The sequence below is a fragment of the Onychomys torridus genome, chromosome 5 (assembly GCF_903995425.1).
Source record: "Onychomys torridus chromosome 5, mOncTor1.1, whole genome shotgun sequence".
NCBI lineage: Eukaryota > Metazoa > Chordata > Mammalia > Rodentia > Cricetidae > Onychomys > Onychomys torridus.
The window spans coordinates 41,569,553-41,641,258 of NC_050447.1; the positions used below are offsets into that span (position 1 = coordinate 41,569,553).

General features: G+C 43.3%; 2 protein-coding genes and 1 pseudogene across 4 annotated transcripts; 2 read left to right on the forward strand and 1 right to left on the reverse strand.

The window, feature by feature from the left end:
* Positions 1-36,633: 36,633 nt before the first annotated feature.
* Positions 36,634-47,773, forward strand: Mon1b (MON1 homolog B, secretory trafficking associated). Of its 3 annotated transcripts, none has more exons than XM_036188015.1 (6): positions 36,634-36,790; positions 37,203-37,360; positions 38,787-39,146; positions 39,668-40,487; positions 40,762-40,909; positions 44,610-47,773. In XM_036188015.1, exons 2-6 carry the CDS (start codon positions 37,213-37,215, stop codon positions 44,808-44,810), a joined length of 1,677 nt encoding a protein of 558 aa, XP_036043908.1. In that variant the 5' UTR covers positions 36,634-36,790; positions 37,203-37,212; the 3' UTR covers positions 44,811-47,773. The 3 variants fall into 3 exon arrangements, with proteins under 3 accessions (XP_036043908.1, XP_036043907.1, XP_036043906.1); XM_036188014.1 differs by lacking the exon at positions 36,634-36,790 and adding an exon at positions 36,797-36,998; XM_036188013.1 differs by lacking the exon at positions 36,634-36,790 and having other exon boundaries at positions 36,797-37,360.
* Syce1l (synaptonemal complex central element protein 1 like) lies at positions 45,792-58,592 on the forward strand. Its single transcript, XM_036188860.1, has 11 exons — positions 45,792-45,946; positions 54,374-54,436; positions 55,282-55,341; positions 55,512-55,586; positions 56,164-56,211; positions 56,462-56,516; positions 57,115-57,178; positions 57,899-57,968; positions 58,048-58,132; positions 58,249-58,321; positions 58,524-58,592. Exons 1-11 carry the CDS (start codon positions 45,796-45,798, stop codon positions 58,590-58,592), a joined length of 813 nt encoding a protein of 270 aa, XP_036044753.1. The 5' UTR covers positions 45,792-45,795.
* LOC118583814 lies at positions 52,136-54,365 on the reverse strand (annotated as a pseudogene).
* Positions 58,593-71,706: the final 13,114 nt, after the last annotated feature.

A 71,706-nucleotide genomic window follows, 5' to 3' on the forward strand; every position in this document is an offset into this window, starting at 1 on the left:
GGTACTGGAAGGTGTGTGGGTCTAGCTTTATCAACAAGGTGTGCTTAGGATTCATCAAAGAGTCACTGATAAAGCAGGAGGAAGTAGGGCACTCTGTTCCCCAGCTGGCAGCTGGTACCTATTTGTCTCAGACGTCTGAGAGTTGAAAAGTTAAGAGGCAATGTAATGATAAAGCAGCAGAAAGGGCATCTTGGGAGCCAAGGTGAGCGACTAAGAGATCACAGCATGCAACAGATCTATTGCAAGAGGGAGGTAGGGGGAGCAAAAGGCCATCTCAGAGTGGGATAGAGTTGAGAGAGAGAGAGAGAGAGAGAGAGAGAGAGAGAGAGAGAGAGAGAGGAGGGAGGGAGACAGAGAAAAGGAACAAGACAGAGAGAGAGAACAAGAGATAGAAAGAACAAGACAGAAAAACAATCTGGGGGTGGCTGGGGCCTTTAAGGAGGTGACTGTTACTACACAACTCTACATAGCTCACAGGGATGCAAATGCTCGCTCAGGTAGACATAAGTTGTAGTAGCTGAAGAAGAAGCAGCCACCGCAGGTTGTCAGGGCTTCCCAATTTACAACAGGCAGTCTACTACATGGTCAGGAAAGGAGGTGGTCTCAAGCCCCGGGATAGTCATTAGGTAAGGCTTTGAATCCTGACCAACGATTTGGAGAACCTGGGGACGGGGCTGTGCTAGGAGAGCACGAAGACTATAACCCTGGAGTACAAGCCTGTGGGGAAAAGAGGGCAGACATTTCTCATGATCAGGAACTATAAAAACCACTGTCTTATGACAAATGTATATGTCAACCATTTTTGCTTTTTCTCTACATGGGCATCCTGTTCAGCAGAATCAAATAGTAAAAACTTTTGCTTTCACTGGTCCCTTGAATTTGTTATTCTAGAGTAAGGGTCTTGTTTGTCACAGCTTGTGGCAGGGGCAGCCACAGGCCACAACTTGCAGGAACAGGTTTCCCCTTTCCCCTTTATATAGGCCCTAGGAATCAAATTCAGTTTACCAGGCAAGGTGGTAAGTGCCTTGACCTCGTGGACCCCTAATAACAAGATTCTCAATGGCAACTTTCTATTTTCTTTCAGGTGTGAAACAAAACCATTCAGTACATTTTGCATAGAAACTTGTGGAAGAGTCAAAAGGGACAGCTATCGTGATGTCTTATGCCCCCTTTTTTGTGTGTTATTCATGGCACGGTGAGGGGAACAGGTGAGTCTGATCCACTTTGATTAACTAATCTAGAACTGAATTGTTTTATTTTGTTGTCTTCCTCTTTAAAGGAATCTTCTAGGGCAAATGTCCCAGAGCAACTGTGACAGCTGACCACGGTTGTCAAATAACATGCATGGGAAGAGAGACTTCAATTGAAGAATTGCCTCCACCAGATTAGCCAATGGGCACATCTGTAAAGCAGTTTCTTAACTGCTAATGGATGTAAGATGCAGTCTACTGTGGATGGTACCATCTCTAGGCAGGTGGGCTGTGTAGCAATGCAAGCATAAGCCGTGTGAGCAAACCCTGGGGACAAGCCAGGAAGCAGCTTTTCTCCACCAAGCTACCTGTTTGAGTTACTGCCCTGGTTTCAACTTGCAGGAAGCAAGATGAAAATAAAGTCTTCCCTTCCCGAGCTGCTTTTGGTCTTGTTGTGTATCACAGCAACAGAATATCTATATATATATTTTAAATAAGAAAACTGTAACACTCATAATAATAAAAACAAAATCTTCAAAGAAAACTAACTCAAGCTCTAAGCCAGCTGCTCTGTCTGCATTTCAAAGAGAAAACTAGGGCAACCTCAAGCAAATATCCCAAAGCTGCTGGGGATTTGCATGACAATAGTCACAGGGTCCCTTCCTCTGGAGATTCTGGATTCAGGACTCTCATCACTCCCCCTAAAAGACTCTCTGCCCTGGCATCCACTCCACTCTAACCTCCAGACAACTCAGCTCTCAGGTCTCATGTATTTCTGTCCAACAGGGACCTTTCTGAAACACAGGAAAGTTCCCTTGAATCTTGAGGAAGGGGCAGCAGCTGACTTGGCAGTGACTCCTGCCCTTTCCTCCTCCCAGTGTTTTTGGAGTGTGGTGTAGCTGACTGGCTTTGTCATTGTCTCAGGAAGACCGATCAGAGGCCTTCCCCCATAAATCCTTATACAGTTTGACCTTCCATCCAATACACCCAGAAGAACTGAAGAGCAAGTTAATGGTGGCCTTGCATTCTGGAAAATCACACACATGTGCATTGCATTTTCCACCAGAGCACTAAATGGGAAAGTCGGGAGTACTGTTGGACAGCACGTGAGGCATTGACAAGGGGGGCAAGAACTCTGTGAGGAACGCACATTCTAGCCAGACTTCTCATGGTGGTTGTCATACAATGTCCAGATATGAAACTTTGACTTGAATTTAACAAGTTATTGTTATTGGGACAATAACCCCCCCTTTTTCCCAGAAAGAGAAAATTTTGAAGAAATTACCTAACCATTTATAGTGGACATAAAGAAGAGGATGGAATGTTGACCAGGATATCCAGTGCTAATGTCTTCCTTAGGGTTTCTATTGCTGTGATGAAACACCATGACCAAAAAACAAATTGGAGAGGAAAGATTTTCTTTGGCTTATACCACCATATCACTGTTCATCATCAAAGCAAGTCAGGACAGGAATTTAAACAGGGCAGGAACCTGGAGGCAGGAGCTGATGATGCAGAGGCCATGGAGGGGAGCTGCTTACTGGCTTCCTCTCATGGCTTGCTCAGCCTGCTTTCTTATAGAACCCAGGACCAGGAGCCAGGGATGGCACTACCCACCATGGGCTCGGCCCTCCTCCATTGATCCTCCATTGATCACTAAATGAGAAAATGCCTTACAGCTGGATCTTATGGAGACATTTTCTTAATTGGGGCTCCCTCCTCTCAGATGACCCTAGTTTGTGACAAGCTGACATAAAATTAGCCAAGACTGCTAAAATGGACTTGGTGGTAATTTCCTGTTAAAAGATTACACTTCCCAGGTTCCCTTATGGCTAGAAAGGAGGGACATGGTAGAAAATATGTTGACATCATTTTATGCTCCTATAGAGGGTCACAGCAATCTTTTCCCATAGGCATTCTTAGACATTCATGTGGGTGAAAATATGACCCTTTGCTATGGATAAACATGGCCCCGGCTATGTAAAGTCAAATGCCTCTTTCTTTCTGCCTTCCATGTCTTTTAAGCTACCTCAGAAATTTAACATATGGTGCCAAAACCTGGGATAGCATCTGGAGCTCACCGCTAGCAGGCAACTCTTAGGCCTTTTCTCTGGGACCTTTTGACTGCTTAATTGTCCTTGCCTACTCCTGGGGACCTGATCTCTTATGAACACACATGTTACCACCTAAAATACATATTAAGCATTTCAGGTTGTCTGCCCCATCTGCAGACACACACACACACACACACACACACACACACACACACACACACACACACAGGTTATGGATATGTAGATCACTGGGTTCAGTTTTACAGAGATTCAGATTTTGCAAACTTGGTTCATGCTGTTCTACTCTGACAAGTCTGGCTCTGGAGACAGTATTTGGTGGGCCTGCTCACTCCAGACCCAAGCATGTTTGTCTAAAAGTTCCCTCTGAAGGCTCTGTCCTGGGTCAGAAAGGCCACCTGACTCTGGGACAGGGAGAAGGAAAGAAAAATAGAACATCCCAGGAAAAGACACTATGTGCCAGAGAACAGCTAAAAGAGAAACTATTTCAACAGAAGTTACGAATGACAGAGTGAAATCACAGATGGTTTAGCTCTCTGCATGTCTCCTTTCCTTGGCTCTATTGACTATCTTTGACAGTTTCGTTGAAGTATAAACTTTAACTTTCTCTATTTTAGGATTTGTAAGTTTATTTGGTGTGATTTAGAAAGGATCTATAAAAATAATTAAAAAAGAAAAAGGTGGGTTCATCTTTGAGTAGATAACTGTGTGGCTTATTGCCATCTTGGTTGATGACTTCAACAGGGTGAAAGCAATCATGTGGTTGGCCACCCTCTTTACTAAGGTTATAGAGAGATGTCATGTGGCTTCCCTGCCATCTTCGTTAATGTGAAAACACAGTATAAACCAACTATGGTGGCACCCATAAAACTCCTAGTCCCACTGAGCCCTCTGCTTATCATCTCTTTTTGATAAAACAAAGGAAGCAACACCAGGGCTCCAAGACAGTTTGTTTTATTTTACTTTATTCTCCCTACATTAAAGAGGCAACAGCATGCCTCCAAGATATTTGGAGCAGGAAACCAGGACTGAGGAGCAACATGTTTGATGATTACGGTTTATAAATTTGTAAGGTTGTAATTTATTCAGGCTAACAGAAACTGACTTAAAGATGTATGTCTAAGCACTATGTCTTTGTTAACTATTTGTTATGATTTATCTATTTGGAAATATTGAGTCATATATAAACTGGTATTTTATAAAGGTACACTCACTATAAGAGGTTCAGGAAAATGATGTCCCCAGTCTCTCTGTGGACTGTATCTATAGTTTAAAGTTTTGTTTTTATGCTAAAGGATCTTCAATTTAATTTTTTAAGGCTCAAACTTAATAGGGTAAAAATTATAAAGTCTCAATCATATAAAAAGGTTCCAACTTGTTGTAAACTGTTAAAGATAATTAAGACCTGTAAGTAAATGACCAAATTATTAATTATAAAATTATTTAATATGATCCAAACTATGTAGTCTTGCTAAGTACAAATTCAGTTTATTTACTGATATAAGCTTAGGGACAGACCAATTTTTATCTCCCATCATATGGCTTTCTTTTATCTCCCATTATATAGACTTCTATATTTGTAGTCAAATTTAAGCCTAAAGCAAGTAACTCAAAACAGGTTTAAAGTAAACTTAGTTTGTTTAATATAAAGTAATATTCAAAATCAGGTATATTTTAAAAAACTGATTATGAAAAATTGAATGCTTGAGTAAAATGGGTTAAATTTACAATATACTTGCATGGCAGAATGTGCTCAGCCACAAGTTGTTCCCTTGTATGAAGCACAAGTTCACTTGGATAGGGCACAATCCTACCAGAGTTAAGTTGCATGCTAGCCTTATTACAGGACAAGGATGCATGGGGTGGTGGGGGATATCCTGCTTCCACCTCCAGTTTTGTAGGCCTCCAGCTCTGGCTGTATAAGATTAACCAGCTCCAGCCCTGCAGGCCAACCCAAAACCTCCTTCTTGTCTACAGAAAAGATTAACTACTCACGTCTCACATGACAAGGGGGTGGATTCCCTTGTCCAGTGGAGTATCTCAGAGTCTGCATCCACATCCTCAGTGTCTCCAACAAGAGAAAGACAAATAGCAATTGTTCTACCTTCAGTGTCTTCGCAATTGACTTATGAGGCTGCTGTGAACAGGGGAACTTTGACCCAAGCCTACCACTCAGCTGGTATGGGACCTGTGTGCTAGTTCAATTAGCCATGCCCTTCTCCCTGGATTTCCATTATTCTTCTTAGCACAAGCTAATCCCAGGGTCTACATCCTAACCACCCATGGTCCCCAATTAAATGAGGCTACAAGTGATATTCTGTCATCAAACTCACAAGCTTGGGAAAATAACTCAGAATAACCAAGTAGTATCTTTGACAGTTGGTTTTGTATCTGTAGAGTCAACAAATGATTCTGTTAAGTGGTGTCCCAAGCCCTTGGGTTCTTCAGGTGAAGGTTACTTAGTTGAAGGAGATTCTCTTCAACCTGGGCCTTGAAAACATAATTGTAGGTGAGGTTTTCCTGTGTCCACCTGGTTCCTGCAGCCACTCAGACCTAAGTAAACACACAGAGACTTATATTACTTATAAACTGTATGGCCATGGCAGGCTTCTTGCTATCTAGTCCTTATATCTTAAATTAACCCATTTCTATTAATCTATATGTTGCCATGTGGCTTGTGGCTTACCAGTATCTTTACATCTTGCTTCTCCTGGCAGCAGTTGGCAGGATCTCCTTACTCAGCCTTCCTGTTTCCAGAATTCTCCCCTCTCCCTGTCCCACCTATACTTCCTGCCTGGCTACTGGCCAATCAGCACTTTATTTATTAACCAATCAGAGCAACACATCCACAGCATACAGAACAATATCCACAGCATATAATATAGTCCCTACCCAGAGAGAGAGCCCCAGGGCTAGGGCCTGTCTCTTACCTTGAACCTGACATGGAGTATAAAGTCTTTGGCAATGAAGCAGTTGTTTGTTTTAGCTAATACTTTAAAATAAAGCCTAAAGTCATTACACTGAATGTACCTGAGTCCAAAAGAAGCATCACTGTTCTAAGATCTGAGCAATGCTTGTGGATGTTTGTTTTCAGAGAAATTCCAAAAGATCATTTGTTAAAGGTCATTTAATTTAGTTATCTTGCCTTACTAATTATGCCTCTAAACAATCAATTTTTAAATAGAATGATGCTAAGAAATAGGCTTGCTGCTATCAGTATGTGGTGGGCTAGAGATTTGTCCATTGAAGGAGGAAACAGACTTTAGCCTTGTCAACTCAGCCCATGTTACATGTAAATTATTTATAATAGATTTGACATGACTGACCACTTCCATCTGTTGGTTGAGTTTATGGAATAAGAATTGTAGTAGAATATTTTAAGATGTGTTACTTTCATTTATGCATTTGTTTCAATCTGAAGCTGTGTTACTGTGCCTGTCTAAAACACCTGATCAATATTATTATTGATATTTGTTGTTGGTTGTTTTTTACTCTTTTGGGGGGGGACTCCCATCCAGCTCCCAAATAAATCACAAATGGAGGATTATTCTTAATTATGAATGCCCGGCCTTAGCTTAGCTTAGTTTCTAGCCAGCTTTCCTTAACTTAACCCATCTATATTTTGCCTCTGGGCTTTTCCCTGTTTTCTTATTTCTGTAAATCTTACTCTTACTACATGGCTTGCTGGTTGTGTAGTTGGGTGGCTGGCCCCTAGAGTCCTCCTCCTCCTCTGGCTTCTAGATCCTAGATCTCTTTCCAGATTCCTTCCTCTATATATTATCTCTGCCTGCCAGCCCCACCTATTCTTTCTTATGCCTTGCTATTGGCCAGTTATTAGACCATTAGGTATTTCAGACAGGTACAGTAACACAGCTTCAGAGTTAAACAAATGCAACATAAACAAAAGTATTCTACTACACGTATGTAGACTTTTTTTGTTTTTGTTTGTTTTAAAGTTTCTGTTAATAGGGTTAATTTTAGGAAAAATAATTCTGGTTGTTCCATGTAAGCTTTGTAAGTAAATGAATCATTTACTCTTGACATGACACTCACTGACTCAGGTATTAACATAGTGTGTTCTAAAGTGTTCTTGAGAAGTGAGCTTGAGGAGAAAGAAAGGCAGTCACTGCCTCTGGGAATATACTTTTTGAATTGAAAATGGAAAATCATTTCTTTTTTAATACAACTTAAAATTAAATTGTCATAGACTGACAGTGTAAAATATATTTACTGTTTAATCTTTGAGTATAGGAATAATAATTTTATGTTAACAAGAATATGTAGTAAGTCTTGTTTTCAAATCCTAGATATGGTCATTTAAGGTAATAGTCTCAATATTTAGAATTTCACCATATCAAATTGTTTTTAACAAAAAGAAATTTGTTTTACTTAAGAGACTCTGCTTTGTTCATTAAATATTAGGAGGTATTGTTAATATTTGAAACAAATATATGAAATTCATCATACTTGGAAACAAGGAGTATTGCTTAGACACTTTCTGTTCAGATTCATTTCTTAGATGCTGACTCTGATTTCTTTTACAAAAACTTCCATCTGCTTGCTCCTTAGTCAGGATTCTGGAGTAAACAAACAGCTCATTACAGTTATCTTATCCTTCTATAGAGTTCTGATACATGGTCCAGGCAGTTTTACAATTGCATTTAACCTTATGTTATAGTTACTGCTGTTAATCAGAATATAAATTTTCTTAATGTTTCCCACAAAGTTGTATAGTTATCAGCTCCTGGCTTGTGTCCTGGGTTTTTGTTGTTGTTGATGCTGTTGTTGTTGTTGTTGTTTTGCCAACTGTTAAGTTTTTAATATGGACCCTTGGATAGACTCTCTTTGAGGTACACTAACTGCTGTCCTCCTTTGCCTTTGGCCAGGCTTGAAGCAGTTCCAGAGAGATTGGTGCTCTTAAACCCCACAGCGCAGTCTGGGTGACCGCTAAAAGGGGTCATGGAGCATGGACCATCCAACTCATGCCTCTTCTTGTCACTCTGGTCCTTGTTCTGGGGACTCCAAACTGAAATAAATGAACTGACAGCTTCTTTGCATCAATTAACCACTTTGTCTCACCAGCTTGGATCAGCTTAACATCCTTCAGGGCCAGCTGGAGTCCTTGACTGCTGCATACTCCAAGATTAAGAAAGACTAGATCTGACGACTGCTAAGGATGGCATTCGTGTCCTCCTCCATGAACATGCTGCTTCCAGGCCAACAAACCCTAGCTAGTTTGAGATGCCCGGAGACAGGGATCAGAAAAAAAAATCTCCTGTGTATTTTAAAGACTATTTCTTTCTATGACTGCCCATACCCTTTTTCTTTCTTTCATAAACTTATGTACAATGTAAAACACATTGGAACCTATTTTGAGGTTTTCTGTCTGAATCTTTTACTGAGTATCTTTTTTGAGTGCGTGAGCAATCTTTTAAACTGATAATGTACACTTGGATTCTCCTTGTAAATGGCTCTCAGCTGGCTCTGCCAGCTTCTCAGGTCCTGAAAGCCAAGCATGAAACTCTCCACTGGTTGGAAGTTGGTCTGACCAGAAACTGCATTCAACCTTCCCAGAGCTCTAGAATTGCCAGTATTTGCACCAGAGCAGGCATTTTTACTTAGTTTTTGATCCTACTTAATGTACTAGCTGCTCAAGGGCTCACTGACCAGCAGAAACTGTCTGGCTGAAACTCTTAAAGGAGCCATATTCACTGTTTTCCCCCTTTTTTCTTTCTTTCTTTCTTTCTTTCTTTCTTTCTTTCTTTCTTTCTTTCTTTCTTTTTTTTTTTAAACTCAGCTTTCTTAAGCCCTGCCTGGAAATAAGGGTCCACGTTGGAACACCATATGTTGTTGGTTGTTTTATTACTCTTTTGGGGGCCCACCCAAAAATATACAGACAGAAGCTTATTCTTAATTACAAATGCCCAGCCTTAGCTTGGCTTAGTTTCTATCCAGCTTTCCTTAACTTAACTTATCCCATCTTCCTTTTGCCTATGGGCTTTTCCTGTTCTCTTACTTCTGTAAATCTTTTTTTAATTTAAATATATTTATTTATTAAAATGTTTTTCATTTTACATATCAACCCCAGTTCCCCCTCCCCCCTCTTCTCCCACCTCCTCACCTACCTCCCACTCTACCCCCATCCACTCCTCAGAGTGGGTAAGGCCTCCCATGGTAGTCAACAAAGTCTGGCATACCAAGTTGAAGGAGAGCCTAGCCCCTCTCCATTGTATCAAGGCTGAGCAAGATATCCCACCACAGGGAATGGGCTCCAAAAAGCCAGTTCATATACCTGGGATAAGTCCTGGCCCTGCTGCCAGGGACCCCACAAACAGATCAAGCCACACAACTGTCACCCACATTCAGCAGGCCTAGTTCAGTCCCATGTAGGTTCCGGAGCTGTCAGTCCAGAGTCAGTGAGCTCCAACTGCCACTGGTCAGCTGTCTCTGTGGATTTCACCATCATGATCTTGACCCCCTCTCCTCCTCCTCCTCCTCCTCCTCCTCCTCCTCCTCCTCCTCCTCCTCCTCCTCCTTCTTCTTCTTCTTCTTCATGCCAAATGCCATTTATTGAAGGAGGGAGGTCTTAAATACAGGCTTACAGCACAATGGGAGAACCCCAGAGGGCAGAAGTTCGCTACTGATGTTTTTGCTTTTGGTTTTTTTTTTTTTTTTTTTTTTTTGAGCTGAGGATCATACCCCAGGCCTTGCGCTTGCTAGCTAGGCAAGTGCTCTACTATTGAGATTGATCTAAATCCCCACCCCTGCTCCTGATGTTTTAGAATCTTGCATCTAAGCTGTTACTGCCCAATATTCTGGATACACAGACAAGGAGTTTCCCTTAAGCATTCAGGAGTGTGGAATCTCACAAGGAATTAGCATAGGGAGGATATCAAGGTCAAGGTCAGCAAGCAAGGCAACAGTTACCCAAAACGGGGCCTGGGACCTACAGGTCCCCCCCTTTTACTAGAAAAAAATGAGCTTCTGACTTAGGTTGTGTGGGATGTCAGCAGGTCACCTTACCATCATGGAGACACCTGTCCAGGCCACACAGGCATTCTGTCTTAAGTTGGTGAGCACCCCCCAGGAATTACCTGTCTCTGAATACTCATTATCATACAGGCTCAATCGAGTGAGAGCTGAAGAGTTAACTGTTGCCAAAGATCTCTAAGTGGTGCTGGGCTTGCAATCTGTGTGTTCAACACAGAAAGGACCAACAGAAGTCTTAACCCACCCATAGCCATTATGCTAAAGGCAGCTGAGCCATTCCTTTCCTTAACGAGCCTTACTGCAAATTGGAGTCCTTGTAAGATGGTATCCCGAGAGCAAATGAAACTTGAGTTTGTAAATTTATAACTTTCAAAGCCAATCAAAATGTATATAACTATTGATTTAAATTTGTCACGCCCAATAGAATGAAAAAATAGTTAACTGTGGTAGCTACTTTTGCTACCAGGGTCTCCACTGTGCTATCTGTAGTAACCAGTTATGAAATGGCAATCCCAGAAACAGTAGTAGTGGTGGTTGTCACTGTTATAACAGCAACATCGGCAGCAGTGATGTCAAATTCTCTTCTGGAGCATGTGGGTATCCATTGGCACAACTCCAGGAACACGAAACACCGAGGCCCCTTATTCTTGATCCCAGCACAACTTAAGCTGGCAGCTCTGCAAAAGAACAACTAAGAACCATAAAGGAAAAACAGGCAGCTCACAAGCAGCAGAACTAATGGTCTCATAATGGCTACATTCTGACTCACAAATTTTAAGGAATCTTCAAAGGGGGCTAAATGAATTTCAAGAGGCCAAAAAATGTTGCACAGAGCAAGTAGATGCTGCTCCAGCATGAATAGAATTGTGAGAGTGAAAATGTTTAGCTGGCATGCTACTGTTACTAAATGGAGGTCAGTGATCTTCAGTGTTATCCTTAATCTCCTAGGTGTCTGGGTGACACGTTCTCAAACATACTTGGAAAAGCAGTTACCTCTCTTTCTTTTCCTTCACACTTGTTCCCAGGAACTTGTCTCTGCTCTCTTCTATGTCCCTTCTTTGCCCCTTCTCTCCTATCCCCTCAATAAAGCTCCCACATGGGCCCTGTTGTATGGTGTGACTCCTTCCCTGCTGGTTTAAAAATACATTTGGTGCCAAGATTTAGATTCAGTCTGAGACATGCTGGGACCCTGCACCTGGCCCACCAGTGACAGCCCTACTTTTTTCCCACCTAATGAATTGCTGGGTCTCTCCATCCAACTCTGACGATTGTTTTTGTGAGCTCCAGGAAGTCAACTGGGATCCACCTCAAACAGCCTGACAGTTCCACAGAGCCTGGACAGTGAAGTATCCAGCTAGCTATCCCAGGACATGGCCAGCACCCCAGATTTCTCTGGTCCCCCAAAGGTGATTGATGTCCCCCAGACCAGCAGGAAGCAGTCTCGAGAACACGGCACTCTCATCCCCGCCTCACCTGCTACCCCTTTCCAACTCTTCACATTTTTATAATAAACAGAAGGGAGAAATGTTGGCATTTAGGCATATGTACTGGCCTGCCCTTGGGGTCCTGTCAGGATACATCCTCAGCTGCAGCCACTAAGAGCACCCCCTGGGCATTCGCTGTGTTTCCTTATAAAAGGGGCCTTGTATACCTCCCATCTCTTTCTTTTCCTTCAATCTCATCTCCAGGTACCAGTCTCTATTCCCTTACCTGCCCCTTCTCTCCCCCCTCTCAATAAATCTCCCATGAAAAGAAAAAGAAAGAAAGAAAGAAAGAAAGAAAGAAAGAAAGAAAGAAAGAAAGAAAGAAAAAGCAGTCACCATACATTACCTTCTGGAGAATCCAACCACATGGCTTCAGTTCCTAGGCTTATGTTAATGCTTGCCAAACCTGGCCCTATTGGGCTTTCAATCCCCATTGGCATCGGAAGGGGAGAATTTTTCACCAAGGCCCAATAGGTTTCTGCCATGTTGGGCTTCTGCTGCAGCTCACTCAGCTCTCAGAAACCCTATGAGGAATTTCATTGTCCTTAATATTGTAACGTTTCATTGAGGGTTACTCAGTGATTGAGTAATACCAAATCTTATTATAAGCAACAGTCATCCTGGGGTCCTCCATGCCATATATATAGCCTTATGGTTCTATGGGTTGCAGTGTGATTGTTCTTTGCTTTCTATCTAGAATCCACTTATGAGTGAGTACATACCATGTTTGTCCTTCTGGGTTTGGGTTACCTCACTCAGGATGATTTTTTTCTAGTTCCATCCATTTGCCTGCAAATTTCATGCTGTTATTGTTTTTCTCTGCTGAGTAGTACTCCATTGTATATATGTACCACATCTTCTTAATCCATTTTTCAGTTGACGGGCATTTAGGTTGTTTTCAGGTTCTGGCTATTATGAATAATGCTGCTATGAACATAGTTGAGCATGTATCTTTGTGGTATGGTTGTGCATTCCTTGGGTATATACCCAAGAATGGTATGGCTGGGTCTTGAGGTAGTTCAATTCCCAATTTTCTGAGAAACCACCATACTGACTTCCACAGTGGTTGTACAAGTTTGCATTCCCACCAACAGTGGAGTAGTGTTCCCTTTGCTCTGCATCCTCTCCAACGTCGACTGTCCTTAGAGTTTTTGACCATATCCATTCTGACAGGTGTAAGGTGGTATCTCAGAGTCATTTTGATTTGCATTTCTCTGATGATTAAGGATGTTGAACATTTCTTTAAATGTCTTTCAGCCATTTGTGATTCTTTTTTTGTGAATGCTCTGTTTAGCTCTTTAGCCCATTTTGTAATTGGATTGTTTGGTATTTTGCTATCTAATTTCTTGAGTTCTTTATATACTGTGGAGATCAATCCTCTGTCAGATGTGGGGTTGGTGAAGAACTTTTCCCATTCTGTAGGCTGTCTTTTTGTCTTATTGACTGTATTTTTTGCCCTGCAAAAGCTTCTCAGTTTTAAGAGGTCCCATTTATTAATTGCTGTGCTCAGTGTCTGTGCTGCTAGTGTTATATTTAGGAAGTGATCTCTGGTGCCAATGTGGTCAAGAGTACTTCCTACTTTATCTTCTATTAAGTTTAGTGTAACAGGATTTATGTTGAGGTCTTTGATCCAACTGGACTTGAGTTTTGTGCATGGCGACAGATATGGATCTATTTGTAATCTTTTACAGACTGACATCCAGTTATGCCAGCACCATTTGTTGAAGATACTTTCTTACTCTTACTCCATTGCTGGTTGTGTAGTTGGGTCGCTGGCCCTTGAAGTCCTCCTCCTTCTCTGGCTGCTAGATCATTCTCTCCTCCCAGTTTTCTCCTTCTATCTGCCAGTACCACCTATCCTTTCTCCTGACTTGCTAATGGCCAGTTCTTTATTAGACCATGAGGTGTTTTGCAGAGGCACAGTAACACAGCCTCACAGAGTTAAACAAATGCAACATAAACAAAAGTAACACACCTTAAAATAATATTCTACTACAAACCATTCTTGTGATAGTTTGGCAAAGAACAAGGATGCTTTCTGTCCTTGTCCAAAAACAATCTGCCTGGGGCTAAATTGAAGAGTTTTTGGATTAATAGCACTGGCAGAGGAGATTTCAAATCCAATCCAGTATTGACTTTGTTGTATGGCTATTAATGGTCATTCTTATGCAGATCTATAATGAAAAGGAGCAAGCTAAGCAAGGAAAAATTTAAAAAATGTATAGTTTGAGGAGAAAAAGAGTACCAGGAAATGTAATGGAGCTATGTCCTTTGTTCATGGAGATAAAAAAGTGTAAAGGTGTAAAGGAAATCCTGGTGCTAAATGTAACAAGGGGAGTGGTGACCTCAGAGCAAGACCCCATCCAGCTAAGCCTCCAACTTGTGAAAAAGAGTTAAAGAAAGGTTAAATGAAAGGAAAGCATCAACAGAAATTTGATCCAGATGTAAGTGAAGAAGGAGGCCATGTTTCAGCACCAGCAAGCAGCAGTACATAGCAGCTTCAGCCATGTGTTTCTGCTTTAGAGTCAAGGATACAAGAAAGGAGTTATGGAACTTTCCTCCATGACTAAGGGAAGCTGCTGAGGCCAGGCATGTGTCAGGAGTTTCCCTGCAGAAGATCCAAAGAGGCCATTGCATGAAGCTATGAAGGTGAGGCCTGGAATACCTTGGAAACCCCAAGATGTTGTAGAGGCCAAAGTAGTGTGATATCTGCCAAAGAAAGCTGAAGACTAGGTATGGAATCAGTCCAAGAGAGAGACTGTGTTGTGGTCAACAAAGCTGAAAGCAATTGGAGATCTGAAGAATGCTTTGATATTAGACATGGAGATGCAGAATTTGGAGTTTGCCTCTGGTTTTCAGTCTTGCTTTGGTACAGTGTGGGAGTTCAGCTCTGACATGTTGAAGGGTTCTTTGCAGGAGGAGAGAGAAATGAGGAAGCATTAGATAGAAAGATAGAAGGAGACCATAAGAAAGACAGAGACACAGAATAGCTTTGAGAGGGCCCTGGGTCAATACTCAGTCACCTCAAGATTTATTCCAAAGGGCTTTTATGCAATGCCAGGTGGGGAGGCAAAAGACCTCCCCCTTTCAAGATCAAAGCACAATGTACAGCCAAGTGTAGACTCTTCAAAACACCTGGTAACCATGCCTGTGGCCAAATCATTCCATTATGCAGACCTGCTGGATAAAGCAAGCTCAGATTATCTGACCTTGAGTAAGGTCTTACCAGGAAGACTCTGTGGGCCCCCATAGTCCAGTATTTCCTCACTATGTTCCTTTTCCTCCCTTTTGGAATGGTAATGTTCTATAGTTATATGTTGGAAGTATGTGATGAGCTTTTTCATTTTGATTTTACAGGGTTTCCGGTTAAGAAATTGCCACAAGTCTCAGGAGAGAACTTTTTAAAACAGAGTTGAGACTGTTATAGACTATGGGGAATTTTTAAATTGGACTGAATGCATTTTTGCATTATGATATGGCTATAAACCTATGTGGCTAGGGAGTGGAATGTGTTGGTTTGAATAAGAATGGGATCCATAGGGTTTAGTCATCAGAGAGTGGCACTATTTCAGAAGGATTAGGAGGTGTGGCCTTGTTAAAGGAAGTGTGTCACTGGGGATGGGCTTGGGGTTTCAAATGCTCATACCAGGCCCAGCGTATCTTTTTTTTCTTGCTTCCTGTGGATCCAGATGTAGAACTCTCAGCTACTTCTCCAGCACCATGTCTGCCTACACGTCACCATACTCCCCACCATCATGATAATAGACTAAATTACTGAAACTATTGACAAGGCAAAATTAAATGCTTTCTTCCATAATAGTTGCTGTGGTCATGGTATCTCTTCACAGCAACAGAACACTAAGACAGGAATGTAACTGTTTATTGAGTTGACCTACAAATAGTAGTATACTAGGTTCATAGAAGTGTTACTGGTGGCTGGGGTCTATATCAAGTGTTCCAGATTCTTGCCCAAAGGATTGAAAAGAAGGAACCACACAGATTTGAAAGGCCAGAAAAATGGCTTTATTTGAAACAACACAGCAGTAGAGATTAGAGAAGGATGTAGTATCAAGATTGACAGTGGACCACATGAGTGAGTACTCAAAGTACCTAATTATTGTGTGGAGATTTATGGAGTTCAAAAGAAAGAGGATTTGGCTACTAAGGGACATAGGGAAGGTGATTGGTTTGATTGATAATCTAGACCATATAATCATTTTCTACTATAACTGTCCCTTCCCATAATGCACCTGGCTTTAATCATCTGCATGCCCAACTGTTGGAAAGATGTAAGACGATAAATAGGAAATTTCCCCTAAAAGTTTGCTGGAGAACACAATGCTGTCTTATTGTGCATACTGCCAAAACCAGTTCAGGCTCTACTGCCATCCCACACACCCTAGACTGAAATGTATTGGGAATATATTTGAATACAAACCATCCAAGTTTAATGTTCATGTAGGAAGGAGAATTTACCCCACTGTTCAGAGAGGACTGTATGCATTTCCTGATGCAGACGCAGGTGAAGGTTCAAGACTGTGAGGTTCATTGTTCAGAAGGGGTGCATGCATGCATAGTAGGTGCAGATATAGGTGCTGCCAAGTTGACTGTAAGAAAGGTGTGTGTGTGTGTGTGTGTGTGTGTCTCCCAGGTTGCTAAGCTAGTCCTTGAGCTTGCCTGCCTTGGAAGTATACACAAAGGGTGGAGATAGTGAATGAGAATCTCCACATAAAATCACTAAATAAATGGGTAAACAGATGAAAATCAAGAGCAGGATACAATTTTATTTCTTTTACTTGGAAAAACTGTATACTCCAAATTCAGCCATGGGAAAAAGCAAACAAACTGAAATTGAAGGAATTTTGTATAAGATTATTATGGAACTTTCTGGAAACATGAAGGCTATAGAATAAAAAGACTAACTTAGGAAATATTTCTTGGTCTGAAGTCCATTAAGTCACGATAACTGAATAAATGTTATGCTTGATTCCTGATTGCATCCTGGGACAATTGGATAAAGATAAACAGGAGATACTGCTGAGACAAAATAAAATTGAAAATCAATAAACGTGTGAATCAATGAAAAATGTCTTTGTTCTAAAAGAAAACATTAATTTTAGAAGATATTCGGAAGTAAAATATCTTACCTCCAAGTATGCATATAACATTTAAAAAGCTAAAAAACATTATGTCATTCAAGTTAAGTTTCAAAGCACATTAAAAATCATGACAAGTCCTGAAAGACACAAAAACCAGATAAGTGAATAGAAACTCATGACTTATCTGAGGTTCTTCAGACAACAGTTCTCAGAGGCAGGATCATGCTGCTTATGAAGAACTGTAGCATCCCTCAGACTTTTACTGCACATCAGAAATGAGTGAATTGTGGGAAGTCTCTGCCAAGGAGTTCTCTCTATAGGATGTATAAATACAAAAGGAATGAAGATTTTAGGGTGGTAGAGCTTAAGCAATGAATCCATAAGCCCTTTGACCCATTTCTCCCTCCTCCCCATCATCTTACCTATATATTAAAACTAGGAAGTAGGAGATTATAATAATAAGAATAAAGTATAAGAGTCAATGTCACTAAGATAAACAATACCTAAAACTTCCTTCTCAATGATCCCTCTAAAATAACTGAATCTTTTCTCTCTGTTTTGCTGGACAAGTTGGTTTCTGGAATTCACAGTCATCTTTGAAAATCTATGATCTTTGCCCCCTCCCCTTTGTCTTCCTGTCATAGATATTTAAGGGTCCTGTGGAGATTCACAAATCCCATGCAATCTCTTCCCACTGTGTAGAGACCCACAGACATTTCCTAGTGAGAACTTGCTCAGAGTCTGAGAATCTGAGCTTGCTTTACCCAGCAGGACTGCATAAGGGGGTGTTTTGACCACATGCGTGGGTACCAAGTGTTTGGAAGGATCTACACTTGGCTGTGTGGTGTGCTTTGATCTAGCAAAGGGGACGTCTTTTGCCCTGCCCCTTGGCATTGCTATAAAAGCCCTTTTGAAGAGGCAGAAGGGGGCACTGTGTTTTGACCGAGGTCCTCCTGAAGCTATCCTGTGTTTCCGTCTTTCCTCTCATTGTCTAGGTCTCTTCCTATGTATCAGTTCTTATCCCTCTGTCCTCCTCATAAGAACCCTGGGAAAAGAGGGAGCTGGCCTCCCATACCACTGAACATCAGAAACTTCCCCTCCAAGTACAATTCCCTATTGCAGCTCTATCCACGCACAGCCTTCCTACCACTGCTCCCCACAAAGGACCACTGCATTTCTCCAGCTCCACTGGCACAGGGCCTCTTCTCCACAAGCTGGCAGTTGTTTTCTCAGAACATGCCGGACCAGGTGAACTAGCCTATTCTGCTGGTCTTAGGATTTCCAGAGTTTCAGGCACTGACTGACCATAGATCACAGCTTGATCCTCTCAGGGGACAGTCACTTATTCTGTGCTGACCCTTTGGCCATGCCCTTCTTTTGTTTCAGGCTATCTGACAACAGGGAAAGTGTACGTAACAAGATGCCATTTGGTACACAAGTGGTGTAGGCTTACCAGCATCGTAAGTCAGCATATAGAGAGGGATAGAATGTGGAGGAGGAATCTATGAAATGTTTTTCATTTCTTTTCTTCCCTTCTTCCCTTCTTCCCTCCTTTCTGTTTTGTTCCAGGGTGATCTACAGTCATGTAAGTAACATGTCAGGAATGAAGGCTCTGCCTGGAATTTGTGCCCTCGACCTGATACTGCCTACCCACACTCCCAAATTCAGCCTTTCATTGAGCAAGTCCTCTCATGTAAAACTTCTAGAATAAGATGGAGTTGATTCAAAGGATGGTGATTTTGTGTGGGCTTGGCTGTGCTTCATGGGCAACAAAGAGGCTGCGTGATCCCTGTGCCTGTTGTCCCTGACCTCATCCTCCTTCCTGCAACCTGAAACCTTAGAGGCAGAGGACAACTGTGAAGAGTGAGCCCTGTGGGGAGGTGGCCCTCCTAGCACAGAGAGGGCTCCTGTGAAGACAGTCTGGATCTTACCACTCTCTCTTATTTAACATGTGAGGAATGTGGAGGTAGTCATAGAACTTGCCTTTAATTGTTCATTGACAAATCCCCTAGTGACTGTCGTGCATTAAAAACTAGGCATTAACCACAGAATCTTATCTCTTCAAAGAACAGAAAGTGAACACTGGAATTCTATCTACTGAACTATTTTCAACAGTAATAACATTTTTCAACAGCATTAATATAGTGATAATTGAGAAAATTTTGAATCCCAGCAAATTTCTCTTAAATTTTAAAGGAAGACAAGAAATTAAAGAATCCCTTATCTTCAGAAGAACCATGCTGGCTTTCAAATTAAAGACCTTTTGAACAGCTGAGGATGTAAGTCAATAGTGTACTTGCCTGGCACTCACAAAGCTCTCGTTTTGATCCCCAGCATAGCATAGATAAAGTGTGGTGGCACATGCCTGTAATCCTAGCTCTTGGGAAGTAGAGACAGGAGGATCAGTATTTCAAGGTCATCCTTGGTATCATGGGCTAAATGAGATCTTGTCATTAAAAAAAGAAAGAAAGTTCTTCCTAAAATGATAAAAATTGCAGATGCCAAAATTATATGAAGCAAAAGAAGTTATGTAAAACATCTTCACAAGGGAAAAAATACTAGGATGTTCATTAACTGGCATAATTTGTGGAATGTCAATAGATGCTTTGTGAAGGATCAGAAACATTAATTTTTTTCAGCTTTTAGAGAGTATTGCATTTTCTTTCTAAATTATTAAATCAGTAGATTTTTGTTTTGTTTTGTTTTTGGTTTTGGTTTTTCGAGACAGGGTTTCTCTGTTTAGCTTTGCACCTTTCCTGGGACTCATTTGGTAACTCAGGCTGGCCTTGAATTCACAGAGATCTGCCTGGCTCTGCCTCCTGAGTGCTGGGATTAAAGGCATGCGCCACCACCACCCAGCATGTAGATGTTTTCATATTGAACAGAGAATGCTTAGTCATAACTTTCTGAAAATCTAAAATATAATCACTCCTATTTGGATGTGAGTCTAAGGTTTTGAAGAGCTAAGAATGTAACTCACTAGAGTGCTTGCCTGGCATACAGGAAGAAGGTCCATAAGAAGGTCTTAAGCACTCAGGAGATCCAAAGGAGAGCTTAGAAAGGATGAATGAAGTCAACAGGTGTCACTGAAATTGATGTGTTCTTAGCATAATGTTCATTGGTAAGAAGACACAATGACTTAAAAATCTAGGATTTGTTATCTAGCAAATCCATGCCCAGTCTTCTCTACTTGCAGCACATATTTCTAAGGTCCTAAGCAAAAAGCACACAAGCTTTAGCTTTTCTATCCTTGGGGATACTGAACCTAGAAGAGTCTTGGCAAAGCAGATGTTTGTCTAGGTATGTTAGCATGCAAACTACAATGTTGAAAAATGTATGTACCTATGGGCTGATGCTGATGCTCATCAGACACAGTTGGCTAGAACAGTTTATGTGCCATTGAGAGAGGGGCACCTCAGTTTCCACCTTCTAAGAATGAAGAAGCAGTTTCCATACTAAAATAAAGACTACATTTCTCTCATTGACCACATCCATACATTTTTTTTTACCTATTGCAGACATTGGTGATACCATGTGCTGATGAATGTAATAGAGAAGTGAAGGAGAAGAGTTTGCAGCATGCATAGGTGTGGAAAAAATTATATCTTTGTTTTCTTCCTTAACTTAAAAATGAAAATGTACTTTCTACAAATATAGAAAATGACAGGATATGGATAGGAAATTATAAGAGTTTGTCTAAGGAAATTAGTTCTTTCAAAGAAAATAACAACAACAACAAAATTCCTTCTAACAACTCTTCTCCTGTTGATCACATTCTCATCACTCTTATCAGTGGCAGTAGGATTTTGTTTACCAATTTCTCTTTCTTGAAAACTAATGCTCAAGTCTGAATCCTTGTCACGTGTTCCTGTAGGGGAACTGATTGTTATTTCCCAGAGTGGAAGAGCAGCCATATCTACCTCCAGCCAACTGGGGAGATTAATTGAAACTATTGATTTTACAGATCAGGCTGATGAAATGATAGAAGGTCTTTGCACCTACTTTCTTACACTTTTCGTCATTATATAATAATTTGAGATAGTGTTTTAGATAATTACACTGATGTTACTAACTTTCAATAGTTTGATGTTTGTATTAAAAATCATATTAAGGATACACAGAGAAACCCTGTTTTGAAAAAACAAAATAATTATAGTAGTAATAATAATATTGAGGGATGGATAAATAGGTCAGGGCTTGCCGCTCCTGTAGAGAACCCAAGTTTGGTTTCTATCACCTACATTAGATGGTTCACAATGGCCTATAACTACAGCTCTAAAACACCCAATGCACTGGACTTCATTGGCACCTGTATGCATGTATGCATACTCACACAAAGATACACACAAAAAAAAAAATAAAACAAATCTTTAAAGGGTAACATTGGTGATGAGTTGATAAAATTACTTTCCTCATGGATACAAGATATCTGTTCTGGAAGTACATGCCCTGTATAGAATGCACATAAATAAAAATCAGCTAAGTTTGGGATAAATGATGTTAATTAGGAGCTATTGTTTTCAAAGTCAGAGAAATGAGGAGTGTGGTAGTTTGTAATTGGCCCCCATAATTTCATAGGGAATGGTGCTATTGGGAGGTGTAGCTTTGTTGGAGTGTGTATGGCTTTGTTAGAGGAAGTGTGTCACTGTGGGGATGCACTTTGAGGTTTCCTATGCTCAGGATACTTCCCAGTGTCACAATTGACTTCCTGTTGCATTCAAGATGTAGGACTCTCAACTACTTGTCCAGCACCATGTCTGCCTGCACACTATCATGCTGCCTGACATGATGATAATGGACTGGACCTCTGAAACTGTGAATGAGCCACCCCAATTAAAATTTTTCCTTATAAGAATTGCCATGGTTGTGGTGTCTCTTCACATCAATAGAAGTCCTAACTAAGACAAGGAGCAAACAAGGGAGAAAAAAATTAAATGATGTAGTAGCTCTAGATTAGACAGAGATGTTAATATAAGTCATGATTATACAAGAAAAGCAGACACAGAAAGACGTTGATAAACACCTATGTGTTGTGGGAGACATTCTTCCTAGCTCTACTGGTGAAAGGGCCAGTGAAAGCATTGGGTACAAGTACTTCACTAGTATGCACAAGGCCCTCTCTTCAATCCCCAGCACAGAGAGAGGGGGAAGGAAAGGGAGGAGGTACAGAAGGAAGAACTGTACATCTAGAACTCATACATTGAGTTCTGGTTTTTCAAACAGTATCTTTCACTGAACCTGAAGCTCAATGACCTGGCTTGGACAAGGAGCTTCCAGGATCCACCCCAAACCCAGTTCTGGGGTTACCAACAGGATTTATATATGGGTGATGACTGAACTGATGGTTGAACTCAGTTTATCATGATAATAGTGCAAGAACTTTATTGACTGAGCCATCTCTCCAGCCCCCTGGATTGTGTCTTAAAGGATATATCTATGGAATCATGAGTCATGTATACAAAAAATATTTAAGAGACAAATTTTTATGAAAACAAATTCCCAATAATATAAGTATATATTTTCTTCCCTAGAAAATAGAGCTTGACTTTCTTTTTCTTGAGTGTTGGATAGATTTAGTACTGATTTACTTCCAAAGGATGAAGGATGGAGAGGGGAAAATCATGGCTCTACAGTGGAAATATCTGGCAGATTCAATCTTAACCATGTAGTCCATGTTAACACCCCAATGACAAGTCATGTCGACATGATAGAGTCATGTGAGGTCAACTCACCCATGTAACTCATTACAAAAACCCACAACCCCAGTCTATTCATTAAGCAAAACCAAGTGCATACATATACCTAAGCACACTTCACAAAACTAAATTAGATCCTGAAGGAAAGAAAGCCCAAATTGCTCTTACCCTTGAAACATGGCACCAAACCCAGTATGGCATCTGGATGAGGTACTGACACAGAACATTAGCACAATGAGCATGGCAGAAACCCATGTCAGTCCTGATGTTTTGTTGATAGTATTATACCAGTACTAATTCTGTTTCCATATTGTTATAGAGGAAGTTACTACTAGGAACAGTTGCGGGGCTGGAGAGATGGCTCAGCAGTTAAGAGCACTGACTCTTCTTCCAGAGGTCCTGAGTTCAATTCCCAGCAACCACATGGTAGCTCACAGCCATCCATGAGATCTGGTGCCCTTTTCTGGCCTGCAGGCATGCATGTAGGCAGAACACTGTATACATAATAAATAAATAAATGTTTAGGAACTGTTGGGTAAAACATATATGGAAATTATCAGCAATGTTTGTGTAACTTTTCTTTAAATCTAAAATAACAGTAATAAAAAATTATTTTTCCTTAAAGAAGAAACAATATAAAATGAAACCAATGGGAAACATGATGCCCATGGTAAAGGGTTCTCCTTTCTTCTGGACCCATTAACCTCTACACAACCCATCTGGTGGTGTAACAGTGCACAGTAGGCCTGTCTAGGCAAATAATAGCAGTGAATAATAGCCCAGTCTGGGTACAGAGCAGAAAGTGGAGGAGGGAGACAGAGCAGAGACTAATGGGAATCATGCTATTTGGAAGCCCTGCAGACAGGAAAAGACCTTTCTGAGTCCCTGTCCTCACTGACATAACATGAGAGACACACAGGTTGACTAGATGGGAATCTGTGCACAAGGACTCGGGTTAACATTCAAGCCTTCTCTGCCCACAGCTGTCATGCCTCAGGAAGGTTTATCCACTGTATCTTTGCCCCAGAGTCCTCAACTGTGTCTCCTGGATGACTCACACCTTCACCACAGGGCTACAACCAAGATGAAATAAAAACACAGGAAAGAAGCCTGAGTTCTTGAGACGGAGGACTCGGTTGGTGGGTTCTGTTTTCAGCTGTATTTATTATCATTACTCAGTAGTGTTTATTATGACTAACAATAATTAACATTGTTTTAGTAAATGAGGACCTACCTCTGCTAAAGTGCACAAACCCCATTAAAATATGGATTTATCTCCCTGTTTACAAGTATCTTTTCATTCCTAATTATAATATTCATTTCAATTATACTATTAATGAAGTCATACCAATGACGCATAAACAGTGTCTAAATTGCATATAGATTAAGACACAGCAACAGGAGCCAGAGTGGAATTAATGCCACCAGAGGCTTATTAATCATGTTTATATTATGTTAATGCAAATGAACAAGATACTGAAGGCATCTCCCATGTCCCCAAGGAGAATCTCATATAGTCTGAAAGAATTTACCAAAGAAATACCAATATTATTAGGGTTGCTTCATCAGCCTTGAAAGGTCTTGGGATATGAACAAAGTCTATGGGATGTGACAAAGAACTCACAATCACTGCTTCCTGTATGTGCCCCATCTACTTGTCAGTGGTCCCCACCCTCTGCCATGCAAGAAAATATTTGGGGGCTCTCTACCCTGAGCAGATGTAGAAGATGTCTTGGAGGCCAGAAGAGGACATTGGATCCCCTGTAGCTGGAGTCACAAGTGGCTGTGAGTTGCCCAATGTGGTTGCTGGAAATGAACTCAGGTCCTCTGGAAGGGCAATACATACTCTAGAGAGCTGAGCTATCTCTCCAGCCCCAATAGTTATCTATTTTTATAAATAATCATCATGATCCCAATTATTTTATTATTCACCATCATGGTATTTCCTTTAGCTCTTTAAAATACTTTCTATGACTTCTTTGAATGTATTTATAATAACTGCTAGGAAGTTGACTCTTACTAACCCTATGTCTCACCCCCATGCATACATACACTCCCAAAGAATTCCTTGTGATTTTTTTTCCTCCTGCATGAATTTCACTTTTTTTATTTTTTGTCAGGTATTTATCAAGAGTTTTCCAGTTTCATCATGCTGTGGTAGTGACTGTGCCTTCTGCTCTCCCCTCCTCCATGAGTGCCTTTGTTTAGTTAATTTCTTCTCTGCGTGTTCAGTGCTTTTGCAGGGACTGCATCCCCAGCATGCTGCTGTTCTATTCTCTAGTTGATTGATCGAGCAAGCATTGCAAGCTTAGGTGAGATACAGTTTTCCCATTGTCTCCAAAATTGCTCCTGGGCAAAGATTTCTCTTTGCTCTGTGGGAAATCAGCCTGCTCAACAAAGAAGAACAGCATCCAGTGCCCAACCACTGACTCAGAACAGGCAGGCAGATGTTCATGCCAGGGAGCTGGTGCAGAATAGGGGCAGTCCTCCAAAGCTTCAGAATTCATGGTTCCACTAAGATCCATTAGCTTGATTCAGTGCTTCTCAGTTGTGTGTGCAGAGTCAATTCCTGAAGGTTTTTTAAAAGATTATATTTTTAAGGTTTTATTTATCTTTAAGACTTATTTATTTTATCTTATGTGTATGAATGTTTCCCTGAATGCATGTTTATGCTCCATATGTGTACCTAGTACCTGAAGAGGCCAGAAGAGGCAATCAGATTCCCTGGAACTGGAGTTACAGAGGATCATGGACATGTGGGTGCTGGGAATTGAAACCAGGTCCTCTGAAGAGCAGCCAGGGCTCTTAACAGCCGCCATCTCATCAGCTCTATTTTAAATCATTAAACAAAATTTCCAAACCTGGGCGAGTGAGATGGCTCAGAGGGTACAAGCATTTTTGTACAAGTCTGAGAACTTGAGTTTAATCCCAAGGTAGCTGAAGAGAACTGACTCTACCCTCCTCATGCATGTTGTGAGGTACACATGTGCCTGCACACACACACACACACACACACACACACACACACACACACACACACACACACACACACACAAATTCCAAAGGCTGAATGAGTCTCATTCCAAGCCCTGGGGTGGAATGATTTATCACAGAATGTGAAAAACAGGACTATGGAAGTCCTGCAGTTCCATGATTCCATGAAAGGAAATCCAAATTATCATATAGTGGTGGCTAGCAGTGGACAATATGTGCTCCCAAAAATTTCTATGTAAATGGCTTCTAGCTTTGCAGTTTCTTCAATGAAATGACTGTGGGGATTGAACTCTACACTGTGTCCACCATGACCTATGCCCTTGTGGTCTTCACAGGTTGCTGCTCCACATGAGCTGGGCTTATGGGCAAGCACCACCCTGCTAATCAGCTTTGTCACTCATAAAATGGTCACAATTACCTTTACTCCTGGGACAGTTATAGAGGCTGAGAAGAGCAGTATATGTAAACTAGCTAACCCAGCCCCAGTTACTATATAGACCAAGTAAGTACTAACCTTACATTGTTTTAGATTTTTATTTGTTTGTCTTGTTGTTGGTCTGGTTTTAGTTTTTGAGACAGGGTCTCATGTAGCTGGGACAGAATTCAAACTCTTTGTTACCACACTGATGCTTTTCTTCATTTCAGGATTTTTTGAGACTTTTGTTAGAAACAATGTGGATTTCAAATGCAAATATCTTTGTGGCCTGCCCTGCTGGTATACTTAGGTGTGTCTTTGATTCATATAAGAAGAACTCCTCTGACCAGCTTCTTATTTTTCCATAGAAAAGTCCACCCTGTCTCAGACTTACCCTTCCATCTTCATGTCAGTGGCCAGTCATAGGTTGGATTCTAATCCTCTAGGATCCAGAGGTAGAGCATTATTCTGAAATGATATGATTGTGTGACTAGAAAGTTCAATTGTGTAAAACCCCTGCAACTATATGTGTCACCCTATGACGTAGGTGTGTAAGCCCTGTTGAAAAGTTGCCAGCCAGGCAAGGGAACTGATGGTTCAGGCTAGTGATCTCAACTAGACAGGAGGCTGGGGTATGAGGATTTCAAGTTCATTGCCTGCCACTGGTCCAAAACAAGTTCAAAGGCAATCTCAGCAAATTAGTCAGACTCTTTAAACTGAATAAAAGACTGGGGATATGCTCAGTGATAGAGTTTTTGCCTGACATATGCAAGGTCCTAGTTTCAACCTTCAGTACCACAAAGGAAAAAAGAAAATGAAATAACAAATCTCTGACTGTATTTTCCTAAATTGTGGTTTGTTTTTTTTTTTAAAGATTTACTTCATTATAGTTATGTGTATCTGTGAGTCTGTGCAAATGTATGGGCTTATTTGTATGAGGGGCTCACAGAAGCTAGAAGAGGGTGGTGGTCTCTTGGAGCAGAGTTAAAAGAGATTTTGTGTTGCACAGTATTGGTGCTGGGACATGATCTCTATTCCTCAAGACTGAGCAGTGTGCTCTTAACCACTGAACCATCTCTCCAGTCCCTAAATTATCTTTTGGTCATTATTGCATTACTTTCATATTTGTATGTAGAATTTAACAAGAATTAATTTTATTTTATAGCCTGAGAAAGGGGCTGCACTGGCTGTTTTTGTGGGTCAACTTGACACAAGCTAGAGTCATCAGAGAGGAAGGAGCCCCAGTTGAGGAAATGCCTCCATGAATTTCAGTTGTAAGGCATTTTCTCAATTAGTGATCAATGAGGGAGGGCCAAGCCCATGGTGGGTGGTGCCACCCTGGGCAGGTGGTCCTGGGTTCTATAAGAATATCCGCTGAGCAAGCGAGGGGGAGCAAGCCAGTAAGCAGATCCCTTCTGTGGTCTTTGCATCTGCTCCTGCCTCTGGGATCCTGCCCTATTGAGTTCCTGTCTTGATTCCTTTAGTGAAGGAAGTGTAAGACAAATAAACCCTTTCCTCCCCAACTTGCTTTTTGGTCATGGTGCTTTGTTGCAGCAATAGAAACCCCAACTAAGACAGGGTGTCTTATAAGAGTGACTGGTGTTTTTGATATGAAGCCCACAGAAGACTGAGACCAGCTCTTGCTCGGTAAGCACCTCCTGATCCCTGTGGCTCACATTCACTGCTACAAAATGATGGGCTGCGGCCACATTCCATCTTCCTTCCTTTCTCCTGCCTGCCTCCTGTTCCTTTTCCCTTTCTTCAAGCCAGTTCCCTGGATAAACAGACATCCCCTTAGGGCATAAAATTGCCTTTTTGTCTTTTGGAAGCCCCCTCATCTCTATAAGGTATGCAGTCTCTATAAGCTGCCTCCCACTGTACCACTCTTGATTAGGCTCTCAGTAAACTTCTCAAGTGTTGGGAGATTAGATGAAAATTGCCGAGCAAGGAGCCAAAACACACCCTCCCCACTCCTGCAGCCTTTCCTCTAATCTGAGCAGAGATGAAAATGGAAGAGACAGCAGAAACACCTTAGAGGCTTCCCTGGAAGCCTGGGTCCAACTCTAGTGGCTTGGTCTACATCTTTTACTCTAAACTTCGGGTTCTAGTTAGCAATTTTTCCTGCTCTCAGACACATGCCAGGGGTTAACCTCCACTCATATTTAGAGAGATATTCAAAGAAGTGGTAGTGCAAACAAGAAACATAGGAACAAACACACAGTATCTACTTGTCACTTTTAGGTGAAAGTCTGTCTGCCCAGTTATGGAGAGAAATGGGAAGTGTAAGCTCCCCACGACAGTACAGTATCCTCAGTGACCAACCAGGAGACTGTGGGTGATTCAGATTGAATGCATATCTCACTAGGGGCTCCCAGCAACCCTAACAATAAAAAATACATTGTTACAGCTGAGCAACAGGAGATGCTGTTCATTAAAAGCATTCTGCATATTGTCAAAGACGCATGTGGTACCTGAAATAATAGAACCCATGTTTCAGGAGATTAAAGAAAAAGAACACAAAAAGAAGGGTGGGGGGAATGAGAACCTTTCTATCTCAAAAGGCACAGATGTTTCCCAATTCTGAAGATGTGGACTGCAGCCAGCTTATAAAGTCCCTTGAAACTGACAGGTTATATCACAGGTGTGGATAGAGCCTTATCTAAAAAAGCAAGAACAGCCCCATTATAACAACTAAAGCAAAAACAACAACTTCTGAAGCCTGGGACAATGAAAAAAGCTTTCTTGCATAAAATTTCAAGTCACCAACCACTTTGATTCTGTTTGAATAGTTAAATTCATTCCACCAGAAGCCAATGGTGGAATTCTAACATGAAATTTTAAATTAGAGCAACCAGAAAGAGAAAACTATTGACTGTAAGCCAATATGATATATAGCATGATGGGGGTAATTAGAGCTAAATATATCTTATCTAGCTTTGCAGAAATCCCTAATACATTAAGATTGAAATATTCCCCCCATGAGTTAGGCGATTATCTTTGCAAATATTATTCCTCAGTCTTCTCCCTAAGTGTTTCAGCTAAGAGAGAACAGATAAGAATAAGATAATATTTCTAAACCTAAGGATTATTGCCTGATGCAACTGAAAACATTGCTAATTGTAATACCAGATATGAAAACTACTTTGAAGAGTGATGGAGTGAGATCTGTGGCTCTGTGGCTGAGTAGATGACCTCCTTTGAAGATCTTTGCAAGGAAAATAATCTACCATCAGTGAAATGATTAAACAGGGCCTGTGGAAATGTTCAGAGCCCACTTCGGGTCACAGCACAGAAGCTAATGCATTAGATTGTAAATCCAGAAAACCAGAATAAAGTATCTTAAGCAAAAGAGACTTAAGGGAGCTCTTGCTGGAAGGACTCAGAACTCCAACTCACATCAGTGCTGGTTTGACCCAAAGACTCAGTGTTTTTACAATTTTATCTTATTTTTAGCTCTCTCTCTCTCTCTCTCTCTCTCTCTCTCTCTCTCTCTCTCTCTCTCTCTCTGAGTGTGTGTACATGTACAGGTGCTCACAGAGGTCAGAGTGGCAGATTCTTCTGGAGCAGAGTTACAGGCAGCTGTCAGCCACCTGATGTACATGTGTGTGCCGGGAACTGAGCTCCAGTCGTCTGCAAGATGAGTAGTCACTCTTAGCTGCTGATCCAGCTTACCAGCCCAGATTCAGTGCTACACTAGGACTCCTGATGTCTGACTCCACTTCAGAGCTCCACTGCCTCTTTTGACATGATTCCTCATACAAAGTCCCTCGGCATGGTGCATGTTATGATTTAACTCTGCAGTGTCCATTGAAGGCTCATGAACACTTGTTTCCTACCAAGTGACAATGTAAAGAGTCTTTCTCTGTCTTACCAGCTCCCAAATAATGGCACAGAGATTTATTATTAATTACGAAAGTTTGCCCTTAGCTTAGGCTTGTTTCTAACTAGTTCTTACAACTTAAATTAACCCATGTATATTAATGTACATTCAGCCACATGGCTTGTGGCTGTTCCCTTCCTCCTGCACATCCTGCTTGTTCTGTATCTCCTGTTGTCTCTATCTTTCTTCTTCCCCTAGCGCCCTCTTTCCAGAAGTCTAGCCTATACCTCTTGCCTAGCTACTGGCCGTTTAGTTTTTAATTAAAGTAGAGTGACATATCTTTACACAGTGTAATTAAATATATGGCAACAGACAAATATTTGCAGGGACTTGGTGCCTTAAGAAGGTGGGGTCTGGATACCAGAAGTAGGTCACTTGGGGCAGTAAACTGGGATGAAAATAAGCTTCACCTCAGGCTCCTCCCATGGTGGGAGGAGCCACTCCAGCCACCTTGCCTTTCCTGCCATGATGTACAGTGATCCCCTAATGCTGTTACCAGTGATCAGTGTGTAGACCAGATTTTTACAGTTTTATGACACTTTATTCAAATAATTATAATTAAGGTGTACATGTATTGCAAAGTAGCAATAAAACTATTCTAAATCAAAGTGATCAATAGTGCAGATCAAAAAGAAGTAAGCTACCAAGAGTAACAGGGAGCCATGAGAGTAACATTATGTAAGCACCCCAAGTTATTGCCTAGAGCTTCTTTCATGGGGTCTAAAAGAAACACTGGTTACTAAGGGGTCTAATGTGTGTGGTTCTCAATTTTGATTGACAGATGAGTTATATAACCTTTCCCTCTATTGTGTAGTTATATAACTATAATTATAACTATAATATATATATATATATATATATATATATATATATAGAGATAGAGAGAGAGAGAGAGAGAGAGAGAGAGAGTTATAAAGTTATAACCTTTTTTCTACTGTCCTTTCCTACACTGCATCTAATTTTATTACTATGCATACCCAACTATGAATATGCATAAGATGCTCTACCTTATTGTGGATGCATCCAAAACAAGTTCAGGATGGATCAGCTCCTTGCTCTGGTACCCAGCTGTAAACTGGAAATACTGTATAAACAGAAACTATCCACAGCGGATGGCTGTCAAGAGGAAGAGAAAGTTATCCTATGATTTGGAATAGGGTGAATGTGTAGCTTGATATGTCTGGTGTCTTAGACAGCAAAGTACATCGTTAGGAGGAAGGTGCATGTACTGCCCAAATCAAGTGGAGTCCCAGGCTGCTAAGATGTTCTTTATGCTTTCCTGTCCCTGAAACATGAGCCAAAACAAACCTTTCCTTTCTTATTTCTGAAAAGTAGTTTGGTCACTTTGATGTAAACAGTGACAAAGGCAGCAGATGAGATGGCTTTTAGAGCCCCACTCTTACATCACCTATCTCCCCAGTAAAGAACTAGGGTTATATCTCAGGTATTAAAAGTCCCAAGAAGAACTGTTCATTGTTCCATGTAGTCCATGTTGGGTCATTCCTCTCTCCTTAAACTAATCATATGGTCTGTATTAGGGTATTCTAATTGGACTGGGATGCCTCAGGTCCTCCATTACTGAATCTAAAGAAGGTTGGGAGCTGATGATTTGTGAGCCAAAAGGATTATGTAGGCAATGGACATGATACTCCTTTGAGTTACAGTAGTTTCAGAAGACACAGAATAGAATCACAGCTCACATAGTCCTCTGTCGCTTTGGTATTGTCTTCCCGAGGGAGGTTGAATCATGACATCATACGGAAATCATCCACACTACTCTAGTGGAGATACCCATAAGGGCTTCCTGTCATATCCTTTTTTTTTTTTTTTTTTTTTTTTTCGTTTTTTAGTGAAGTCTACTCAGAGAAAGGCTGAATATTTTAGTCCAGTGTAGGTACACGATCTGCAGGCACAAAAGCCTGGGATCAATCCCCAGTAACATAAACAAATCTACCACCACCACCAAAATACCTCACCATGTTTTCAGAAGGACTTGAAGTCTAGCCCAGCAAGTCAACTTTTCCTGTATGGCTGAAAACTAGGTGGGAATTAGAGAACTTCAGTTGACCTGGGTACACAACAAAGATTCTTAGAGAAAATCACAGACAGAGACCCAATGTATAGTTCTCAGGTTCTCTCCAGTCTCCAGTTCTGTCTTTCATGGTATCCAGCCAATCTCCAACCATCATTGTTAGAAGCGATGCAGGTACACTTCAACAGACATTCAAGGAGCTGCCTGGGATTGGCTTCTCTTACTTTCAGCCAAGAACCCTAACCATTGTATTAAGTTTTAGGAAAGGGATCAGTGAGATACTCTTTCCTAGGCACAAAAACTTGAGAACAAAGCTGGTCCTGAAGATGTTCATCTGTAGCATGAAGCTCTTAAACACTGAGCTATGCCAGCAGAGATATACAGCAGGTGGGAAGAACTGGAGCCATGTCTTGCTTTAGAAAGAGACAGAGAACAGTAATGAGTTGGTCCTGTGCAGCAGGTGGTTTGTGTGATGTAACTACTCCATCCATTTGCACTAAAGAGAGTCATGTAACCTGAAGCCAACAGGGGAGCCTGAGTTCAAATATTCTGTTCACATCAGCATAGCTATTGCCACATGATTTCCTAACAAATTAACTAAAGGTCACCCTGACTCAGGGCAGACCAATTACATCCACTCTTCGAAGTAGTATAGTTAATAAGATTTTAGCACATGCTTCATTCGGTCAAGAGAGCGATTACCATTCATCTGAATTCATAAGGCCTCAATGTTACTAACATCAAGCTAATTCCATATACTATAAACAAATGAAAAGAAAATACCCATATATAATTTTCCATCTCTGTGATCTTGGGCAAGTATTTGATCTCTGAGTACCAGCATGCTACCCAGTTAAAACTGTATATAATGTCATGTCATGTGACTGCTGCAAAACAAACACTTTGTAGATTTGTCCCTTATAAAACTCATGTTGAATTTAAGTGCCATTGTGACAGTATTTAGAGGGTAGGCACTGAGGATCCACCATCTAAAATGGATTAATGTCATTATACATGGAGTAGGCTCATTATTGCGGGAAAGGGTTCACTATATATTTAATTTTTAAATGATATAAAATTGTGCTTATACATTGTGTGATATTTAGATTAGGGTCAGTGTGCTGGTTAGTTTACTAGAAACAAACTGGTGTCACCTAGCAAAAGGGAACCTTAATTGAATAATTGCCTCCATCAAGTTGGCCTGGGAGCAAGTCTGTGGGACATTTTCTTATGTGGTAATGTCCAAGCCATCATGTGGTGCCACCCCTGGGCAGGTGGTCCTGGTTATATAAGAAAGCAGGATGAGCCGGCCATGTTTACTGAGTAAGTCAGTAAACAATGTTCCCCAGTGGTTTCTACTTCAAGTTTCTATCTTGACTTCCCTAGATTATGAGCACAACTTGTAATCCAAACATACCCTGCCCCCTTCTTCTTCTTCTTCTTCTTCTTCTTCTTCTTCTTCTTCTTCTTCTTCTTCTTCTCCTTCTCCTCCTCCTCCTCCTCCTCCTCCTCCTCCTCCTCTTCCTCCTCCTCCTCCTCTTCCTCCTCCTCCTCCTCCTCCTCCTCCTCCTCCTCCTCCTGCTGCTGCTGGTTTTTGTTATTTTAATTTACCTGTCTATATAATACCACATGAATATGGGTAGCAGCAGAGGCTAGAAGAGGGTGTCAGATGCCCTGGACCTGGAATTGCCTGACACGGGTGCTAGGAATTGAACATGGGTCCTCTGTAAGTGCTTTTAACCACCAAGCTGTATCTTTAGTTGCCACATTTTCCTTCTCAATGTTTATCAGTTTTACCTACTACATAGTCCTGAACAAATAGCAGCTCTCATTACTTCTGAACTATAACACTGTCTTATTTCAGACAGGTGAACTTTCTCTTGTGCAAAGTTATCCCATATATCTCTCGAGCCACTTCAGGTTCACCACTTTGGGTTGTCAATCTCTGCTATAATTCAGAACATTCTAGTAACAAGTGTGAAGTAGCATATTCAACCCATTTGAATATGATTTTTCAGAGTAGACTGGGTCCTTCTAATGAGTCTTAATGAAGAGAAATGTAAGGGAAACAAGAGTCTTGAGACAGTTTCAAGTTGGGCACTCACCATAGAGGTGAGGAGGACCTAAGCCCATGGCAGTTCCTGGTGTTTTCCTGGTGAATTGATTTTGGAAAGTCTCCATTATGAGGATTTTCTGCCATCTACTGGCCATTCTTGCAAAAGACAACTATGTTGAATGCAAGCAAAGGTGTTTCTACTCCTCTACCCTCTCTTTGAATCTCACTGGTTCCTAGGTATCTTACCAATTTACACATTGTAAAGCAGAGGTTCTCAATTTTCCTAATGCTATCACCCTTTAATACAGTTCTTCATGTTGTGGTGACTCCCAACCATAAAATATTTCATGCAACTTTGTAACTGTTATTTTGCTACTGCTATGAATCGTAAATAACTAAGATGCAGGATGATGGTAGGCAACCCTTGTGAAAGGGTCATTTGACCCCCAAAAGAGTCACAACCAACAGATTGAGAACCCAAAGACAAAGAACTCTGACATAGGAAGAAAATCAAAAGGTCTCTAATGAGGTGCAAGTCTGGGACAAGGTGTGAAAGACTGAGTTATCTGTTGGCCTCTAGTTCAGTTACTTGTCCTTCCCAGCCAAGCCGAGTCTCGCTATAGTGTCTGAGATTTCTAAGAATGTTAACTTTCAATGTTATTGACCATTAGTTTTATCATTCAAGCGCACGTTTTAGTAACTATACTGACCTTTTCAAAAGAAGAAATATTTCTATATTTTCTCTTTTGACTTTGTTTTCTATCTCACTCCATTCAATTTTTATTATTTTCCTATTTCTACTGCAGGCTTAGCTTCTTCTTCATTTTCTATCTTCTTAAAGTTCACATGTAGATCACTAGTTATGGGAATCTTTTTTCATATCTATGTCAGCATATAAAGTTATGAATTTCCTGTGAGCACTAATGATTTGCATTATCTGCATTTCCCATTGTTTCTGCTTTCATTAAAGCTGAAGATACTCCTTAATATCCCATGGATTTAATATCTGGTTCATATGTTCATATGATGAATATTGACCTAATTTCTAATGCTGGAAGAATTCTCCAATCTCTGTTAACACTTTATACAATTTCTGTCATAACCAAGTATTTTTTTCTGAAGGATTTAGTTTCTAAAGATGTATTAACATTCTAATGGTCTGGCATGTGTTCTACTCTGCTGTAATATTTTTCATAAATATCAATTAACTAAATTTGGCTGCTGTTGTTCACATCTTCTGTATCCTTGTTTATTTATATTTATTTATCTATCTACTTATTTTTGCCTACCAGTTCTGATCACTTTTTACTAAGCACGGAATCAACACCTATCCTTATGAGCTATTTCTCCTTTGGCTTTTGTCAGCTTGGTAGTAGTGTACTTTGAAGCTTTGTCTTTAAGTATCTAATTATTTAGAGATGTTATGTCTTCTGGTTGAAGACATCTCCTTGATCTTGGAGCTGGGGATGTACCTCAGATGGTAGAGTGCTCACCCAGCATACATGAAGCCTTGGGTTCAAACTCCAGCACCACACAAACCTGGTGTCCGTGGGCACTTCTGTAATTTCCAGTACTAAAGAAGCAAAGCAGGAGGCAGAGTAATCCTTGTCACCATATAGTTGAGTTCAAAGCCAGTCTGGGATACATGAAACCCTGTCTCAAAACCAGAAATCTTTGACCTTTATATCATTATGGTATTACTTTGAATTCCATTTTCTCCAAGAGTAAGATAGTAACACCCAGAGACACAAACTGAGAGGCTCTAGCAGTCTCAAAGACCAATGTACAGGAAAACCCAGAGAAAAAGGACCTGGAGCCCAGAGCAGGTATATCCACACCCTCATTCTAACCCCCATGCCTTTGCTGGGGTGCTGGAGCACAACTGTACTCTGCCCTTGAGTTTAGGAGGCAGATAGAAACTGGGGGCGGGGGGGGGAGTTTAAGGCCAGCCTGGTCTATGTAAGGAGCTTCGGACTAAAAACTAAATGAACAGAACTGTCATCTTGGAGCGCCTTCTTCTGCTCGCTTGGACACCCCACCCGCGCAGTCTTAAGAAGTGCTTCTAGGTGCTTAGACACAAGAATCCTGACTACCATAGCTTTCCCCTTCATCATCCAGCCAATGGTGATCCAGCCGAATCCTCAGCCAACCAGAACGCAGCAGTCCCTGAAAGCCCCACCCCTCTCCCCCGCCCCAGGCTTAAGCTGGCTGGGTTCACAGAATCTCTCCTTGCCAGTGGGGAGGGCTCGTGTTGCCCACACATACCAGCCCTAAGCAGCTTGCCTTGGCTTCCGCAGTGCCCCTTCCCGCAAGGTTGGGGCGGTCCAGTCTCCCAAGAGTCAGTCCCACAAGCAGAGCCCCGCCTCTTGCTTCAGCATCCGAGTCCCATAGGCTGGCTGGACTGCGCGCGACGTTCTGATTGGAAGGAGAGCCTGTCCGTCAAGCATATGCTCCGCCCCACCACCGCCCCGCCTCGCTTGTTGAATAAAGGAGAGTGAAGTTGTCCCAGTTCTGAGGGAGCGAGTTCATTGGTTCGGCATGATCTCGCTCCAGTCAAGAAAGGAACAGGCTCAAGGTTTCGGTTAGAAACAGCGACATGTCAGTCAAGGGATGGCATTTGCCAATTGGCGCCCAGTATTTGCAGAGGAGCTACCAGAATGGGGCGGGGCATAAGGGAAAGGCTACGCTTGATTGGGTGGAAGGAACCAGGCCCCTCCCTCTTGGCCCGGCGTGCAAGCTGCGCCCTCTTCAGCCGGTAGTCCTTGGTACAAGAAGTGAGCCGCTCGCGTCCCCAGTTCTCAGCTGACGCTGGCTGCATCCGGGAGGGGGTGGCTCAGAGAAGATCCCATAGAGTTTCGTGAGAGTCCCGCGCCATGTCTACGGTGAGGGAACGCAGCGTAAGGCAGCCATTGGCGCTACCGGGGAGTAAATAACGCTGTGAAACCGGAAGTGTCCCGGGAGGCGTCGCTTCCGGAAGTGTGGCATATCCCCCGCCCACCACCACCACCACGACCACACCAGGAAGTGTGGTGCCGCCGCGGCTCCTGGAAGTGTTGCTGTCCACCCAGTTGAGATACGGAGTTGAAACAGGTGTTAATGTGTCATTGTTTGCGGAGGCTCACCGGACCGTCACCCTTCCGAAAGTGCCGGAGGGTGCAAGTATTTGATCATGTTTTTGAAAGTCGCGTCCTAGGGGAAACAGCCCTAGGAATGTATCCAGGGGGCCTGGCTCCCTAACGGCTTTTAAGAAGTTTTCTCTTGCTGCCCATCACCCTCGATTCCCCTTCTCCCCAGGGATGTGCAAATGGAGGCCGGAGGAGATAGTGCTGTCCCAGCCTCCGGGGGCTTGGAGGACTTGGTGGACACGCAGTTCCCCATTGAGGAGGCTGGAGACAGTGAAGGGGTTCACTCGAGCACGCCGGATCCCGGAGATGGGGACCCGGAGGACACAGGTATAGCTCCCCTCAACGGAGCCTTGGAACCAGTCCCTGGGGGTTGTCATTGCTAGCTGAGGGGGAAAGGTAACGGGAGACCAGAGGGCAGTCTTTGGGGCCCCAAGAAAGTAGCTTGAGCTGTAGCTCAGTCAGTCGTTGGTCACAGAATTGCTGGTTTAATTGAAATCATTGAGAAATGATAAAGAAGCCAGGGGGTGTCAGCTTTTGTCCGGGAGGGGCAAGATGTTTCCTGTCATGAGGGGTCAAGGGTACGAAGATGGACTGTGCTAATTTGTCTGGAAAGTCTCATTTTAACATTGGAGTTCCCACATCCCGGGACACCCTTCTGTTGTAGGGAAATCAGAATGTACTTACCTGAGCTTAGATCCTTGAAGAATCAAGAAGGGTGTGTTTGGGCTCAAAAAGGGTCATCTTTACAGATAATGGGAATTGAGACAAGTTACTTGGGTATTTGGAAGCATGGAATTATCAGTACACAATTAAGAAACTATGAAAACATTGGGTGTGAGAAAATTAGATGAGGCTGCATGTCGATGATTGTCATTGCGTGAGTCAGTAGACAGCAGTGCCAACGGGAATTTGTGTGTGTGTGTTGAAGGAAGCAAGGGCTTTCATTATGGATTCAAAATAATAATCTTGGAGGAAGAGCAGGTGGAGATCATGAAAGCCTTGTGTGTTAGTGATGGTTAATGGTGGCCAGTGGTGGAGTGGAAGAGCATGGATCTGTCATGTAAGGTTATTGAAGACTAAAGTGTTGGTCATATTAATATATACTTGTTGGGGTGCTAATGTAACAGGATGAGTAAATAGGGGGAGTGGTTGAAGGTTAGGGGAGTCCTGGTGATCTGGATGCCAGTGGCTGTTAATGGCCACAATAATGGGAGAAATAAGGACCATTGCTGGGAGTATGGTTAACCAAGAGAGTCCGTGGGCATCTGTGAGCATCACTGGGGATTAGTGGATGTGGATGAGGGTAAAAAAGGACTAGGAGAGTCAGTTGGTGTATTTTAATGGTGGCCATTGAGGGGTACGTACACATCAGAATAGAATAAATAAGGGGTCAGAGAAGTTAATAAAGAGCCCAGCAGATAAGCAGATTAATAGTTATTTGGAGAGTGGGGTGCTTTGAAGACCTAGGAATGGCAGTGTTGAAAGGAAATAATGGAGGAGCCAGTGAACAGCAGTGAGAACATGTTGGATTATTTGTGTTTTAGGGTGGGGCTCATTGAGACCTTAGTGTCAGTGGACATAGGTAGGAAGGTTTCGGCCATCATCATCCATTGTTCACTGAATAGCTAGGAAGACATATAGAGATCTTTGTCAGCATGCCTGGGTCATTGCAGGTCATGGGACTGGTAAGGCTTTGATAGATTGTTGAAACATGGGGTTAGAAGGAGATGAGCCACTCAGGGCTCCCTTTCAGGATCCAAGGCCAAGGACCAGCCACCCAGCCTCCTATCACCTTTGCCTCCGGCTGAGGCCCCATCAAGCACTTGTGAGCACTGGAAAACTACAGCTTCAGATGGCAGTCCCACTGGAGAACCTGAGGGTAGCTCTGAGGGCCAGGGAGAAGACCCCAGTGATGGGGACCCCAATGATGGTGACCCCAGTGACGAGGACTGGCGCAGCCAAAGGAAGCACGTGTTTGTGCTGAGTGAGGCAGGCAAGCCCATCTACTCACGGTATGGTAGTGTGGAGGCACTGTCTGCCACCATGGGTGTGATGACAGCCCTTGTGTCCTTCGTACAGAGTGCAGGAGATGCCATCCGAGCCATATATGCTGGTGAGTGAAGAGAAAGGGGGCCATAATGGGGGCTGGTGGCTAGTAGCTGGGAATATGGCTGGGGGTTAGAGGTCTATGTCACTGGCCACGGGTAGATCTGCCTGTCTGCCTGCCTACATGGGTCTTTAGCCACCAGAAGTGAGTCAGTGAGGGTGACTGTATGGAGGCCCATCTCTTTGGGTTCCATCCAAGTGGTTGGCAGTGTACCACCTGGTTGTCTGGGAGTGAGGATGTGTGCTGTATGACCTGGCTTTGTCTCAGTCCTTGTCCATCTCCCCATTCCCACCACCCTGACTCCACGCTGTCTGTCTAGATTACCTGATTCCTCCAAAGCCCACATCTTTACAAATGTCCCAATATCCCTAGCTTGTCCTTGCCCTAATTCTGGTGCTGGCAGAGGAAGAGTGCAGGCTTGGGCCAGGTGCTGTATCTATTGGAGCGTGTTTGGGAAAGGTGTCCTGTCTGATTCCTTGGCTCATTCTTGGTCTGCCTCTGCCCCTGCACACTTCTCCTTCCCCTAGAGGACCACAAGCTGGTGTTCCTGCAGCAAGGCCCACTCCTGCTGGTGGCTGTGTCCCGGACTCCACAATCAGCAGCACAGCTGCGGGGTGAGCTGCTTGCAGTGCATGCACAAATTGTGAGCACACTGACTCGTGCAAGCGTGGCCCGCATCTTTGCACACAAGCAGAACTATGATCTACGTCGTCTGCTGGCTGGCTCAGAGCGCACACTGGACCGGCTCCTGGACAGTGTGGAGCAAGATCCTGGTGCCCTGCTCCTGGGTGCTGTGCGTTGTGTGCCTCTGGCCCGTCCCCTGCGGGATGCCCTGGGCACACTACTGCGGCGCTGTACAGCCCCAGGCCTGGCCCTGTCAGTGCTGGCGGTTGGCGGCCGACTGATAACAGCAGCCCAGGAGAGGAATGTGCTGGCTGAGTGCCGACTGGACCCAGCTGATCTACAGTTACTGCTTGACTGGGTGGGTGCACCAGCCTTTGCAGCAGGTGAGGCATGGGCACCTGTGTGCCTGCCTCGCTTCAACCCAGATGGTTTCTTCTATGCCTATGTGGCCCGCCTGGACTCCATGCCTGTCTGCCTGCTGTTGCTTGGTACCAACCGTGAGGCCTTCCATGCTATGGCTGCCTGCCGACGCTTGGTTGAAGATGGGATGCACAACCTTGGTGCCCTGCGGACCCTTGGGGAGGCTGCCAACTTCTCTAACGGGCCAGCAGCCAATGCCCCTGCCTACAGTGTGCAGGCTGTGGGAGCACCTGGCCTCCGGCATTTTCTCTATAAACCACTGGACATCCCTGACCAACACCGCCAGCTGCCACAGTTTACCAGGTGGGCCCTGACCCTACAGGCAATTGAAGACATGTCTAACCAAGGCTGTCAGCATCTTGTACACATGAGTTAAAGGAGATAGCCAGCCATGCTCTAGAAAGGGGGAACAGACACTTCTCTGTTCTAGTGGGGAAAAAGGCTCTCCTTCCTAGTTTAATGGGGGCACCTTGGCTTACAACACTGGAAACCCTCAAGCCTGATGTGGGAGGCTGAGCCCCATAACCTAGCCGTGGGGGAGGCGGGCCTTTCCTCACAGTGCCTCCCTCTGTTGCAGTCCTGAGCTAGAGGCCCCCTACAGCAGAGAGGAGGAGCGACAGCGACTGTCCGACTTGTACCACCGCCTGCACGCTCGCCTCCACAGCACCTCCCGGCCCCTGCGCCTCATTTACCATGTGGCTGAGAAGGAGACACTGCTGGCCTGGGTGAGTTGGTCAGGCTGTCAGTCAATTCGTTCTCTACAAGCCCCCACACCCTGCCCCCCACCCCGTGATGAACCTTTGGCCTTAGCACCTCCCATAGGCCCACTGGAACTTGCCAAGCTCTGCCTTTTACCTGCACCACTAACCCTGTGGCCACATGTGTCTTAAACTACAGAAGGATTCCTCACTGTCTGCAACCCTGACTTAGCCCTGCTGTTCCTTTGCTTTCCCCCGTGAGCAATCAGGACAGGGTCTTGGACTTTCAGGGATTTCATCTGCAACGATCACTGTGCTCACCAATTCCCTGTCTACCAGTCTAGAGTCCCCGGCTCTCCTTGACCAGTGTAGGTTCAGGACCACTCCATGCCCTCTACCTGGGACTGTTAAAGTTCAGCTACTGAGAGAGGCTGGTGGCCAGGCAGGCAGGCCCATAGGAAGTAAAATCTTTCTCATCACGTTCTTTAAATAACAGTGCATATTAATATGGATCCAGCATTGTTCTAGGCTAGGGATTTTTTATTTTATTTAAATAACATTTTTTTTCATTTATTTTACATATCAACTGTAGTTTCCCCTCCCTCCTTTCCTCACAGTCCTCTCCTTCACTTCCCATCTACCCTTCTCCCCTTCCTTTTCCCCTCCTCCATCTCCATTCAGAAAGGGCAGGCCTCCCATGGGCTTGAACAAAGCATGGCTCATCAAATTGAGGCAGGACCTAGTTCCTCCCCTTATGTCAAGGCAGGGCAAGGTAATCTAGCATGGGGAACAGGTTCCCAAAAGCCAGCCAAGTGCCAGCGACAGGTCCTGATCTCACTGCTAGGAGCCTTACAAAGAGACCAAGCTACATAACTGTCTCACACATAGAGAGGACCTAGGTCAGTCACAGGCTCCCTAACTGTTGGTTCAGAGTCTGTGAGCTCCCCCAAGCTAGATCAGCTGTCTCTGTGGATTCTCCCATCAAGACCCCCCTGGCTTATACAACCCCTCCTCCCTTTTTTCAGCAGGACTCCCAGAGCTCAGCCCAGTGCTTGGCTGTGGATCTCTGCATCTGCCTCCATCAGTTACTGGATAGAGTATCTCTGATGACAATTAGGGCAGTCACCAATCTGATTACAGTAGATGGTCAGTTCAGGTATCTTTTTCACTATTGTGGGTTCATGGGAGTTTCCTTAGCACCAGGTGTCTCCCTAACCCTGAAATCAAGTCTCTTTCTTTACTCTCACCTTGTCCTGTCTCCCACACCCAGCTCGCCCAACCTGCTCCCTCAAGTTAGCTGTACCCACAAAAACAGAGGCAATAGATAATATCACACCAGCAAAACCCAAAGAAGGGAAACACACACTACTACTACCACCACCACCCAAACCAAAAAATAACAGGAATTAACAATCACTGGTTATTTGCATCTTTAATATCAATGGACTCAATTCCCCAATAAAAAGACACAGGCTAACAAAATGGATACAAAAACAGGATCCATCCCTTATGCTATATACAAGAAACACATCTCAACTTTAAAGACAGGCACTACCTCAGAACAAAGGGTTGGGAAAAGATTTTCCAATCAAATGGACCAAAGAAGCAAGCTGGTGTAGCTATCCTAATAGCTAACAAGATAGACTTCAAAGAAAAATTAATCAAAGGAGATGAAGAAAGACATCTTATATTCATCACAAGAAAAATCTATTAAGATGAAGTCTCAATTCTGAACGTTTATGCCCCAAATACAAGGGCACCCACATTTGTAAAAGAAACATTACTAAAGCTTATTTTAATTTTCAAGTAATTTTGGAATGGGATGTGGCAAAGCCAGTATAAAGAATTACCATAAAAAGGCCAAAGGTAAACTTTCACAAAACTAGTGGCTCGACAGAGCAGGAAGTTAACACTGCTCTCTTTGCCATGGAGTCCACAGACTTCATTAATATTCTGCCAGTTGTCCATTCATGTCAACTTCCTGATCCAGAACCCAGTCCAGGATCACATGCTGGATCTGTTTTTATGTTCCCTGGTCTCATTTGTTCTGGAAAGTTTCCCTAGGCTTTGTTGCCTTGTGGCCTTGGCACTGTCAAAGGACATCAGCAAGCTTGCTTATAGAGTGCCCCTTGACTCGGGTCTTTCGCTGCTGGACCATGATCAGGAGAGGTGGGGGGGGGGGGTGAGCCAGTTTCTGTACTGTCTCCCCCAGGCATGTGATGCACGCTTGGCTCACTGAGTTAAGGTGGACTCTGCTACACTTCTGCTAGAAAGTTAGTGTTTGCCCTTTGTAATTAGCAAGCACCTGTGGCCTGTGTATTTGTGGGGTTTAGACTTCTACTCCTCTCGCTTTAATAGGCCTCTCTGATTTGAACTTGCAGCAGTTACTGGGTGTTTGCCTGCTGGTGGTTTTTCTAACTGCCCTACTTTTTACATTTTAGTTAGGACTTCATGTAAGAACAAACTACTTATTGGATTTTTTTTTTTTTTTTTTTTTTTTTTTTTTGGTTTTTTGAGACAAGGTTTCTCTGTAGCTTTGGAGCCTGTCCTGGACTAGCTCTGTAGACCAGGCTGGCCTCGAACTCACAGAGATCCACCTGCCTCTGCCTCCCAAGTGCTGGGATTACAGGCGTGCGCTGCCACCACCACCGCCCGGCTGGATTTTTTTTTAATTAAAAATCACATTTATTTAGTTAGCACATGTGTGTGCGCACATGTGTTGAGTGTAGAGGCCAGTGGACAGCTTGTGGGAATCCATACACTCCTTTTACCAAGGTGCCAGGCTTAGTGGTGAGTGCCTTCATCCACTGAGCCATCTCACTGGCCCCAAATCTTATATTTTAGATAAATCTGACCTCATGTGATAGCTCTTGAATTCTGTAGTCTAAAATATTTTCTAGCATTTACTGCAGTTATTTCTGACTTAGCCAGTGGACTCCCTGATTTAGGCAGCCTGAGCCTGGTTTCCCATTGGCAAGTTTCTATCACATATGAGCACAGCTTGCTTACTTTACTTACTACATCCTTCATGGACTCAGCCATTTTGCCAAGAAGCCTTACTATCTTCTTCTAAAGAGTTGACATTTTAAAACCAAGATACAGCAGGTCCAGGGTTTTTAATCAGGTGTTTGGGGGAAGGTGTGTCGAAAAGGTAGCCTCCTGGTGGAGAGAAGGCAGTGAGCTGCCTGGGTGCCCTCAGGGAGGAACTGCCTATGCATAGAGGAAGTACTGAAGATCTGAGGCTGGCTGTGTTTTAGGACCAGCAAAGAAAGACCAGAGTTGCTGGGACAGAAAGAGAACATTGAGAAGTAGCATAGAAAAGACAGCAGAGACTTCTGGGGTAAGGTATTGGGTTGGTGTGAGGACCATGTTGTACAAGGCTGTAGGTGATAAACACACAGGGGCAGGAGCATAGACCAGCCTTGTATGTAATGACTGCTCACCGAATATTGAGTGTTGGTGTGACCGTTATCTCTAATCCACAGATAAGCACATACACAGAGACACACACACAGTCACAATGACCCAGTTGAAGCCACTGGTCCAGCTGCTTCTTGTCTGCCCTTGACAGCATAATCCCAGATTGCCTGCCTTAGCCTAGTAAGCCACATCCAGTTGCTGCTAGGCATGTCTTCAAGCTTCAGGGCACACAAGGTTGGGTTGAGGCGCACAGGATTGTTCATGGCTAGCTCTAGCCCATCTGACTATCTCCCCTCCATCTCCACAGGTGACGTCCAAATTTGAGCTCTATACTTGCCTCAGCCCCCTGGTGACCAAGGCAGGTGCCATCTTAGTAGTGACGAAGCTCCTGCGATGGGTGAGGAAGGAAGAGGATCGGCTTTTCATCCGTTACCCACCCAAGTACTCCACACCCCCCTCCTCCTCAGTGGAGCAGGCCCCCAACAATGGCTTGTTCACTGGACTCTGAATGACTGCTAGAGTGACCACATTTGGCTTTTAAATTCTGTCTCTACTCTGGAAATGTGGGTAGAAGTCTGTGTGGGGCTGGTCCCTGTTTCCTCGGGCAGGTGGGCAAGATCTCAGGGTTTGCCCACAAATGGGAGAAGGGGACAGCAGCCAGGAGCACAGGTTGTGCTCTGAGCCCCCTCAGGCACCTCCACATTTAGGAAAGCTGAATGCCTCCCTTTGCCTCACCTCCGCAACTAACCTGAATGCACTGCACCCTCTGTCACTGGCTGTTCCCTGCAAGCCTCCTCTAGGCAGCACAGCTTGCTACCATGTGCATCTTCCAAGCAGACCTAAGTAAGACTGGGCTGAGACTCTCCTCGGGGTAGGGGCGGGTCACGCACAAGGGCTCTAGAATTTGGAATGCAGGGCTAGCCTATGCTTGAAACCAGCCTAAGGAAGTTTGAAGAAAACTACAGCAAGGGCCTAAAGTTGAATCCCACAAGACATTCTTCTGTCCTTGGTGGCCTTTTTTTCCTCCATCATTTTTCCCTACTTTAAAATACAAACAAGCCCCACCAATTAGGGCCGTTTCTTACATTAATAAGGTTTCCTCCAGTGTAACACATGCCACGTGACTTCACCCAGCGGCCAGGATGCAGCTTTGTGAAGACGCTCTTAGCCTCTAAGGCTTCTACTTGAGAGAGAGCTTTCTTTAGGCCCTTTTAGTGGAGACCTGTGAACTGTGAAGGACACGGACAGGGCTTGGAACTCTATTGCCATTTGTTCTGGACGTCGGCCGCTTGCAGCAGCAACCTAAAGGAGAAGAACCTTTGAAGAACTTGTATACACAACCCTCCTCAACAGCCCACTACCCTGCTTCCAGCCTTGATCAGCAATATGGCCCTGGGATTGTGCGCATGCGTGCCAGCTATTAGTTGCGTTGCAGATGTTCTGCGCTTGCTCAGAGCAGGTACCTGCGTTGCCCCACCCCCTGGTTTCCTGCAATGGCTGTAGCAGCACGCGCTGCTTTTCTCTGCCGCTGTTTTCCACTTTTTTATGGCACATGCGCAGATGCCCCACATTGGGAAATGGCTGCGGAGCTGGAGCCTTTGATGGCGGAGAGGCTGGGACCTGAGGCGCCTGAGGATGCCCGAGGTAGTGGGGGCACACAGGGTGGAAGGGAAAGAGAGGCTTTGGCTCATTAAAATAATCGAGAGTAATTTTTTTAGAAAAAATGTTTTTAGCCTATTGAATTTTTTAACTTCCACACAGTGGAAATAAATAACATGCCTGTTCTCATCACCTAGGTAACTTGCCACCTTTATTGACCCTTTTTAAATACTTAAATAGTTCATCTTAGGACCCGGTACTAAGCAAATCAGAAAGGGATAGTGAGACTGTCACAAAAACTGCCCTGTTGCCACACAGCCGGGGGAGGCACTCCTCGATGTCATTCGCAGCCAGCCTACATGATACTACAGGGATTCTTTTCAAGGCCATTGAGAAGGGTTTTCTCACAGTGTTCAAATTTGTTGTGACTCAAGTCATGACAGCTTCTCCCCTCACTGGGGCAAGGAAATGGAGTCCAGCCTAGAAACTACTGGAATTTGCAGTTCTTTGAAAAGAAAATGTCTCACGGTAAATCCACCAGAAGAACATTTTTGTTTTGATTATAGAAAATTCCCAAACATTCTAAAGTAGAGAAAATAGCATAGCCAGTGACCCGGACCCTGCTTCAACAGGTGTTCAAACTTTGTATGTATACCCACCTTCCCTTCCTGAGCACCAGGTCTGTCACTACATGACCAGACACAGGAGGCGGCATCTTGCCAGACCTGTCTATTCAGATTCCAAAACAATGGGTGTGACCTTCAAGTACTGCAGTTTCCCCGGGCACCCGAACCGCCTGCTTGGTGCTTGGTACATAGTGATTTTTTTTTTTTTTTCTTTTTTCAAATGGGTGAATAATGAAATCATTTTTAACAGAATTTGTCTTAAATTGCAGCCACATGTTGGGTGCCAGTTTTCAAAGAATAAAAATCAGACAGCAACTAACCATGCTTTATTAAGCATTTGATACACTGCCACAGAGATTTGAAAACTTAGCATCAACCTTTCAAATCCCTCACTGTAGAAGTAATGAGGGACTTCACTGGCACTAGAGGAAGTTGGAAGGCATATCAGGTTACGTTTGTCAGCCATTGAATTGGGCGCAGGGGGATCTTTCTTAGCACCAGTGGCATCCAGGCCTGCTGGTGGAGGCTTACGATTTTAGCAGATGCTCTTCCACATCTGTGGCTTCCATGCTAGGTAATCACAGAAGATTGAGTACACAAACACATGGACCAAGGGTAGGCAGTGGTGACTCAGGACAGATACAGGAAGTGGTCCCAGAAGTGACCAAATTAGGGATAGCTGTGCAGAGTGTAGATTTTCTGAAAGAAGGGAATAAACGGTTTTCAGTTGATTTAGTTGTTCATTTATAAAAGATGGACCCCAGAAGTTTTATTTTTATTATTGAATAGTTGGGATTGAAACAAGAAAGGAAGGGGAGCACCAAGGAGAGCCGCTCGGAAAGCGAGGTAAGCACACTTCGGTAACTGGTTAAGGGCCTTGGATTGGGGAGGCCAAATGGAGGTCTCTTGTGATTCATTGTTTTATTTATCACTTAGAAAAATAGGTAGTAATGTGTAATTTAAAATATAAGAAGGAAAGGGAAAGGTGAGCAGCACCTGAGGATTATACATTAACATTGGACCAATGGTAGCTCCCAGATTTTAATGGCTATTGTGCAGTTACTTGGAGTCTCTGTATATAGGAAATATGCACTGGAATATTAAATATTAATGGGCCATGCTATCTGCAAGTTACAGTTGAAAAACACTCAAAACATGGAGGCTCTGATAGAGTACCACAGCCTATTTCTACGACTTTTGTGTACATCTGAAATAATTTCAAAATAAAATGTTAAAAGGGGACGTATCCTCCACAGGCTCTTTTCTTTTGTAACAAGGAGGGTTTTTGTTGTTCATGGAGATATTAGATTTAAGACTTAAATTAAAATTTTCAAATTTTCTTATCACTTGGGGGCTGGAGAGATGCTCAGCAGTTAAGAGCACTGGCTGCTCTTGCAGAGGACCGAGTTCAATTTCCAGCACCCACACAGTGGCTCACAGCTGTCTGTAACTCCTGTTCCAGGGGATCTGATACCCTTTGCTGACCTCCACAAGGATCAGGCACACATGTAATGAACAGACACACATACAGGGCAAAACATTAAAACGTGAAAGTAAATAAAGATAATTTTCTTTAAGTTGCTCTTATCACTCACTAGGGCTCTTATGACCAGCAGTTGAAAGACAGAGAGAGGAAAACCACAGATGGAGTTTTTGCAGAAGTAGTCGCAAAGGCCAGCCGGAGAGCACATGAGCTAGTTGGAGAACATTACATGTGGTCTGAGTATTAGAGAAACTGCATGATGATTGCTAATCATACCGCATGAGATTATAGTAACACGAGAAGTAAATGTGGGTGGATGTTAACAGTCCTAGCATCTGGGCCATGTATATGAGGGTTCATCATGGCATTCTCATACTCTGTGTTAGAAAGTTTTCATAAAATGTTAAGCAAACAAACACCTTTCTCTGTTACGAGCTTTTCTTTCTTTACAAAATATTAAAATTGTTTTAAATAATAAAAATGTCTCGGGAGATACATCAACTTATCAGAGATGATTGTATCGTGGTAATGAGATTCGGGGCCAAAGAGAAGGGCAAGTTTCATTTCTTCAAAGATTTGTAGTGTTTGGACTTTTAGAATGCTATTTGGGTACTAAAATTTTTTTAAATAAGTGACACATGAAATATTTTTTCTAAAAGGTGAAAATATAGTCACTGCTGGCAGTGGTTAATTCTGAGAAGGGGATGTTGGTGAAATGAGACTTTAAAAAAAGATTTTACTTACATTTTCGTGTGTGTGTGTGTGTGTGTGTGTGTGTGTTTGTGTGTGTGTGTGTGTATGTACATGTGAGCACAGGTGCCAGAGAAGGCCAGAGGAGGGCACTGGGTCCCTGTAGCTGGAGTCAGGTGGATTTAAGCTATCTGACATAGGTGCTGGATGCTGAACTGGGTCCCTTGGAAAAGTAGTACTTCTGCCTTTGCCACATCTCATCCACCTCTCCCTCCCACAGACTTGTAATGCCATGTTCACTGTCCATGTCTAAGTAATTTAAAAAAATTAAAGTGCAAAGCCAAATGAATGAATACTAGTTTACTATAGATCCCAGAGAGACAAAAGGATGCTAAGAAGGTGAACAAGCACCCAACATTCCAACAAGATGAGCTCAAGATAAAAAAAACAAACAAGAAAAGAAAAACCACTGTACAATGTAATTTTTAATGGCTGTAAAGAACTTCATCCTACCAAAATGCTGTAATTAACTCTCCGAGGCATCTTCACGTTACTTCCATGTGTTAACATTGTTAACAGCAAAGCAGTGAAGATCTTGTCTACCTCCCCTAGTGGTCTCTTTAAGATGTATTCTTAGGAATGGAGTTTCCGATCTAAAGGAGATAAGAATGTCCTGGTGTAAACTACCAGGAAACTTGAAATAGAGCACTGGTTTTGCCAGTCAAATTTAATGATAGGCACAGCCTTTGATGTAGCATGTAGCCTCTAAATAGTATCCAGATGTATCCAGCAGGCACAGGCCAATGAAAGCAGAAGCACATATTGGATGGGATACTAAGTACCCCTCGAGCTGGCCATGTAGCTTAGCTAGCGAAGTCCTGGCTTAGCACGTGTGAGTCTGCAAGTTTGATGTAGAGCATCCCCAAAATTAATTAATTGAACTAAAAGTGTGACCCTTTCCCTGGCTTGGGGAGCCTCAAAGTATAATACATTATACATATGTATGAAATTGTTACAGAATTTTTAAAAAGTGCAAAAAAGTGACCTTATTAGGAAACAGAACGCTTTAGTTTCATTTCTGTTGCTGTGATAAACTATTCTGATAAATAGCAACTTAGGGGAGAAAGGATTTATTTGGCTTACAGTTCCAAGTTATAGTCTATCACAACAGGGGAGTGAGGGCAGGAACTCACTCAAGCAGCTAGTCATACTACACATCTGCAGCCAAGAGCAGAGTGAAACGGATGTAGCTATGCTTCCTTCTTGCTCCCTGCTGTCAGCCAGCCTTTCCCTCTTTTTCAAGACCCCTAACTCAGAATGTACCACACTGGCTGGACCCTCCTGCATTAATTAACAGTAAAGACAATTGCCAGCAACATACCCACAGGATAACCTGATTTGGGTAATTCTTCAATTGAGGCTTTCCTCTCCCATGATTCTAAGTTGTGGCAAATTAATAATTAAAATGGTTAAGAGCACTTGGCTACTTTTCCTCATGACCCAGTTTTGATTCCCAGCACCCACCCAGCAGCTCACAACCTCCTATAACTCCAGTTAGGGGGTCTGACTCCTGACCTCTGAGCACGAGACATGTAGTGCACAAACATACATGCAGGTATTTATCTATATAAACAAAATATAACTAACAAACATATAGGATCTGTGCAGATAGAACTACTGAAGATGAGGTCATACTGGCTTAGGATGGACCATAATTCAGTGGTAATACCCTTGCAAGACAAAGGAAATATAAGGCACAATGATACACAGTATGGCATTTGATGACCCTACACAGAGGGAAGACCTACTTTATAGTACTCTGTCTCCGCAGCTGAGAAAAGGAAATCATAACCATGGCATTATTTATGGCTGTGAAAGGGACAACCTATAGAAAGAGTAGGAAATTGCTCTTAAATTATGGCATATGTATAGTGGAAATCTATACAGCTACCAAAAAGAAGAAACTGATCACCAGTATACCTTGTCAGGAGAAAAATAGGAGATCTGTGACATCCTATATGACATAGTGTCCTATTTGTAGAGAAAGGATACTTGCCTGTATGTCAATCCACAGCTTGGATCACTGAATGACTTCTAAGAAGAGAGACTGGGGACCTTGGGGTCTGAGACTAAGGGACTTTCTTTACTACTATGGAGAAGCATTTTCTGCCCTTGGTCTGTGTTTATGAGCTATATTTTCTTCTCTGTCCAGTTTTCTATGGAAAGGAGCAGGTCATTAGTATTTGAGCTTTTATCATTGATTTCAAGAAGTTATGGCATTCTTCCTGATTGTTTGTTTGAATTTTTTTTTCATTTTTCTTTACTAAGAAATTTTCTACTCACTCTACATACCACCCACAGATCCCACCTCCTCCCTCCTCCCATCCCCTAGCCCTCCCTCCCAAGTCACCCCACACCCCCACATTCCCCAAATCAAGGTCTCCCATGGGGAGTCAGCAGAGCCCGGCACACTGAGCCTAGGCAGATCCAAGCCTCTCACCACTGCACCAAGGCTGCACAAGGCATCACACCACAGGCACCAGACTCCCAGAAGCCTGCCCATGCATCAGGAATGGATCCTGATCCCCCTGCCTGGGTGCCCCCCAAACAGCTTGAGCCAAACAACCGTCTTCCATATCCAGAGGGTCTTAGTCATCAGGGAAATGCAAATTAAAACAACTCGGAGATACCATCTTACACTTGTCAGAATGGCTAAGATCAAAAAACACTGAAGACAGCTTATGCTGGAGAGGATATGGAACACAGGGAACACTCTTCCACTGTTGGTGGGAATGCAAACTTGTGCAACCTCTGTGGAAATGAGTATGGCAGTTTCTCAGAAAATTGAGACCCAGCTATACCACTCTTGGGCATATACCCAAGGAATGCTCAATCTTACTACAAGGACATGTGTTCAACTATGTTCATATCAGCATTATTTGTTTGAATTTTAAAGTAATATGAGCTCGTGCTAAACCATCTGTAGAATTATGCATCATGCAAAGTGTATTTTCTTGAATAAGGAGCCAAGTACATTTGGTCCATTGTAGTTTGTTGATATAGGTTACAGGTCATTCTTTCTCTCTATTTTTAAAGATTTGTTTATTATATATACAGTGTTCTGTCTGCATGTATGGCTGCAGGGTGGAAGAAGGCACCAGATCTCATCGTAGATGGTTGTGAGCCATCATGTGGTTGCTGGGAATTGAACTCAGGTCCTCTGGAAGACTAGCCAGTGCTCTTAACCGCTGAGCCATCTCCCCATCCCCCTCTTTCTCTTTTTTATTTCTTCTGTCAATTCAAACTCATGTTCGAAAGCATTTACAATATTAACTGAACTCAATCTTAGAGATCAATGTTCATGTTTTTAGATCTCCTATTGGATATTAAAAGGACACTCAATGTAATTATGTTCAAAATTATTCAGCCCAAACCTTACAAATGTTTGGTCTTAGGGTCTTTACATCCAAAACAGAGTTGGCTGTTAAGTTCTTTGGCTTCAAGGAAGAACATTCTGTTAACTTCACTGATGAGAATATCTCTTAATTCTGGTAGTTCTTCCATTGCTGATTTTTGGTAGTTACCTATAATTGTATGAATGAAGTTGAGTGGAGAGGTACACTAAGTACTCCAAGTAAGAATACATAACCAATCACAGTGGTAATATGGAGGGAGATAGGTAATGCAACTGCTCAATATTTTTGAGGCCAAGAGGTTAAACCTAAAGAGTTTAACCGAGGTTCAGGAATGAAAGCCCACACAAGATAAACTGTGACATCAAACTGAGAGTTTAAGAGCAGAACAAAGCCACAAGTTACCTTTCTGGCAAGGACAACAGTGAATTTCCCACCATCTTCCTTGTGCCTTTAAACAGTCTAAGGGGAAGTGAGGACAAAACTGGGCTGAACAGAGAGGTCCCTGGGTCCTGCCCTCTGGTGAAGGGTCTGTCCCTGCCTCAAGTGAGGCCTGAGATAGGTAGGCACAAGTCTTTCTTAATGTCGGGTTTTTCCCCCAGTGTGTGTGTGTGTGTGTGTGTGTGTGTTGATTCCTAGTCTTCATAATATTGAGTAGATTCCCAATAGCATCGTTACCACATCACCTGTCTTTTGTATGTATTCTAGATTAGTACTAAGAAAGTAGTTCCATTTTTTGGTAGGGTCTTGCTTTCTTGTTTATTTATTGTTTCACATCCTGACTGTAGTTTCTTCTCCCTACTTTTCTCCCAGTCTCTCCCCCATTTCCCTTTCCCCAATTCCTCCTCCATTTCTATTCAGAAAAGGAAAGGCCTCCCATGGATATCAACCAAACATGGCATATCAAGTTGAGATAGAACTAAGCATCTCATTGGGCTCTTTTTTGCTTTTGAGAACAGTGTTTTGGTTGTGCATCAAGAGGTTCCTCATACCCACTTCTTTCTGCTTAAAATGATTAAGGACTGACTGGGAAATGGTTCAGTGGGTAAAGTGCTTGCTGCACAAGTGTGGACCTGAGTTCAGATCCCTAGATCCCCTGCTAAGTACAGCAGTCAGAGTCTGTAACCTGTAGACAAATTTCTAAATAGTCTTATTAAATAAAAAAAAAAACATGGAGCCAAATATAGGGATGAAAGCCTTAGAGAGATCAGGGAAATGGGGAAAGCCACCAGCCAACCTTACCTCACCAACTTGGCAGCTTCCAGATGCTGTGACTTCCTGTCCACCCACGCCTATATGCCTTGCTGTTCTGCCATCTGATTTGCTCTCTGTCCAGCTATATTACTTCCTCTTCCTACACAGCTCTGTCACTTTCTGTCTGTCTGTGTAGACTTCCATATCTCCATGGTTAACTAGTGTTGGAATTAAGGCATGTGCCACCACACATAGCTCTGTTTCCAATGTTGCCTTGAACACACAGAGATCCTGCTTGCTAAGTGATAGAATTAAGGGCATTTGCTACCACCGCCTGACTTCTTGGTTTACTTATAATGGCTGGCCTTTTCCCTCTGATCTCCAGGCAAGCTTTATTTATTAAAGTACAAATAAAATATCACCACAGTAACCCCAGCATGGAGTAAATAGGGATGAGGTTTGGAGATTTTCAGAATCAGGCTGGCTGGCCAATCTAGCTGACACGGCCAGCCTCATGTACAGTGAGAGACTATGTCACAAAAAGTACAGTGGAGTGTGACAGGGAAGTTGACTTCTGGCCTATACATTTGCTCACATAAATAAATATAGCTCCACATAGAGGTTCTTACACATGTACTGCAACATACACACATGAGTTAAAATAAATATGTATTAGCAGCATGAGTAGCCATGTCTGGATCCATCAGTTCATTAGAATTTACAAATTAGGGCTATAATTAATTGTAAAGAAATCAGTGTATAATCTGTCTTCCCTGTTGCGTGGATTAGAATTCATGATGACTTTCAACCGCAGCAGAGTCAAGAATACATTATTCTCACCCTGAGTTTGACTAGGGGAGTTCTGGGGGGTCTTTTGTCCTCTGGTGGAGAAGCTGATTCATCTAATATATACCATGATCCTTAGATACAGAGAAGAGGGTTCCCCAGGTGCCCTACTGTAGTGGAAACTACAGAATTCTCACTGCTCTTCTTCCAGGGTCTGGGTCTTTCCTGGCTTCGTCCTTACTCCTACTGGACCCTGTAATTCCGGTTTTCATCTCTACAGGGCAGGCCATGTCTTTGAGTAAGACTGAAGACTTGCTGGAGACAGTAAAAAAGCTGCAGAAAGGTCAGGTATCCTGTGTTCGAGCCTCCGATTTTGAATCAGGCAGATAGGGTTAGAATCTGAAACGGTCAGCTCACAACTCCGGAAAAGAATCCTATTGCATGTGTTTATTTCTTATTTGCTTTTATTCTTTGAGCCAAAAATGAAGTCCTACAGATAAAATTCAAAATCTTTAAGAGCATGGAAAACTTACAGGGGCACATAGATACATACACAGACACACACAGACAGACAGACAGACAGACACACACACAGACACACACACACACACACACACACACACACACACACACACACACTCCATTCATCAGCCCATTCACCTTTTCATCCATCCATCCATCTATCCATCCATCCATCCATCCATCCATCCATCCATCCATCCATCTAACCACATACCTGTTTATTCATTTTCCTAACCCACAGACAAGCAACAGTATTTATTTATTCATTAGTTATGCACCTTGAACCTAGGACCACTGTACTACTGAGCTATTTCCCCATAGCATCAGTCATTAAATGAGCAAGTGTTTTCCAGAGATTCTTTTAAAATAAACAGCATCCATGGGAATGTATTTCTTGTCATTTTAAAACCCACAAATGACAAAGGACAATACAGAGTATTTTGCACTTGGCATTTTTTTTGTTGAGAAGGAACCTGAGAGCCAGCTTTCATTGAGTATCCATTTAAGGGCTGGACTTGTTAGAGATTCCAACACAAAGCAGGTGCTCTAGAATAGCCTGTGGGTGGCTAACAGGAGAAACCCAGCATCTGATAGCAGTCCTACTCTTAACTGCCTGGGACAGCCAGGCACCTGTCCTTTCTGGCTCAGTCTGCCCTCTTTCTTCAGAGGGAAGCCTGGAACCCCAGATTGAGGACCTGATTCATCGAATTAATGAGCTGCAGCAAGGTAAATTTGGGAACCTAGACAGGACAGTTGATACCAGCAGGAAGGAGCCTGGACTTTGAGTACCTTCTACATAGGGCTGTCTGAAAAAGAATAAGCCATGTCACAAGCCGCAGGAAAAACAGTAGGGTTGCACTTGCTCACACAGTCCCTTCTTCCTTTTGTTGGTCTAGCAAAGGAGAGATCCACTGAAGAGCTGGTAGAGGCTCAAGCTCTCCAGGAGGCCATGCATCGGGAGCTAGATTCCTGTGAGTGGGGTCAAAAGAGGGATCCAGGGATCCCTGGAGCGCTGCGGGCATTTCCAAACACGGCTCAGGGCCTTCATCCAGGCTGTGCCCTCGCCTGCAGTCCCCTTCACCCATACAATTCAGATTGCCCACTGTATCAAGTTATCTTTCAGTTCACAGCTCAGCTGGCCCTAACACGACCTTTTTGGATGATTTCGTCTAAAATCAGAGTCCTACCCCTTCTGCACCTTGTGTCTCCCTCCCTCTGCTTTTGCCTAGTTTCTTTCCACGGAGCCTGTTTCTACCTGACACGGCATTTCCTTCTTTAATAGTTCACTCTTCTTTCCAGCACAAACTTGTATTTTCTTCGCCCTAGTCACTCCTTTGACTCTGTTGGCACTTAAGAGAACATGGATGTGGGGGTACGGGGGAAGGAATCGGGGAGGGGGCGCCCTGTGGGAGGCGGTGACAAGGGTAGAAAGGAGATACCTACCTCACTTCTCCCCCATCTTCTGTGTGATTTTGCCTATTGGATAAAATTGCGGTGGGGATAAGGGATGTAGCCTCCAGAGGCTGAAAGTGTCACCATGTTTCACAGTAAATGAAGAGAAAGGACACCTAGAGGAGGTCCTGTGCAAAAAAAAAGGTATCCTCCATTCTTCTTTATTCTTCCCATTGCTTCACAAAGCCCACCTTCCTGAGCAGCCACAGGAGTCCCACTGAAAGCTGGGTCGTGGGGCTTCTCTCCACTCTCTCCCCTGGCTACTCATGTGGAGGATGCACACAAGTCTTGTGAGTGCCCACCAACGTCCAAGGTCATGTGGGGCCCCTGGACTCTGCCTAACCTTGTTCTGCCAAGGTCCTTCATCAGGCTGTCTTGTCTGCTTTCTCCACAGAGGCTCTGATGCTTCTCCAGAAGCATTGCCAGGAGAGGGAAAGTGAGACTCAGTGGTAAGAGTCCTTCCCAGCTCTGCCCCAGCTTGAGGAGGAGGGACAAGAGCTAGTGTAACGAGTCCTGGATACACACTCCTTATTTCCCTTCTATGAAGCAGAGCACCAAGACAGGATAGTTCCCTGATCATTGCGGGTGGTGATAGAATAAATTCAACAGTTTGACCAACTGCACCCTTGTACAGTTTTCATGGGAAGGCACATTCGTAGGGGCAACAAGATGGACAGGGCTGTGGTCCCCAGAGGGATACATAAGGGATCACTTGTAACAAAAGAATGAGAAGCATTCTTGGAGAGAGTGGGGGCTCAGGCAGAGTTGGACTGTGAAAGATCCAGTCCCCGCCCAGGAAGCATACAGTCCAGTTGTCAGGATTCAGCCTGAGGAAGCTGGAGTTATTCCTAAGCCTGGAGTCTGGTGGGCAGCTAAGCAGGGTGTGAGTGGAGCTTGCCGGAGGAAAAGGTGCCACAGAGAGGAGGCTTTTACAGACCCCGGAAGGGGAGCATTGGCAGGACCCGAAGGCCTGAGCAGGAGGCACCCCAAACCTGACTGCCCAGCGGGTCCTGGCCCTAACTTTTCAAGGCTGGTGTCTGTCCACAGGTTGAACGCTAAAGAGCGACTGGAGGATCTGACAAGTCAGCGCAAGGACCTCTGGGAGTTCCATGTAAGCGACAATGTCCCTTCCAACCTCTACTCTTCCCACGGCTTTAGTGTGTCTGTTAGTGGTCTGGTTCCCACCCTTGCTCAGGCCCAGTGCTCCTCTCTCCTGTCACCTTTGACCCCATAACTGGCCGCTTTGCCCCACCCCTCATTTCCATACCTGGTATCCTTTGCTGGCTGTTGTCATGGCTTCTATGGATTTTGTGTTTTCTCCAAGTGGCCCACGGGAACCTCGAGAAAACCTTCATTTAGTGCAGATAGGGGCATCAGGTGACATTCCAGGCAGGGAGAGGCAGCAGTATACCAAAAGACCCTTTCCACCTCAAGTGTCTCAGGGGAAATGCATAGCCAGACTCCAGCCAAGAAGGCAAAGTAGATAGACCCTGTAAGCCTGGGGCACTGTCTCTGACATGTTGGCATCTAACCACACATGTTAAGCACTTGAGTGCAGAAGATAAGTGTGCACTTCTGATAAAGGCTGAACTTCTGGAACATTCAAAGAATAGCAAATGGGGAATGAGGATCCGAAGAGTTGTTAGAAAGAGATTCTGAGAAATATGAGGGGACATTGGTGTGAAGTGAGTCCGTAGCCACGGCAGAAACTGCAGTTAAAAAATGAGTGAACGACCCACTGGAGGGAAGGACTTTGTCAAAAGTGCAAAGAGGGATGGGCTGGAGGTGTCATCAGGACAAGGGACAGAGAGACAGGCCTCCATCCTTGCAGGTCCTGCAGCACCGACTGACCCAGGAGATCAGTGCAATGGAATGCAGCAAAGAGCAGCTGCTGATGGAGAGTGAGGCTCTCGGGCAGTGATGGGTGGTGGGACACAATGCCTCAGAGAACCCACCTTGATGTCCAGACACTGCCTGCAGGGACTTCGCTGTGTTCTCGGCTGCAGGAAGTGGAGAGGCGGCTGCAGACAGCCAGGGAGGTCCAGAACACCCCTGAGAACTGTGGGTGAGAGAAGGTCATGCCCCTCAACCCAGGCCTCAGCTCTTCCGGGCTCTGTCCTGAATCTTCCTCCCTGACACCCTGCACAATTGCTTGCTCTCTTTTCTCTGCTTTTCTCATAGGCTGAAGACGGAGCTGAACACATTTGGGGGCCAGTCACAGAGCACCACGGAAACCCAGAACAACACGGGAGAGGTAGGCACCCAGTGAATAGAAGCAGAGACTAAAGAGAAGTAAGTGGAGGCCCCTGGAGGTCTCCTGAGAAGGGGGTTTCAGAGAGGCCCAGGCATCTCCAGTATTGGGACATGCTGAGGGAGCCACTAGGAGCTGGCAGGTGCAGACAAGAGGGTGTCTGAGTAAGAGTGTCTTGTCAGCAACCTGCTCCCACTGCCCTTAGGCTGGCCAAGAGGAGCAACATCATTTGGAGCCATTGGGAGAGCTGCCAGGGACAAGGATGCCCTGCTAGGCCACGAGGGCCCACCAGTACTCACATCCCTTCAAGGCCTACCAAGAAATAAAGATGATTCCAGTGAGTCTGTGCGTGTGAAGTTTGCTGGAAGCAAGAGGCTCTAGCCATGTGGTGGGCAGGTGTCCAGGGCATCTCTGGGTGCAACATCAGCTACACTTTACTCATCAGCCATAGGCATACAGCAAATACTCAATAAAAGCTCCTGAGCAGCCCAGTGAATGAATGTCAGATAGTGAGGGCTCACCCCTTCTCCCTGGGCACGCCCAGGGGTACAGAAGCATCAACTCATCAACATAGATCCAGGCCAGCACTCCTGTGGTCCAGAGAAGTCCTAGCTCTCCCGCCCCCCCCCCCAGGTATTGTTCTCTGCAGGGTCTTTGACATCTCAGACCTGTCCCTCTCTCCTGTGGTCCCTCACAGCTGGGTTCTGGTCCCAGAGAGGCCTTTCATTGCTGTCTAGACCTCCAGGCCAACATCCTCTCAGAGCAAGTTTTCATCTGGAGTGCCCACAGCACTGGGTCTCCTGGGGGCTTTGGCAGTCACCACAGAGCTGTTAATATAGATTAGAATGGAGGTAGAAAGAAACCAACTGTGAAGACTAGGAAAGGATCCAGAGGAGGCTGGTCAGGGAAGTGCTCAGAGCATAGCCCAGGCAGGCAGCCACCAGACAGGATGAGGCTGGGAGAGTGGGTTTCCTTAGAAACGGGGCAGGGATATATCAGTTACTTTTTGTTGCTGTAATAAAAGACCATGACTAAAGCAATTTACAGAAGAAACATTACTTGGTTTATTTATTACCATTCCAGAGGGCTTGAGTCCATAATGGCAGGGACAGAGTGACAGCAGGACGCTTGAGCAGGAAGCTGAGAGATCACATTTCTACTCACATGCAGGAAGCAAAGAACAGAAGTGTGACTAGGATATGTGTGGGGGCCCAACTTGCTCAGGGTCAGAGAATCTGGGCTTGCTTTACCTCTTGATGGAGTCTGAAGTCTCTACTATGCTATAGTCATCTTAGACCCATTCAAGAAGGCCATTCCATCGTTTATCATCCTCTGCTCTTTTACTAGGAGGTGTAGCAGCCATAAGGAGGAGGAGGATTGCTATAATTATTCCAGCTATTTGCAAGCTCTTAGTGGAACACTGATTCAGAGCTGCATAGAGTTAATCTTTGAACCTTACATATTATTAGGAAGGGGGAACTATGGGGAACCAACTTACTCAGGGTCAGAGAATCTGGTCTTGCTTTACCCAGCAGGGCTGCATAAGGAGATGATTTGGCCATAGGCATGGTTACCAGGTGTTTGGAAGGGTCTACACTTGTCTGTATGTTGTGCTTTGATCTTGCAATGGGGGAGGTCTTTTGCCTCTCCCCTTGGCATATTATAAAAAGCCCTTTGGAATAAACCTCTGGGCTGCTGGGTATTGATCCAGGCCCTCCCGAAACTATCCTGTGTTTCTGTCTTTCTTCTTGTCATCTAGGTCTGTCTTTCTATCTGCTATTTTCTTATCTCTCTTTCCTCCACTCAAGAACCCTTCAAAAGGTGGGAGCTGGACTCCCACAGATATGCACTCTCAAAGCCAACCACCAGTGACATGCTTCCTCCAACAAAGCTGCAGTACCTAAAAGTCCCATAACCTTCCCAAACAGTGCCACTGACTAGGGCCCACATATCCAAATACATGAGTCTATGGGGGTGGGGGCAGCATTCTTATTCAAGTCACCCTAGGGGATAATGTGCCTCTCTTCAGAGATTGGACACATTAGTGAAAAGAACCTGGGGCTGGACTGTCTCCCCTGCTACATACAAGCTCTCTGGCTTTAAGCAAATCATTTCCCTCCACCTCAATTTCCTCATCTGTAAAACACAGCTATTGTGTGAAGGACCTAGACCAGCAGTTCTCAGCCTGTGGGTTGTGACCTCTTTGGGGGTCACATATCAGATATTCGACATGTCAGATATTTACATTATGATTCACAACAGGAGCAAAATTACAGTTATGAAGTAGCAATGAAATAATTTTCTGGTTGGGGGTCACCACAGCATGAGGAGCTGTATTAAAGGGTCTCGGCATTAGGAAGATTGAGAACCACTGACCTAGACTGATAAAACGTGGGAAGTGCTTATAACAGTTATCAGCCTATTGCAAGGACAATGGAGGTGGTAGCCATCATTATTATGAAGACCTTTCATATCATTTAGCCTTTCTCTCCATCTTGTAAGTGAATGTAACCTCCATTTTGTTTTTCAAGAATGAAGCAGAACACCAGAGGCTAGGGAACTTTTTAAAGACAGAAGCTGATTTGAGCTCATGGTCCTGGAAGCACAAGGCTGAGAAGCCATGCCTGATGATAGCCTTCTTGCTGGCAAAGTCCTGAGGTGACAGGACTTCAGATAACTGGAGACACAAGGCATACCTGTGTATCCCTTCTGGTATTTTCCTGTTCTTTTAAAGCATGGGAGGTTCACCCTAGCAATCTTAGTGACTCCTAGTTATTTTCCAAAAGCCCAGACTCTGAGCATCAGAGTCCCATCAAGTGCCCATCCTCTCATTCCTTTATGATGGCGATTAAATCTCATACAGCAGTTAAAAGAAGCTTGTTAATTTGGTGGTGTTGGGGATGGAACCTAGGCCCTTGAGTGTGCCAGGTAAGCATACTACCACGGAGCCATATCTCCAATCCTAAAAGGGATGTATTTCAGCTCATAAAAACTTGGACTCTCAAATGGTAACAGGATTATTTAATTGTCCCAACTCAATTGAATTGTTGTTCAGCCTGCTTTGACTACCCACAACATTTCCGGTACTTTGCTAGTTATTGAGAAAGTTATAGAAAATGTTGCTCTCGCAGGTTCTGCCATCACAGAGCTTAGAGACTTGGCAGGAGGAAATGTGCTGAGTACTAGAAACAAGGGTGCCAGTGGGGAAGCACCTCATCAGCAATGGGGCATTTCCCTTGTGTCTCAGTTCTGTGTGACCTTGCTGAGGAAATGAGGAAACGGTGAAAACAAAATCCTCTGCCAACTCAGGAGACTTCTACACAAAATGTAACCAAGAAGACAGTTTTCCCATTACATAAGCTTTAAGTTAGTGTGTGGGGGCCACACAAAGACACAAACATGGTACCAGCCACCCAAAGCATATTTGTGTCCATGGATATATTCTACAAACCACTGATTTTTTTTAACTGGGATGCAGGCAAAAGTCAACAGCAGGCTGATGAGAATAGAGATGCCCAGAATTGCCTTCAAAAGGCATGATTCTTTGGGACAGAATATCCCAACTATGAGTGCATTTACTTAAAAAATTTCCAGTAGATGATGTGCACTTGGCCTTGCAGAGCACTTACTCAGAAATAAAAAAAGAGTATTGATTGAGGTCAAGCTCCAGGAAAAGTGATGTCTGGACTTCCTTGCATCAGCAGCACCTGGGAACTGGCTGGGAACTCAAGAAGCTGGCTCCTACCCCAGACCTACTGAGAGGAACACTCCAGGTGAACTCAGAGATCTGGGTTTCACAGGTCCACCTGGTGGCTCTACTGTCCACATTTGAGAACCAAACTGTCCCAGAAAAGAGCTTCTGGTGTCTGCTTTTCATTTGTATTCTTGTGGTAGAGTTTTTCAAAAGATGGCTCTTGGAATCAGACATTCCTGATCCAAGCCTGGCACCCTCAGTGCAACCCAAGAAAGCAGGCATGGTGACACATGCACGTAATGCCATCTCTTGGAAAGCTGAGGCAGGAGGACTGAAAGTCTGAGACCACGCTGAATTATACACAGAGACAGATTTCCTGAGAAAGGAACAACTGGTCATTTGTCAGATTAGATGTTAGGCCATGGGCCAGTAAGAACTGTTCTGGAACACATTCTACAAACATCTGTCTTAAAAAAACAAAGTTAAACCCAAGAAAAATTATTTATATCCATAATCTGCACCTCATCTGCAAATTGGAGACTAAAATAATAGCTTCACTAGAGTTATGTAAATCGCCAGTTTTATTTTTCCTCTTTTAAAAAAAAAGTTTTATTTCTTGAGCACTGTATATCACTCCCATTTTGCCCTCCCCTCAAATTCCACCCGTCTCCCCTCCCAAATTCATGTTCTCTTTTTAATTATTACTGTTACATGTATATACATATGCCTGTGTGTAGCTAGAGCTTTTCTGGTCCTGCCTGGCCCATGGTCGAGATAAATCTCTCTCACCCGCCAGTCTCACAGCTGCTCAGACCCAACCTAAACACACAGAGACTTATATTACTTATAAACTGTATGGCCATGGCAGGTTTCTTGCTAACTGTCCTTATATCTTAAATCAACCCATTTCTATTAATCTATAAGCAGCCACATGGCTCGTGGCTTACTGGTATCTTAACCTCTTCTCATAGCAGTGGCTGGCAGCATCTCTCTGCCTTAGCCTTCCACTTCCTAGAATTCTCTTCTTTGCTTGTCCCGCCTATACTTCCTGCCTGGCTACTGGCCAATCAGTGTTTTATTTATTAACCAATCAGAGCAACACATTTAACATACAGAACATCCCACAGCACTTCCCCTTTTCTTTTTTTCAAAAAGGAAGGTTTTAACTTTCACATCATAAAATTAAAGATAACAAAGTAATTATCAAGCAAGAATTACAGCTATAATATCTAATCTATAATAACTAGTCCATTTGGCAAAATTAAAGAAGATATCCTATTTATCATATATTTGTGAGTCTAAGGTTTCATATCTAATTTATCTTTTATCAAAACTAAGGAAAATTTTATCTAGCCTTAACTACATCAAAGACCTCAGAAGGATATAATATTACCTGAGAAATGGGAGAAGGATGCAAGCAACTTTTGAGAGTTTTGCAACAGTAGACAGAGACAGCCGGCAGCCTGGATAGTCACCTAATGTTCCTTTGTAAAATTGGGGCATCTGTCTTCAGCCCTCAGGTCTAGAGTCTCTCAGTCACTTTTCTCTGTGTCCTGTAGAATATCTGGCAGTTTCCTCTGCAAAGCAGGAACCTGATGAACCATTTTGTCAAGCAAAGTTCAGTAGTCACCTTCCTGTGGGTCCTGCATGTCCAGTCAATCAAGCAGTCCAGGCAAGAACAGTTTCTTGCCCAAATGGTTATTTTTGTCAAGAAGAAGATAAATTCCATGTAGAATGTCTTCAATGCCCATCCTCCTCTCTGAAGTAAATTGGTGCTGCCAGGAGCAGACATGTCTCACTGTCCAGAAAGTCTAAATTTTTAAAACATTTTAAATGCCATATTATGTAGGTCTTCGAAGTGTTTGAAGATTACCTACCTAATTGAATTATATCTATGTATACCTAGAAATTATATCTATGTATACCTTAACATGACTATAAGTTTGACTATCATAAAAACCTAATTATTAATCTGTATTTCTTAATTATCCATTGCAATCTAAATGAGTTACATGAACATAATACCTTAAATGAGAATAGAAATATACAGTATAACAAGATTAAGTTTAAACTTGTATCAATAAACTAAAATCTATCCCAATGTAAAACATTTCAAACAAGTTGTTGCTCTTTAAAAGTAGGTTCATTAATCTACCCTTTCATCCTATCATATCTAAACCTATCCTCTTTTCTTCTTTAGAAAGAGATTGCATTTATTTATTTTTATTTTTTATTTTTTGGTTTTTCAAGACAGGGTTTCTGTGTAGCTTTGGAGCCTGTCCTGGACTAGCTCTGTAGACCAGGCTGGCCTCAAACTCAAAGAGATCCACCTGCCTCTGCCTCCCAAGTTCTTGGATTACAGGCATGCACCACCACCGCCCTGCTGAGATTTCATTTATAATTAACCTGTGTAGTTGGAGACCTTCTCTCCAGCCCCCACCAAGCCCTGTTAGTCCAACAACCCACTTATAAAATAAACACGGAGACATTTATATTATTTAAACTGCATGGCCATTAGCTCAGACCTATCATTGTCTAGCTCTTACTCTTATATGTAGCCCATTTCTATTAATCTATACTTTGCCACGTGGCTCGTGGCTTACCAGTACCTTACATCTTTCTTGTCATGGCGGTGGCTGGCAATGTCTCTCTGCCCCAGCATTCACTTCGCAGAATTATCTTCTCTCTTGTCCTGCCTATACTTCCTGCCTGGCCACTGGCCAACAGAGCTATATCCACAGCACTTCCCTTTTTCTTTCTTTCTTTCTTTTTTATTTTTTTATTTTTTATTTTTACAAAGGAAGGTTTTAACTTTTCATAGTAAAATTACAGATAACAAAACAATTATCAAGCAAGAATTATAGTCACAATATTAAAGAAGATATCCTATCTATCTTATATTTGTGAGTCTAAGGTTTTATATCTAACCAATCTTTTATCATAATAGAGGAAATTATAACTATCTAGTCTTCAACCACATCAAAGACCTCAGAAGGATATAATATTACCTGAGAACCAGGAGAAGGATGCAAACAACTTTCGGGAGTCTTATAGGGTAGACAGAGACAGCTGGCAGCCTGGACAGTCACCTTATGTTCCTTTGTAAAGTTGGGGCATTTGTCTTCAGCCCACATGGCTAGAGTCTGTTGGTCACTCTTTTCAGTGTCCTATAGAATGTCTGGCAGTTTTCTCTGCAAAACAGGAACCTGAAGGACCATTTTGTTAAGGAAAGTTCAGTGGTCACCTTTCTATGGGTCCTGCATGTCCAGTTGATCAAGCAGTCCAGGCAAGAACAGTTTCTTGCCCAAATGGCTATTTTTGCCAAAGTGAAGATAAACGCCATGGCAGGGGCTGGAGAGGTATGGTGCAGTCTGGCGGTGTTCTCTGGAGAACTCTGCTCAGTCTACCTCCAGCGTCCAGTGTCCTGGAACAAAGAGAGGCCTCTCCTCTTGATCCTGGGTCTTCAGTGTCCCCTCTCAGCTCTGCCTTTTGGCGTGACCATTACCGAAGCCTCAATGGGGGTTGAAACTTCCAGGCCAAGGCTGGAATGGCTACCCACTACAAACCTGTTTCAAATGAAAATACTGATTTTTCTCTGTCTCACACCAGAGGGGTCTTCTGATTTGGGGCACAAGAATCTCTTAACCTTTTCTTTTAGCAATATGCCTGGGTTTAGAGAAGGAGTGAGCCAATTCCATCTCCAACGCCAGCTTGATATATTTAGGAATTTGAGCATAGCTTCTCTTACTACTTCTTGCTGGAGGGGGGCACTGTATCTTATGGGGACACAAAGAAAATTTTAGGTATGGAGTAGTCCATGAGGGTGTATCGTCTGAGATAGTTACCTTGAAACTGTTCTGGATGTTGGATCATCTGGGCCATGGTGTCATCGGAGACCTTTCAGGGGGTCTTGGCTGATCAAACCTAATGTATTTTAATCTGGAATAAATCCATAGTCTCTGGCTTTCTGTGGAAACAAAAGCAGAGCCTCCTTTCCAAAGCAACATATCCTTAGATCCAAATTTTGAAGTCCAGGTATCTTTAAAATATACATATTGACTTAACTCAACAGCTTTTACAATCAAATGTTTTTCTGCAGTTAAGAATCCCAAAAACAACACAATCCAGATTCTCTGTGTAATATCCATCTTCACGTGGCTTATTTTTTATATTAACTTTACTGTCTCTTTAAAAACTTTAAACATTTAACATATAGAACATCCCACAGCACCTGTGTGTCTATGTATGTGTATATGCACACATGTATATTCAACCTACTGAGTCCATTTAGCATTGCTCATGTGTACATATGTCCAGGGCTGACTACTTGGGATTGGACACCTTATGTGGGAACCCATCCATAGAAAAAAGTACTCATCCCTTTTTCTGATCAGCCATTGACCACAGATAGCTCTTCATCTAGGGGTGGGGCCATGTGGAATTTCCCCTGTGCACATTGGGATGTAACCTGGTGGTGTCATTGTGCAGGTCTAAACCATATGTGGGGTTTTTTGGATGCATTTTGATCACAGAGAAGATTGTGTAGTACCCTACCCCAACTGATTCATCTGTAATTCAACCATTCTCCTCCTCATAAGGGACTTTGGTGTGATTGACAGGTGTTGTTAATACTCTGACCCACCTTTTGAAATCCCACTCCCTTGGTACCACCCTGTGTCCTGACATTAAAACCTCATTCTAAGGAAACACTCCTCTCCTTCCTCTCTCTCTTTTCCACTTTTCCTCCCACGAGTTGCATATCCTCCACCTCTCTCTCTTTCCCTTTGTCTCTCTCTTCCCCTTCTCTTCATCTCTCTATTATAATAAAATCTCCACATGGATGCAGCATCTGGATTGTGAATTACTGGCCATTGCTGTCACTGCCACCATGCCCAGCCCATGGCTGCATCTGTCCAGCATTTTTCCTTGCACCTGTAGGGTGCCCTTAGGGGTTCCCACAGATACAATAATTCACATCATTGATGCCCAACATTGCCAGTTAATCCCACTGCTTTCTCATGCCTGATGGCAGTCTGAGGAACTCTGGAATCCTGTACCATCCACCAATCTTTCAGGCTGGAGCACCACCAGGGACTCTACTGGATCAGTAAGATTCCTCCCTTCCCTTCTGGTCATTTTCCCACAAGTGAGGATTCATCTCATTTTGCTCACTGATACCACATGTCTAAGCTCTTCAACCCCCATCCCTATGTGATGGCATATGGAGATGGCTTTTGCTACTCGATTCTATAGCCCATAGCCATTGTTATGATGGTCTATTGGCTATCTTGTGCCATTCATTAGTTCTCAGTGACTCTCTGGGATGCTGGAGGTCAGATTCATCTCATTTCACTTGCTCGCTCGTACCACATGTCTTTTAGGCTCATAGCCCTTCAGCCCCATCCCTATGTGACAGCATATGGAGCTAGCCTGTGACCTCTCAATTCCATGGCCCATAGCTTTTGTGATGATGGTCCATTGGCTATCTTGCACCATTATCATTGGCCCTTGCTGACCCTCTGGGACATTGGAGGCCAGTCTGCTGGGCCTTATACCTCATTGTGGAAAAATGCACCCATGGCTCCCTGCCCCCACCACTGCCTTGACCCATGGCTTGGGTTCGTTGCCCTTTGGCTGCTCACCCCATGCCACAGCCCAGTGAGTGGGGGGGTGTCACTTTCTCCTGCCTGGCTGTACTGCTACTTCTCTGTCTTTCTTTCACAAATTCTATTTCCTTCCTGTGTGTGAATGGAAATGTATGATTGCTATGGCCATCTTTATTTCTTTCTGACTGACTTTTAAATGCTTCAATTTATCTGTTCCTTATCTGTTCAGTTTATTTTGGAAAAAAAAAACCCACATGAACATGGACAATCTATTTTTTCTCCTGGCAACCTCAAGGAACAGACACTTGAGATTTCCACGATGACAGCTAACTGAATGCTTCTTCACTCCTGCCTCCCACCATGTGTGACTCCCAGTTGTTCCTCCCCCACTTCGCCCCCTGTCAGCTTGAAGTAGCCTGAGAGTTCAGCACCCTTGTTTCCCCCACTTGCTCCCATAATTCACCTCTTTTTATCACAATCAAAATGGAGGAATATTAATATTCTGACTCACCCTCTGAAAGCCCACCCCCTTGGCACCACCTGCATTCTGACGTAAAAGCCTCATTCTAAGGACAAACTGCTCCCCCTTCCTCTCTCCCTTCTGCTTTTCCTCCTGGAAGGTGCATAACCTTGATCTCTCTCTTTTCTCTCCTATCTGTGTCTCTCTTTCCTATCTTTCTCTTTATCTCTCTATTATAATAAGCTCTTCATGTGGATGCAGCATCTGGGTTGTGAATTACTAGCTGCTGCTGCCACAGCTACTGCCATGCCCGCATGGCGTGCATCTGCCCAGCATGTTTCCTTGCATGCGTGTGGGATATCCTTGAGGGTCTTCTCTGCACAATAATTCATAACAGTTATATCTATGTTTAAGCTAGATCCCAGTTATAAACAGTAAACATATAAGTCTGTCAAAATAGTTCTTTTTGAGATAAAGTCTCACTATGTATCCCTAGCTGGCCTAGAACTTGCTGTGCATACCAGTCTGGCCTTGAATTCATAGGGATCAAGTGACTTCTGCATGGTAAGTGCTGGAATTAAAGGCATACATGTTCCATTTTCACCCCAGCAATATAGTCTTTTTATGAGTAACTTAGATCAGTGTGGGGCAAATGTTACCATGCTCTATGTGGGCCAGGTGACATAATAACATTGAATGACTTAATGTTAATCTTAATTAACTTAATGTTAATCTCCTTTCAAAGTTTTAAGAAATAAACCTGTATTTTTGATCAAGATGTCTGAAACAGAGCTGTAAACTTTGAATATCCCCTTTTAAATGAAACCATGGACAAGCAACTACTTGATTTATTTCCCTTCTATTTGTTTTTATGTACTCTTCTTCCAAAGACAATTCACATTAGTAGCCAAATTTAGTAATAGCATTCCCTTTAATGAATTTATATTTTAAAAATGAGTTTCTTGAAAGGAATATTTTAAATAAAATGAGTGGGATCAACATGGCTGTGGCTAAGAAGGGCTGACATGAAAGTTAGTGGAGGAGGGGGCAAGACAGCTTGACCACACAGGTGCCATGACAGGCCTACTGGCAGGCAACACCAGGATCCAGGAAAAGCCATAAGCCGACACCACGGCAGGGATCCACCCAGGGATGGGGAAGTACCTGACATCCCAAACATTCCAATGGTTAGATAAGATTGGATAAGACAGCCAGATGTCCCTGAGCCTAGGTCAGACCTATTTCCCATTTTTTCCAAGCTACCCCTAGACAAATGTCAGCCAATCAGGGTCCTGAACCCTGAAAATTCCCTCCCCCCAACCTCTGCTATGATAAAAACCCTACATAGCCCAGGCTCAGAACTGTCTGCTCTCACCACTGTGTCAGATAGACAGAGACACCAAACTCAAGCTTGAAATAAAGGCTCTTTGCTTTTACATATAGGATTTGGTCTCCATGGTAGTCTTTTGGGGTCTCCATGATCTGGGCATAATAGTATTTCCTGTACTTAGGAAAGCTTACTGGAAACCACAGTCTTGAATTGTCAGAGTTATAAAGAAATGAGGGTGAATCTATAGGAATTGTAAACACAGATCAGAACCGATCCTATCATGGGATAAGTGTAAATAATTTATACAAGTCTAAAAGATTAGTCCTGTATGAAGAAAGCTTGGACGTTCCCATTAAGGAAATACAGTGTTTAAATGACATTAAACATTTATGTATCTATGTGTATTCCCTTAAGTGTATATATGTGGGCAGGTACATGAGCCTGGGGAAGTCCAAGGTCAGAGGTCAAGTTCAGATGCTGTTTCTTGAAACAAGATCTCTTACTGGGACCTGGGCTCACCTATTAGGGTAGGCTAGCAAACCAGCAAGCCCCAAGGATCCTCCTGGCCTCACCTCCCTAGCATTAAGATAACTAGCACATGCCATCATGAATAGCTTTTTACATGGGTTATTGTATTGAACTTAGGTCTTCATGCTTGTGCAGCAAGCACTCTACTGCCTGGTCCACTTCCCCAGCATCCCTTTATAACCACATTTAATCATCTTTATACACACTGATAGAACTCTAAATTCAGGATGAAGATACAGTATACTGCTATTGTATCTGTGCTCAGGGCATTTTGTAGGATAGCAGTAAACTGGCTTTAAGTTGACTGTTCACAAAATCTTCACTTTCAAGAGGGGGTGGGTGGGGTTGATAGTAGAACAAAAATTAGCCAGGAGAGCTGAGGCTGAAGGATTTGAGAGTATTTTGCTAGTGGGCATCTGCCATATGATAAAGGAAGCAGAAAGGTGATTGAAGACTTGCTCATGAATACTACTGTCCAATAGAAGACTCAGACGCCATGTTGGACATGACAAGCTCCTCTACCAGAGGTAACTGTGTAGGCAGCAGCTGACACGTGAGTAGCAGATGTGTGCAGTAGTTGGGATGTTAAGGTGAAGGTCTGGAGGGTGAAAGTGTGAATGCTTTAGATGTTGGTGTAGGAAAGAAATTCATCCATGGAAAGTTAACTGTTGTGTTCTTGGCTATTTGACCAGCACCATGGGACGTACTCTGCTGAAAACCTGCTTCAGAAGGGTTCAGGTTCCAAAGAGGATGTGTGGAGTTGGCTGGGGGAAGGAGGGGATTGACCTGATCTAAGGGTGCATGGAGATGACTGTCATCACATTTACTGAAAGAAGAATACATCTTTTAAACTTTATAGTTGCACATAGGAGTAAATGGGAGAAAGGAGGTATGTGATCTGGGGTGCAGCTTGAGATGGGGGTTCAGGAAGCTAGCATTGACCTTAACAATAGGCACCAGTCATATGTTAATGAAGGACCAAAAAGTTCCTCTTGCCAGAAATAAGAATTTAACTCTTTTAGCAAGCAAGAACATTCTTCAAGTCCCTGAGGGAATGGGAACTTGTCTAAATGCCTGGACTTGGGAAAAGGACTTTCCTGGGAGATCAGAAATTCCATTATAGAATATTGCCATTTTTTTATGTGATTCAGTTTATCCAAATAGCTAAACAAAGCAAAAATGAAGCTAGAGAAATACTACTGTGAATCTCAGTAGACCTTAAGAATTTATAAATCTTGATTATCAAACATAACTTGTGTGGGAGTACGTAGAGTTATCACACTATATGGTTCCCCAGTGGCAGGGATTTTTCTAAAGAATTATTTTGTTTAGAGGGGCTACCATTGTACGCATTTCATCCTTCACTAAAGCCTGAACAAAATTTCCCAAAGAGAAAGGCATAATAGTGAGAATCATTAAAATGAAAGTAAAAGGCATTAGGATTCTGTACATGCACAGCTTGGGTCTAACATCTTACATCATCAGCAGGCGCTGATGCAACCCCACCCTCTTTTCTCTGTTTCCTCTCTGCTCTCTGGTCTGCTCCCTGCTTCCCTCACATGCCAGGCCTGGTACCTCCCTCCTATCCCCTATTGCTTTCTAATAAAGCTCTGTATAACTCTGGCAGTCATGGCTGTGGCTTGTGGCTTTTCTGCCGGCAACCAGAGCCATTCATCCTTTCCAAAGGGTGTTGGAAAATTGTGATCTGCAAAGTTGAAATACTGGAACTTTGCCAAGCAACAATGGTCACCATATGGTCCATGCCAATAC

Excerpts from the sequence above, each read along its gene's own strand:
- Mon1b (XM_036188015.1), top strand. The coding sequence starts at position 37,213 with ATGGAGGCCGGAGGAGATAGTGCTGTCCCAGCCTCCGGGGGCTTGGAG. Across the intron at positions 40,488-40,761 it reads CAGCTGCCACAGTTTACCAG|TCCTGAGCTAGAGGCCCCCT; the intron begins GTGGGCCCTGAC and ends CCTCTGTTGCAG. Across the intron at positions 40,910-44,609 it reads AGGAGACACTGCTGGCCTGG|GTGACGTCCAAATTTGAGCT; the intron begins GTGAGTTGGTCA and ends CCATCTCCACAG.
- Syce1l (XM_036188860.1), top strand. The coding sequence starts at position 45,796 with ATGGCTGTAGCAGCACGCGCTGCTTTTCTCTGCCGCTGTTTTCCACTT. Across the intron at positions 55,342-55,511 it reads AATTAATGAGCTGCAGCAAG|CAAAGGAGAGATCCACTGAA; the intron begins GTAAATTTGGGA and ends TTGTTGGTCTAG. Across the intron at positions 55,587-56,163 it reads GCATCGGGAGCTAGATTCCT|TAAATGAAGAGAAAGGACAC; the intron begins GTGAGTGGGGTC and ends CATGTTTCACAG.